The sequence below is a fragment of the Stegastes partitus genome, unplaced genomic scaffold (assembly GCF_000690725.1).
Source record: "Stegastes partitus isolate 25-593 unplaced genomic scaffold, Stegastes_partitus-1.0.2 Scaffold525, whole genome shotgun sequence".
Taxonomy (NCBI): Eukaryota; Metazoa; Chordata; class Actinopteri; family Pomacentridae; genus Stegastes; species Stegastes partitus.
In genome coordinates this window covers 1-68,280 of record NW_007578256.1, presented here as the reverse complement: position 1 = coordinate 68,280, position 68,280 = coordinate 1, and the positions used below count along the sequence as shown (strand labels likewise).

The window sequence follows — 68,280 nt, the reverse complement described above, 5'->3', positions numbered from 1 at the left end:
ATAGTTCGAGCTTGAGTAATCAGGAAAAAATAAGAAATTTTCACTTGCACATAAGAGCAGTCAGAATGTCGTTGGCAGTCTGCAATGAAACGTTCTACACACTTGAGTGATCTCCAACAGAACCTTATGGGAGCTTTGCCATCAGGTCAAACTTGTAGCTCTGCCGTACAGCAATTACAGAGTCAAACAGACATTTTGTCATTAAAACTAACAGATAAATTGTCCAACTTTCTGTTAGCTATACCCACTTATTCACAGGGTCACAAGTAGCTGGAATCGGTTCTAGCTGACACCAGGCTAGTGGACTGCATTTGGTTGTAGTCAGTCACAGTGTTGATAAATAGAAATAGACAACATTTGTCTTCACATTCACACCAACAGGCAATTAACCAAGTCACTGAATGACATGGGAACATAAGGTTCAGCTTTGTATTGTTTTGGACCTGTACAAAAATACGAACCTCAGTAAAGAGAGGTTGACATTTTAAAAAAATAAAATTAAACCTCAGGCAACATCACTGTTGCAGGTGCAAATAATATGCCTGATTTGCTGTATATATATAATCCTCAAAGCAAATAGTGTACACGCCAAAGGCAAGACTTACGGTGGCGATGTAGAGTGAATGGACACACAGCACTCTCTGGCACTGCAGCTAAACTTGCCCTGCTGATAAAGGGGCTAAAAATGGCCTGCTTCCATACAGCAATTAAATATGAAGAGGACATGATTATCCAACCATTTCACCCCGTGATCTTCTCATCTCATTCCTCCGGGAAGCTTCTCATCCCTCTCATCCCCAGCTTAACTTGGGTTTGAAACAATGAGGAACACCTTCTTTGTCATTTACACTTAATTAACGCTTCGCAGACCTGAAATAGAGTGAGACCTCTGGGTTGTGTTTAGGGGGAAAAAAAAAAAAAAAGACTTCTGGGGGGGAGTTTTCAGTTCAGTTATATTTAGAAGCAAGCTTTAACACTTATGTTTGAAGACATGTTGCACATTATCGATGGTAATTGCTTAGAAAACTGTGCAGAAGACAGAAGGTTATGTGGAAACTCCTTCATTGTTAAAACACGCAAAATCTTATTTCATATGCAAAAAATTTATTTCTGACTTTTAATGCAAAGTTTCAAGAATGAAAAGCGATCCAGCAAAGCAAACAGGGTCACATGACGTGAAACAGGAAGAACTTTGGAATGTGCTTATTTTCTTTCTTTCCAAATTTACTATGAGAAGATCAATATCCCTCTCAAAGTGAATATAATGAATATCAAATGACTGTTTAAGCTACAGACACAATCACAGTCTGATACCTGTGTTGGCTAGTTTTATACTTAACTAGTACCTTAAACTAGCAGACTGAAGATACGACTGACTGAACTCAGTCTCTATAAGACCTGGCAGTGTGTTTAACAATATGGCACTTAATACTGTATGTAGTGCCCTTGGTGTGATTACTTATCATCGGGTAAAGTGAAAATCTAAAACAGATGCTGTGCTATGAATCTTTGGACTGAACAAGAATATGAATCATCAAAGTGATTCACGATTTCTCCAGCATTAAGAAGACATCTGGTCCAGGGCCTTATCAGGGAAGAACACGTCTCTACTCCGGGGTAGGTGACACTGAAAAACACACTGATGGTTAATGCCACAGAGGACTGATGCTGTTTGGTTAAACTCAGAGAAGACAAGCGTCGTTTTTCGGACATTTTGATGTCCTCGTGTTTTACAGTTTTCTCTAATATCACCATCAACAATGTAAAGTTCACCACAGAGGCTCACATAGCAAACCTCCGTCGTTCATTTTCGACAGCTATGTCCAATAATCACTATTTGTCTTGTATTAATGCCCTCTGAGTTAATACTGGTGTCGAAGCTGTCGGACCCTTCACCGCAATGGGATCAAAAAGACTAAAAGTAAATGTCCACATTACCTGGAGCCTGTCCTGAGCTCCTGCAGTGGAACGCCACCGAACATCAGTGAAAACAAGACATCAGGAGGCTTCGCACTTCACCAAGGACAGAGTACCAGCATGTATCTCTGACAAAAACCAGTGTTGTTTTAATGCCTCTGAGTACAAGTTACACAAGCCAGATACAGATTTCTTTGTGGGCTTTAGAGATGTTGACTGCCTTTCTTTAGTTTTTTACAGTAACTTTAGCTGCATGCTGTGCTTAACCAGCCATGTCCTGACTTGAGCTCTGTGCTGAACTCACAGTTCTGATTTTTCTTATCACAAACAAATCCCCAAAGAATCCTTTCACAAAATTTTAGAGTGTTTTACTGCCTTCTTTGGTTAAAAGTTACAAGTCATCTAAATGTTCTATATTACTATACCAGACTAATGATGGAATGTAAAAATAAGCAATGTTTCCCTTGCTGGTGTAGCTGGAGGACAGCATTAATGAGAATTAAGGGAGGCATCTGCAATTATGAGACAGAGTGCTAGAATTTAGCTAGTTAACATATCCGCTGGTCCCTGTCCTGTGCACGAGCATGAACGTGCACAAGGCAAACTGCGATAGTGTTGTGTGGATCAGTTCAAGTCACTTTGTCACTTCATTTGCAAGTGTATTGGATTGGCATCACTGACTTTATTGTTGTCTGCAAATTTTAAGCTTCAGTCCAAAAGGTCATCACAGACGTCATTGCACAGCCTCTACAGTTTGACAAGCATCGAATATTTCCATTATGTGAGAGCCGGCACTTAAGGAGCACCGCCCCTTGTAGGTAGGGTTAGAGAGAGCCCTCCCTCCTTATAAGCGCAGGTGAGAGCCATTAGTGCCTCTTTGTTTGAGGCCTGGTAGATGTGTGGTGGGATTGCTGTGTCTGTGCAGGTAAGGGAGATTTTAGAAAGCAAGAAAGGTTCAAACAACAAGAAAGGTTTTGATGGGACTGCTGTGTCTGTGCAGAATTGTGGTGTGTCGGTTTGATTAAGGCCCTGTAGGCCCATGCTGAAGAGGACATGAGTCAGCCTCACTGGGTCCCAGTATAGAGTCAGTCAGCTCCACCAGTGCCAGTCTCTTATAGAGCCAGAGATTGAGAAGAATTAATGCCAGACTGCTGCTTTGCCTGGACTGGATTTGCCATGTGGTCCAGTGGATGTGTCTCTTATGATTGTGGATTGATGATCAGCTCATCATAAGTTGTCTACTGCCATCCATGTTTGCTTTGATGTCTGAATTTTATTGCTCTGTGATATTTGATCTCTATTGAATGATGAATTTGTAACCAAGAACCAACCGAGAACTCATCTTTGTTTGTTTCTCAGGCAGTGGGAGGATCTGCGGGGAGTACGTGTGGTATACACACCTTTCTTTGCATGCAGGGTGGTAGGTCTGAAGTGTGGTGAGCACCTAAACTAGTTTTTAGATTGACCTCAGTCTGCAGTGTTTGTTACAGTGCTTTGCAGTGATCACGGTGTGCACGTGGTGAGTGAGATTGGGTTTTGCAATAGCATCTCCCCGCGGTGAGAACCCTGTCTGATACCTTTTTATATATCTTGTAACCAGTTGGTTCAGTTGCATTTTAGTTTTAAATGGTTGTTAATAGTACAATATGAAATGCTTGGTCTTAACCTGATTATTGTCCTTTTCTTTTATCTCCTTTTAATAATAAATACTGAGTTTTTGACTTGAATGCACGTCTCCGGCTCTCCTTGTACCTGTAAAATAATTTGTTTGTGGGTTCAGGCAGAGACCCTCACACTGGGGTTGGTCACAATTAGTTGGAATTTCATTGACTATACAGAATTGGAAAACAAGACATAGTAACTTCCAGAGTCCTTGAGTTTACTGAGTTAAATATGGTCGCTACAGCAGTCACGTGGATCCTCTTGGCTGGGTCAAGACTGACAGGCTCTCATGGTGAACAGGGCAGGTTGTTTCCCCTGGTATTTGGTGTAATAACTTCTGCATTGCCTGCACTGACAGCTGCAGCTGTGGTCTTCCTTCTCACTTCCCTGGTCCGGCATTAATAACGCTTGACATGCTGGCATACCATGAGCAACACACTGCACAGAGGTCAGTACGCTGTCAAACGGCAAGTAATGCAAAATATAGGAGTGATAGTTCACATATTGCATGAGAATAAAAGTGAGGCTGATGTATGGCTGCTTTTAAAGCTATATGAATAGAAGTTTGTCTGAATGTCTGTTTGCATTTGCGTAGTTCTATTTTTGGCAGGAAAACAAGCTGAAAACATTAATATTCACAGAGGTCACAAGGAACCCCAGGGTGACGTCTAAGGAGCTCGGTCTCTCTGGCATTGGCTGACGTTGTTTCTCATGAGTCCCCAGTTAGACAACCCCTAAACCAGAAAGGTGCACGTGGCTGAATATTAAGGGGGAAGCCACTGCTCTCCAAAATGTTGTGGCAAGATCCTCATCCTACCTGTGAAACATGGTAGTGGCAGAATTATTGTTTGTCTGTCTGTACATTCTTATTACAAAGTAAGGTCCTATTGCTCCCGAGTTATCTTAAAATAAGAAATCTTTGTACTTTTAAGCATGTGTAGTTTGTCAGAATAACTTTGATCTGCTGAATTAGCTTCAAAATATAGCTGCTACAGAGCATTTTAGTGACACCTTACTATTTTTGGTTTTAGAGACCCCAGTGTTAATGTTTTGGGTCACTCATACCAGCCAACAACGTACTCCAACCCCATCGTACATTACCTGCCCCACAGCAAGCAGTACAAACAAACATTCAGCAACAAGCTGGGGAACAACCAGACAACATCCTGTTGTGGCGAATGGTTTCGATGGAACTTAGATGCACTACGCTCACTGGTACAGATTTTATTGCAGACAGTGTTTGAAATGGAGAAGGAACCAGGGGTGGGTATCTGGAGATGAGGATGCTGCTGCTGGTGGGTAGTTGGTGAGTTAAAGTGTCTGGTACATAATGGCTGGTTCTGAGTGTGTTGTTTAGCTTGATGGATGACTGACTGACCATTTAAAGATGATGGAGGTGAATGTGGTGTCTGACAGGGTGAATCTCAGGCTGGTGCTGAGTAGTGGAGGCAAGATGGCAAAGAGATGACGAGAGGAAACTGAAACACTGGGCGCAGGCATCTGGTGAGGTGAACAGAGGAATAGCACTATGACACATCCAGCTGACATGGAGCAACAATAGCATTCAATGAAAGCTGTGTTTGAGTCACTAATATTCATTTAATGTTTAGCTCTGTTTTGTTTGTATCCGGTGCTTCAGCTGCTAAATGCTACATACTCAGCTAGTTCTTGACTTCAATCTGCAGAGCACCAAACAGCAGCAGATGCTTTATCAGAGCTTTTTCACTGAAAACAGCTGCCTGCTGCTGCTGCTGCTGGTTTGAAAGCAGACTGATGAGAGTTTCTGGTCCAGAAAGCCAAAATAACCAGTTAAGAGACTAAAAAGCTCAGTAGGGTTGAGAGGAATTGGAAATTTGACAGATTTATCTTTGTAGGTTCCACACATGAGTCCTCACACATAATAATTTCCTCCATTGTTAAAATAAAAGTTGATTAGTGCTGCTTTAAAGACAGTATTAATGTGTTTTCTAGCCGCCAGTAACCATCGGCCTCATTTGAAATGTTAATTATTGTCTTAATCTGTAGTACTCAGTATTCAGTGCCATGTTGTCATGTTGCTAAAGGTTCTGAAACGACATCGCCAGCAGAGTAAAAGATGTTTACACTGAGACCCAATGAAAGTGGTGTGTCGCCTCTACAGCATCACATCACATTAGTGATCAATCAGTGGACACAAATTAGAGTTATGGGCACAGTACTGATTTGTTGCTGTTACATTTTCACCAGAACTTTATCAAATCTGTCTTAGTAGAAAAGTTGTCCAAGTATTTCTGGTCTCAGATCACATCTACAAAGCACCGACTCAACATACACTGTTTATGGCCTCCCTTTGCTCTACAACAAGTTCTATCTGACAACTTCACCACATCTAATAAACATCTGAAGTTTGTCAGATCGCTGTTTGTTGTATTCCACTGAATCCATCTTTTGCTCCTGCTTCTGTTCTGTCATGTACTCCACAAGAGATTCTGATCATTTTAGATTTGTTAGCTGCCCATTCATGCTGCCACGGCCGGCGTCACTACAGCTTTTCCCCGTTCTGATTTTTCATGTGAACATCAGCTGAGGTTTCTGAACAATGTCTGCAAGACTGTATGCACTGCACTGCTGCCAAATGGTTGTTAAAGAGGTACAGGGGAGTGTACAGTGCTGCACAAGTGTTTAGATTCCTTTACAGCACAAATACTATTATCAAGGCATCTGATTGTCCCAAATTCATTCTGCCGCAGGACAATGGGAACAAGGAGTCCTACAATGGTGACACTGTTCCAACAGAGCCCTGATCTCAGCATCATGTCTGGGATTACTCACAGAGACAGAAGACACAGAAATAGCCTCAAACCACAGAGATACTGCAGCAAGTTCTCTTCTCAGTGCTTAAAACGTTCAACATCTTACAAACATTTGCTGTCAGTTAGATCTCTATTTGTCGTATTTCACAGAATCCGTCTTTTATTACTGTTTCAGCTTTGATATTAGCCAAATGCTGGCAGATACTGGAGAGCTGAAGTAGCACCGACTTAACCGTGGATCCTGTGCCGTTATACTCGCAGGATGTGTCCAGGATTAGGATGACAAGGACAGGCAGCAGTCTCATCAGCGCTGAAGTGTATGAGAGCTTACAAGGCTTCCTGTCAGTCTGGTGCTGAGGCTTGCTGTAACCTGAAGTAACCCTGCACCTACATTTTGAGAGCAAGACGTGGCAGCATAGTCAATATACAAAGTAATCCAGTATCTGGCATGAGAAACGTGAGCGGCTTTGATTTACACGTGTAGTTTGTGAGCATGAAGATAACGTGTTGATGAAGCGTGTAACCATTTAGGCCAACTGAACCATATGTTTACACATGTTTAATGCACATGTGGAAATACCCACTGCGTCAGTTCTCCTGCTCAGAAAATACTGTTCAAGGCCACAATGTTCAAGACACAACACTGGCTGAATAGAGATGAAGGAAAAATCATTTGATTAAGATACATGTTGGGCAGGGTGCAGACTTTTATAAGGTGATGTGTTTGGTTTGTTTGTACTCTGTGTGTAGTCTATACGAAATGTAGACTACAATATAGCTACCTAAGATAACTGTCTCTGCTTATTCTCTTCTTGTTAGGTCTTTTAGGATGATTTAGAATAATTCAGTGAATGTGGTAGTCAGAAAAATGCTCCACCTTGGAGCCTATACAAGCTATGAACAATTAAAAAAAAAAAAAGCCTTGACTTAATGTCGAGAGGAGAAAAATAGTCTTTCAGAATGATTTCTGTTACATTCCTCCTTTATACTGAGCATGCCAGCATTACTGGCTCTAGACCTGGGCCATACAAACCCTCTTTGATGCACTAGAGTAAAGATAATATCTGGTTCCTCATACATTTATACAAGAAGGGCCTTAAAACTCCACTTTCAGAACCCACTTTACAGAGCAGCCCTGAATTTAAAGTGTCTTTCTGATACCTGCTTTAGTTTCGCACTCCAGTCACTTATAAGATGAATGCATTTGTATCCATACATCCAGTAGGCACAGAGCAGCACAAGTATTCATTTTAAACCATGTTGGTGTCTATTTAAGTGTCAGCCAGATACTTATTCTCCTGTAGCTCTGCTGTGAGCTCCACCAACTCCTGAGAAAAAACATCGACCTCAATAAATGCTTCACAGCACAATATGTTGACCAGGACTGGGCAGGTCGTGCATCATTTGTGTATCCAGGTTTTTTTTTTTACTAAAAATAGCTGGTTATTGAGAGTGGAGCAATAAAGCCAAAGCAGTGAGCTAAAAGACACTAAGACGGTCTGCAAGAGAGGGTGGGGAGGGTACAGATTATTAGTTCTCTGTGGGTCACATCAGAAAGTGGCACAGCCGGGACATACTGACATTAAGTCTTGCTTGTAATTCCTTGTGAATGCACACAGAGACAGTGAATACTACAGACGTGTAGTTGGTATTTTACTGCCCTCTAGTCCACTTGGAGTCCATATGTGCACAGTATAGATATCTACATAGTCTGTGTATGCAGACTACTGTCCCAAGAGAGTAGTCACTGTGCAGACCTGGGGAGATGTTGAATGTGGATCCTACTATACCCTTGTGCACTCTTTTAACGCTGACTTTAATCTTTAAAATGGTATTCAGTGCTTCTACCTATCTGCCCAGGACGGTTGCGTTTGATTCCAGGAGAATTCATTCAGTAAAGTTATTTATTTTTCATGAACAGTGTGTTAGTTTGGCTGCTAACGAGACAATACATACTGAAAATGAACTAAAGGAAAAACTTGAACCCTTGTCCTCGACAGTGGCAGGATCTGATGGCTCTGTCATGCTGTGGGGTTCATTTTTCTTGCATGGTTTGTGTCCACATGACTCCTTGCAGGGAAGAGTCACTGCAAATCAATACAAAGTTGTTCTGAGTGATCATCTGTTGAAACATTTTTATCCTAATAGGAGTGGTGTCTTTCAGGATGAGAGCGCCCCCATCCACAGGACATGAGGGCTCACTGTGTGGTTTTGATGAGGATGAAAATGATATGAATCATATTCTACAGCCTTCACTGTCACCAGACCTCAACCCAGTTGAACACCTATGGGAGGGTTTGGATTGACATGTTTGACAGCACTCTCTACCAAAACACAAATTGAGGGAACATCTGTTGGAAGAGTGATGTTGTAGTTCTCAAGTACAGTTCCAGAGACTTGGAGAATCAATGCCACGGTACACTGAAGCTGTTCTGGTGGTGAGCAGTGACCCAACAGCTTACAAAGATTCTTGGTGTCGTCTTGGAGAAATCAATTTCTAAATGAGTTTTTCCCACTCAACAAGTCCCTACACGTGATTTAGTATTTTCTAAGGGTTCAGGGACTTTTGATTTTTGGCTCCTTCAGAATTTGGTGTAAGATCCCCTGCAGTATATTTCTAACACTGACACAGCTCTCATGACCATAAAGCATGTCGGTAAGAAATGCATATTCCAAAAAGAGTGGAATAAAAGTATTGACAATAACACCAGCTAATAAGTTGTAACAGCATTCAGTGTTTGGGATGTTGTCAGTTGTTGGTTCAGCACTGCAGTTGGTCAGTGGCTCTAATCTGCAGGTCAGCTTTAAGATAAATTCAATCCAATACTGTTTTTATCCCTGCAAGCAAATCTGCTATTTTCAATTAACCCATTTTACGAACTGAGAAAAATAAATAAATAAATCATTAAAATCCCTTTTGTTTTAGGGACAATGATACAACTGGGTTTTCTAATAAATAAAGTTGGAGCAGAAAATGAATAAGAGCAGCGTTTCTGACTCATTTTTACAAAAAGAAATCCGATATTAAAAGTGGGTCGTGGGTAGCTCCATGTCCTGTTGCTGACACATGACTCTGCTCTGAATATCATTATCAAAATGGCCATTTTTGCATCACAATGAACAACTGCTTCTTTCACAGCAACAGAAGCAGTTCATTGTGTTTCAACAGCAAATGTTGACATCTTTGGATTTATTGTACAGTATTTGTTCCTGACTTTTATTTTAAAATACAGTGATTTCAAATTAACTTTTATCTTTTCATGAATAAATCAAACTTGCATGTGTCTTAACAAAGCCAGGAGACCATCGTCAATGTAAGTCTAGAAATAGTGTCACTCCTCTCTGTGGGATTTATCCACTTGTCTTCACCCTGCCAAAACCATTCAGGTCTTTTTGAGACATGTATCCAGGATGCAATGTCAAACAGAATGTCAAGCACACGATGTGTACAGAGAGACACCACTTACCACAGCAGCACCTCCATAGCCTCACCCTGTGTTTGTTCACATATACGGTACGTGTAGTGGTCGAGTGGAAGAGCTCCCATTTATTGACTTTGATACAATCACAGATTTATTTCTCATATTCTCTTAAAGAACACAATCTAATATTTCTTTAAATTAAATTGAAACATACAAAAGTAGCACCTGCAGGCCTTCTAATAGCAATGTTTATCCAACACTTTGATGCAGAGCACGATATCTTGACAACCATAGGCCACATTGCCCTTCCAGTAAAATGGGAATCAGGGGTCCCCAGAGGATGAACCTCTGAAGGGGAATCTTTTTCACAATAAAGTGACAGAATTACTTGCAGCTCAGCAAGTGCAGTTAACACCTGATTTTTGTTCATAAATGTTATATGAACAAATATCTATTTTTTTATTATATAATATGATTTTTTTCATATATGTTTCTGGTTTACAGAGCAGAATATAAATAATCTGAATTTAACTTACATTTAAGTGAAGTGCAGTTCCCAGATGAGCTCTGTTACTGTGCTGTTGCACAACATGTGGCCACCTTCTGACATTTCCTGTCATCATTTGGTCTGATTGTTCTGAGCTGAAACCAGTCAACACCAATGGTTAGATTTCCACTGAGCTGACTTTTGATATGTTTATGTACATGCACAAAACGTTACCCATCTACATATCAAAAGTCTACTGAGTGCTGTGGCTTTGGTTGAACAGATTCTTAAAGCTACCAGAATAATTATAGGAGCACACATTGTGTTTCTTGATAAATTGGCTCAAAGCCAGCAAGTACAAATTAGACAACAACAGGCCGAAATTTGTATTTTTGAACACCATGAGATTTTTTATTTTTTTTTTAAAGGCTTTTGGAGTTAAATTTACCAAAACATGTAACAAAATTATGTCCATTGAGGTGTAATAAAAACATGTCCAGTGCTAGTCCAGGTAGGCCACCCCGTTCAAATCCCTCCTTTAAAATATTATGATCCATAGTATCAGTTTCTGCAGTTAGTTCCAGTAATACCGAGGCAGGAACCCGACTATAGTCACTCATCACCAAGGATGCTTCTGTTCTATGGTTGGGATAAAATCCACATTGGGAGAGATTTTATAGATTGTTGGTCACCAAGTATGACATTTTCAATTTTTTTTTTTTAGGAATTAAAGGTTAGAGATTTATTGGGAATAGATGAGTCTAGAATGGGCTTTGTCAAAAGGAAGAAGTGGAGCATTTATGATTCTGAACCATCATCCAAGGTCCATTAGCACTGACTGGTGCAAACTTATTAAAATAGTAGTGAAATGAAAAAGAGGCGGCTGAGAGGGCTGAGAGTGCAGTCTGTGAGATAGAGGGATGACTTTGGTGGTTGGCTGCCCTGTGTACAGTTTGTTTATTTATTTTATGTATATACTGTATATACATAAAATAAACTTTGATGGCTTTGCGGAAGGAGACAAAGTTCTGACAGGATGCCATGTGGATGTCAGGAGGGCTACAGTCTAGTTTAACTCGTGGTTGTACAGTTTTAGGTTGATGTTTTCCTCTCTCAGGGCGAGCTGTGATATCCCCTTTTTGCAGACAACACTAGAAAGAAGTGCAATGCTTCCTCACCACCACAAAACTGGCCAATTACAGTAAGTAGTGGTTTTGGAAAGCCATAGATAAGAGGTGACACAGACTGTGACTGACATAAAAAAATAAAGTGATGGGGAAAGGACTGATATCTTCAGACACTGATGAAGGTACGAGACTTGCATAGTGATTTGTTAAATAGCTGGTTTCCTGTAGTGTCTAGCTATATAATCAATAGTAATAGCACACATAATCAAAGAATGCCAGAGATATTATTGGATTCTAGTAATGTTTGTGAAATGCTAATGAAACTGTAAAAGGCCTTGCAGTGCGGTTATGGTTTGTGTTGGTGATCCGGGCTTGTGGGACTGTGTTTTGAGAAATGTTTCCATCTGTGCTGTGTGAAGCATCTGTTAAATTCCTGACAGCTCACAGAGGCTGTCTAAACACGACAATGGTGCGACTCCAACAGTTTCAGAAAACAATAAAAAGGCCATTGTCATTCTATTGGGTACAGCTTTTTTTTTTCTTTTAGAAAAGGGACAACATACCTCATCTTGCTTTTGTGATATAAACCTGATTCAAATATGCTGCGAAGACAGAGCAGACAAAGTTTTATGGGAACAGAATAAATGAGCTGGCATTTAACAATTTGGTATCTTCTCCTGAGACCTTGTTCTTCTGTAAAAGAAAAGAATCCGTTGGCAGAGGCCTTGCACGCTTTTTTCTACTCATTGCAGGCTGTTAGTCAAATTATCTACAGAGAAGAAGATCAAGATGTTTCTTGGTAATATCCCAGAGGGAGTGCGCCACACAGACGCGATTAGCCCGTACAGGCTTTCATGATCTGCAGGGGAAAAGCTTATTTGGGTTAATTAGGTAGTGTTTACAGAGCTTAGCAGTTCATAAGGAACGTTTACTCTGCAGTCACTTGGTAGTGTTTTATCAGTGTTCTTTGATGACAAGACAAATAGGTATCCTCTAGATATGAGAGTGAGAGAATCCAACATCTCACTCACAGCTGGTTTCAGACGAACAGATGGTGGTCTTTACCTTTACCGACCTCAGTCATACCGGTCAGACATTATTCTTACAAATGACATGGAATACACAAGCTGCCATCTGCTTCTGTCAAACAGAAATGATCTTCAAAGATGCAATATGATATACATGGTCATCAGTAATTTATTCCTTAAGCATTACTAACCAGGGTCTCAAAGAAATTACACATCTAATCTAACACCTCCAAAGTGATGCACAGAGTTCCAGTCCATCATTTGATATGTTGAAACTACAGTTTGAGCCAGAAGGCATGCACCAACATGAAGACCAGAGAACTGACAGAAAAACAGATCATTTCTAAGTAGAGAAAACAAAAACAAAAAAAAATCATTGACAGCCACAGCACAGGAAATGGATATATCAAGCACAGCAGTACGGAAAGCTCTGATGAAAAGAGGAATCACTGGTGGATTCCAAAATAAACGTCGGAGGTTGCCCACGGAAGACAGCTGCAGCTGATGACAGAAAATCCTTCGAGCTGTGAAGACAAACCCCAAAGCAACAGCAAGAGACGTCAGCGCTGGTCTGGAGAGCAGGTGTGAAAGCATCCGATCCACAATTCTTAGACGATTTGAACGTCGCAGAATTACAGAGGCTGTGCTGCAGGATACAAACCTCTCATCAGCCACCACCGTCCACAGACTAGACTAGAATTTGTCCAAAAATACAAAAATAAGCTAGAAATGTTTTGGAGCAAAGTTTTCTGTACAGATGAGACCAAAACCAAACTTTAGCCAAGTGATGGAAAGCTTACAGTGTGGAGAGAACCATCCCGACCACCAGTAGAACATGGAGAAGGTCGAGTTATGACCTGGGCTTGTACAGACACATGACAAAGTGAAGAAAAAACTGATATGAGTGACAAAACAGCTCTAATTCAACTTCACACTGATTCTCTGAGTCTATGAAACTGTACTGGATGAATGAAGCATATTTCTTTCAGATGTTCCACATTCGATGTTTTCAGGTGGTGATGCACTGTCTGACTCGTCTGTCCTAAATCACCCATAGGTGTTCAAATAGGTTGAAATCTGGTGACTGTGATCTTCAAATGATTCACATCATTTACATCAAACTATTCAGTGACCTGCCATGCCCTGTGGATGGAGGCATTAACCTCCTGGAAGAACCCACTTCCATCAGGATAGAAACGTTTCATTACAGGACAATGGCAATCACTCTGAACAACTTTCTATTAATTTGCAGTGACTCTTCCTTCGGAGGACAAGTGGACTAAGACCATGACATCAAAATGCCCTCCACGTTGTGAGAGAACGACTAGATAAATGTGTCTGCATGACTGTTTCTTTATTAACGATGGAACATATCACAGCAGCATGCGTACATACACATGTTCTGTCTGGCTGTGTTGAAAGCAGTTCCTTTAGTTTCATTGACCCTGACCTCCACTGTGCAACAACACAATGAGCCCAAACACACATTCCATCAACCAAACTATTTATCAGTGACAGAAAATGAAAGGTCTCAGACTCATAGAAAAAAACACAAAATTAGACGACTGTTTGCATTCTTCTGGAGGGCACCGGTATAAAAAAAATCCTAGAGTTTCAGGAATCAGACACTTCAATGGTAATCCTGCATAGCCAGCCCATTCTGTAGCTGACATAGCACTGGGTAGAACGGTCCGACTGCATGTTTGTATTACTTCAAACTGATCACACTGTCCTCACGTTCTGCATGCTCTTGTGCAGGTTCAAGAACAGAATGTACCAATGGTGTTCCCTCAAAATAGTGACAGGGGGATTGTTTCGGTGGATGTAAAGAGTTGAACACTGTCATTAAAATTAAGAATTCACCCCAAAAAAAAACTAAACTATACCTGCAACCTACATCCATGAAGTCATATTCCATCCATGGTAATGTTTAGACACGGGTAGTGAGGTCAGAGAAGGATCCATGACACACAACACATATAAACCAAACCAGACTGAATCTGAGCCTGAGCACACCGGCTATACCGGAGCGATGGAGTCGTGCTTCTTCCAGCAGAGAGCATCAGGGTGACCTTGGACTATATGACTGTAATTTTCTAGTACAGTGCTGCTTAACTTTACCTCCAAACTTAACACATGGACATGAAATTGATATTGATCTTGTCATTTTACTCTCAAAAAGTCAATTCTATTTCATTTATATAGCCCATTATCACCAGTTTTCCTGAAGGGGTTTTATAAGTTGTTCAGCATGAGGCGCTCTCCGTTCTGCAGCCCAAACAAAAGAAAAGCCACAGAGTCTGAAAATCATCATGAGAAAATTCTATTATGAATAAAGCAGTCCAGTAAAACAGACAGAAAAGTAAATAAGAAAATAATTCATTAAACTACAGCGCTGTTTGTATTGTTAGAGAGAGAAAATCTGCGTTCCCCAAACAACATCTGTTTGTTCCTAAATAGATCATCAACACACACGTTCTCCAGCAAACTGGCGGCAATAACAGTCTGAGGGAAAATAGAAATCTATGGAACTGAGATTGCTAATTAGGACAGAAAGATTAAAGAGTCCTAAAAAGAGGAAGAGAAATCAGTTTACCCCCGAAGACAAACACTTCAGCGTCCCAGTAAATAAACAATGAATCCTGGATAAGGATACGTTCATATGGAGAACTCATGAATGAATGAGTGCTGCCTTTCTTTTGTTTTCACGCACACAAAGCTACTGTAAATGCTTTATTACTGTGTATTAAAGACATCATTTCTATGCTAATAAATGTGAGAGCGACTCTCCGCGCTGCTCTGATGACTTGATATTTTTTTTCTAACTATGCTGGAGAGACTCATCACATTATGCAAAGCAACTGCTGCAGTCCTTCACTATAATTGTTGCAGCAAAATGTTCTCTTTTGGTAGATAATTACAAGGACAACAGCAGAATGCAGTGCAGTATTAACCACTTTTCAATTGGCTAATTACAGTACATATGGTGCTTTATAATGACTGATAATTACCAAATATGATTACAGCTTGTAAACAGCTCATGTGAATGTCATAAGGATTCTAATGGCCACTGTAATGATCTACAGCAGCTGCTCAGGTGGAGGTTGGAGGGATGTGCTTTGTTAGGAGAGAGTGAGTGCCTGGTGAAAGGACAGAAAAGGTGTTTTTAATTTGTGACATTCATGCTTCAGTGCAGTTTGTCAGTTATACTGACTGCACAAACTCTCAAAACATCTTTTCAGCAGCTTTTCTCTGCTTTCACAGGGATAGAATAGCTCATGGTAATAAGGTCAGAAAAGATATTGCAGCTACTGATTCTCTCATTTTGGTTTTTAAATATGGCCAACAAAAGATGTTTCACCTACGTGTCATTTACAAGTCACTGAAATATCAGCAGATTGCTATAAAAATGTAGTGAACACATCTTTGTCATGTGTGGCCAATAACTGCATTATTTCTTAGTTGAACACTAGAATACTTCCTCTCCTGACCAATCAGAAACACATGCTTTAAGAACTTATCCTGTAAAAAAGTACAGGTAAGTGATGCAGAAGAAATGAACTTTATCGCCATCCAACTGGGTCAGAGCATCTCCAAAATAGAAAGTCATGTGTGGTGTTCACAGTCAGAAGTGTTAAGTCCGTGATTCATCGAGGGACACGCCACAAACTGGTGACAGTGTTGTTCTGATCTGCAGCAGCTCCGACTCAGAACTTTCCTGACTTAAAGGATTTGCTGCCAACATATGGCATCTTCTGAGTTCTTGTAGCGCTCATGCTTGGATGCTGTTTTGTTAGCACACAGAGGACAAAGTGATGGTCTTACTGGTTTGACTGATCTGTTTTGACAGACTTGCGCCTTTTTCTTTAAGTCAGTGGCCCAGTTCCAGTATCAAACCTTATGAAATCACAGACTTCAGTATACAGGACAGTTGTTGTCAAAATGATCCTTATATTTCTGTTATTAACCAGGATCATGTATGTATACTTATCTATCATATGATGGCATGATAGTGACTTCTAAAAATATGCCCACACGGTGCAACAGAACTGTCACTAAGGGAGAGAAAAAACGCTTTCACCACACAATCCGAATCAGCCTCACACTTTACTGTCCACAGAAGTGTTTCTCTTCATGTTTCACAAAGTGCTGTCCTGGCCCTCGTACAGCGTTTTAGCATTACAGCCTTCACACATTCCTGCACCCGGGACACTTACAGTGAGGTCACGTGAGGCCCAGCTTAGCGATTCTCTGTTGTGCTTTGCCTTTTCTCTTTCACCACGTCGTTCTCCTTGATTTTGGTTCCACAAATACTGCACAGACGGCTGTGAAGTTTCTTGTAGGCATTCATGATCCCAACAGGATGAATCCTAATGACTTTTTGACATTACAGTGACTTTACACAGTTTTATCAGCATAATTGGCGTATTTTTACGAGTATAATTAGGCAATAACCTGGTGCAGTTATAAAATAGTGCTTTACAAGACTGTAATGTTTGTGTTTAGGTGGAGCCAGAAGTAGACACTGAGGTGGGAGTCAAGGTTAAGAGGTTTCCTGGGGACAAGGGGAACGGCTCAGGGAGTCTGTCAGCTGGAAGAGATGTGGGCTTAAGCAGAGGAGGCCATCTCAAATGTAAAAATCCTTTGTCCAGAGCTCCAACTTTGGAATTTGTATCTGCACATGCATTAAAACGGAAGTTTTCTGCAAAGGAACTGCCTCTAAAACTTCCTTTGTGTTCAGTCTTCACAAATGCGTTTCTGATTTAATGCAGTGTTTCCTCGCACACTACCTTAAACACAGAGGCATTCATAATATTTGTCTTACATTGATGCTATTTTAATGTTAAAAGTCGTTAATTAGCACATCCTCCACCAGGTTTTCATGGGTTGAGCTTACAGTTACTACTTGCTTGTTCACAGAGGTGTGCTTAGAGCAAAGTGGATCTGTGTTTTCCTTCCTCTTAATTGAAAGAGTGGAAATAAAGTCATAAAAACACAGCAATGTAAGCATTGTTTCCTTCACACTAAAGTGCGAATGCTTTTTGAGAGCCACTGTGAGGACATCATATGCATTGTATTGTGTACTTTCATCAAAGCAGTTTTCACACATACTCAAAGCCTGAGAGCTGGTGGAAGGGAAGCCGCTGTACTTTGTCATATTGCTTAATAACTTAATTCAAATTCCAACTAGTACCTTTGGTGAAGTTCCTGTCTGTTGACTCTTTTCCAGTGTAGAAAAAAAAAACAATTCACCAGAGGAAAGGTTTGGAGAGGGCTCTGAATAAAACGACCAGGCTGCACTCAGTTATTATTACCAGCTTTGTGAAGAGATCATAAACATTGGTCTTTGTTGTAGCTAGTAAATTACACATATGTCTATCAGAAATCGACTGACATTTTATTAAAAACAGGAGCTGAGGAGCACAGGGCCACTGATAGCATATAATCAGATGCAACAGCTGTGGCGTGTGAGGCAGGTTCTGCCATCCTTGACCCGCCCTGGCTGCACTGACCCAGGGTTCATTACTGTAACCCTTGACTGTAGAACTTACCATTCTGTGCATATCTTTCAAACTGTGGTTTCCTTTAAAATGCATAAGTGCTCTGCTCCTCTGCTCTTTAAAGAATGTTGTCTTGCCTTTGGAGTACAAGTCACATGATAGCGTGACATCAGTGTGTGCCATGTGCAGGATGGGCGATTTGGATTTACTGCTGTGGTGACGATATATAAACTGCCTGCTTTGGATACATGCATGTAAACACAGAGTCAACAACTGAGCCCCAAAATGTCCCCTGTTCACTGTTTGTCAGTTGTTTTGGCTAATATGAATATTTTTGCAAGAGCAAATTTCATCAAAGAATAACAATTAAACTTGACTTGTTGAAGAGAGGCCTGTTATTTATTGTCAGTTCAGTTCATACAGATAATTTTTTAAACCTTTATAACCAAAGCAGCTTCTGACACTTTTTTGCTCCTGTTAAATTTTTCTCACTGTGGCTCATTTTTCACGGCAGCATGAAGTCCTGCACCTCTATGGAAAGACACAGTATGGTTAGTCTAGAGAATTCAAAGATGTCTCTTGAGCAGTATATAAAATAATACCACAAATCATAAAAAGATGAAAATGTGCTTTTTTAAATATTTGTTATAAAAAAATATTAGTGCAATAATTTTCCAAGCCCCCACAGATGTTAGTAATACTGTAAAAAAAAAAAAAGATGGCTCCACAGACTGTAGATAGACAAACTCTACGCTTTTCACTCTACTCCGCACATCAACTCTAGAAAGCTGTTCACTGTGCTTAATGTGTCTTCCAGCAATTTGATAACAACTTGCTCCTCTTTATACAGTTTTTGAGCCATGCTGCATTTACCTCATTGTCTGAGTATTATTATTTTCTTCTCTTGTAGTCTCCTCTGTGAAAGCACAGCCTGCAGTTCACCTGAAAAGTAATTGTTGGTCAGTTTAAGTCAGTCATCAGTGACTAAGTGTCATCAGTGTTAAGGACCAAATACAATAGCCTCGGTTTTGTCTGAATTTAAATGACGGAAATGACAGGTCATCCAGGCCTTTGTGTCCTTCAGACATGCCTGGAGTCTGACCAACTGATGAAGTAGAGATGTTGTTTTGGGATCAAACCTCCTGTCAGGCTCAGATTTGAGCTCACATCACTTGAATATGGAGGAAACAGGCTGTGAAACCAGGCACCAGGGGGTGATGGAGATATTTTGGGCTTCACTTCCAAGGGGCTGTCATGTCATCTATCTTTATGCAGTCTATGGACAAGGAACGTGTGGACATTTGGGGAATTATAGATAGATTTTAAACATGTCGAGCAGATCTGGGAGGACGCTGAACAACTTGCAAACAGATGAGACCTGAGTCATAAGACATTTTCTGTATGAAGGCCTGGGAAGAGGACAGACCCACACAAACACCCAAGAGGCAAAGCTCAAGCACACTTTTCACACAGAGAGGAGTAAGATAACAAAAACACAGAAGGACAGGGAGAGATGAGGACAACATGCACACAAGGGACAGACAGAGAGACAAAAAGACAGACAGAGAGACAAAAAGACAAGGTGCAACTCCTTCAGATGTGATGGTTTTCTGAGTAACAGACCAAAACACAAAGATATTCAACTTAAGTAAAACAGAGAAAAGCAACAAACCCTCATTGATCAAGTCAAACCTACCAAGAGATTACTGCCTCATAAATTAATCAAATATCATATCAGCACTACGATTGCCAGTCATACAATGAAAAAAGCACTGTGCTGCATTTGGGCATTTGATAAGCCTCATATTTGATAAGACTCATGTATCCATGGCTCAGAACAAGCCTGCTGGATCATATTTCATTTCCTGGATCATATTTGCACTGGATCCATTTAAAGACATGGATGTAACGCCTTACATTGTTGGTCTCAACATCCACCCAATCCATTTATATATAAAGAACCAGATATCAGATGAAAACAAATTTGTCCTCCTTTGATTATTTGAGAAAACATCAGCTGCAGTGAAATGCAATGTAAGTGACAAGAAACAAATTTGGAAGTGGTTTTAAATCCTGCTGACAAGTGACTGTTGAAAACAAGTGACAAAATCAACTCACACACTCTTGTCAGTGCTACCACAACAAGCAAAGGGATTCATTGTTTTTACGATGTCAAACAAAACAGACATTTCATTGGAATCTAGATTTTCTTGTTAGCTGATGTAAATTGTGTTATTTTGTTAACGCTATGAGCTCTATGGACAAACCTGATGGTCACTGGACTCTAGTCTAGCTTATCATGAGGGTTGGTCATACATATTGCAGCTTGTTTTTTTTTTCAAAACAGCCTTGGTTGTCCAGATCTTAAATCTTTTATAATAATACTTACAGACAGAATCGATCCCCACTAACCACGTTGCCTCGGGCTGCCCAGAGTTTGAGCTCACCATTGACTTCTGGTGCACAAATGACATGCTCTCGTCTTTTGACCACAACTTTTGAGTCATTGCAATGACAAGCAAATTCATCATTTTGTGTTTATTTTTTATTACTGCACAGACCAGAAAGAGTCATTTCTGCTGTTTGTTTTGATGTGTGGTAGGTCTACATTATAGGTTCTCATGGCTTATTCAACCGTGAAGCAGGAGTGTGGAGAGCAAGAAGAAAAGAAATTAGCACAGATATGTCTTTGCAAAGTTTGGCCTGTATTCATATGTGTTAAATTATAAATATATATTACAAAACTCAAATATTGCTCTTCCTTTGAAATGTTATGAACATATCATTGCATGTCTAAATATATTATTATTGATACAATGATTGCACTGCATGAATGTTAACATATGATGTAATGACGTACTTCAAACTAGAATAATCATTTGGAAATAAATGAGAACTGTATGCAGGTTGTAACATCATTAAATTTTCTATAAATTATATCAATTATTTTTTAAATCACTGACACTTCCTAAAGCAAACAAGCAACAACATCAAGCTGCTGTCACTGTAATAAATATTTTAAGCTCAATTCAACCAGGATGTAGGAATGCGAATCAGGATTATTCCCAGCATGCACTGTGTGAGAGTGAAAACTATGAAAAGACTCATCTGATTTGTAGAATTTATTCATCACCAGTATACTGTCTGTGTGACTGAATCATTTGTTTAGCTGAACATCATAAGCTAATCAAACTTGTATTTTCAACTTAATTCAGCTTTCAAGATGACTTTTAATGAACTCTGTAACCTGAGCTCAGCAAAGTCACAGTTTTTGTTAAGCTGGGCAAAAATCCTATATAACTTATCAGAATTTATTAAGCTTTGTTTTGGGGTTTGTTTGTTTGTTTTCCAATCATTACATGATCACTGGCTAAAAAAACAAATTAAAAAATCACTGACAGTTATGTCTGGACCTATGGGATGTCCCACTGGAATAGGAAAAGGTGCTTAGATGTTTATACTGGCAGTTATTGTGTAAACGAGTATTACAGAAACATCCAGAGCCATTTTGACCAAACTAGTAAATGCCACAATTCCATAACTCAAAAGGTTAACAAAAAGGTAAACACTGGACCTGAATACTGGTCACAGCAGAAGAATGAAAGCCATCCAGCATGTGCCACAGAGTGAGAGAGGTCTAATTTTAGAAGCTAGTGATGAGCTGTGCTCCCTGTGGGACAGGGTGATATCAAAGGGAATGCATGCTGACTCTGTTGCCATGGTGATCGTAATTCAGCTTGGATTTCTCCTAATTAGGAGGCAGGGATGTAAAAAAAAAAAAAAAGACAGAGACCAGAAGGAATACCATGAACAAAAGTCATCATCATTACAACCATATGAATCAATAGTTCCTGCCCAGCTAAGGCACTATTGATGTGAAGGGTGGAAGGGGCACTCTGTCAGAAAATCATCAAACAGATGGCAGGAAAAAGCCCAGAACTACTATGCAGCAGCTGTGAAATGCTCCTCCTCTACACTATATGGTAATTGTGTAGCATACTTTTAAGTACAAATGTCTGATCCTTTGTAATGCAGTGGAAAGGTAGGGGATCCCATTCACATAATGATGCTGTGGTTGTAATTTGAAAGTTAGTCGTGCATGTTAGGCCTCGCTGCAGTTTTGGAAAACTGCAGAAAGACACCAACAGGCTTATTGTGTGTTTCATCACAAAATGAAACCCTGAGTTAAACAGAGAGTGATGCATACTATCCTATGATCAAAAATATTCCTCATGAAGATGCTGGGTTTTCCTTTGAAACCCCCCCAAAAAGAAAAGCTTGCCGCAGCTCATTTATCTGTGTCAGATTATTTCAATTTTTTTTTTTTTTAAATAGATGAATAATTTATTTATTCATTAGCTGGATGTGACATGTAGAAGAGTTAATAAAACGTAATCTCTAAAAATGGCTCTGGAAAGACATTCCCCAGTACAGTAATTCATCATCTGGGTCCGGCTCTACATCATGCTATTAAATTCAGTAGGGACAGTGTCGCTATTCATCAAGCGAAATGCAGAACAAGAAGTCCAAGCTGGCCTTTCACAGAACATGAACCACAGGTTTCAGTTTCATGGTTTGGTCCAATTTGGCTTTGTGTAAAGCTCACAGGCCTGTCAGACAAAATGATAACCTATTTTAGAATAATACAGTTTTCTTGGCGTTCATCACTTGACGTGTAGAAGAAACGGAAGCGAACTGATGAAACTTAAACTTACGACAAAGGAGCAGAATGTGAACTAAAAGGTCTTAAAACTAAATTTTAACTCAAGATCAGGGTCTCAAATTGAGGACTTGTTATATTTGATTTAATTGTACACATTTCTGACATATTTATGTAGATCCAGATCATATGTGGTCTGTGGGCATCAAACAGTTTTCCACTTTGCCCAGTTAGTAGTCCAGCCCATAGACTGAATGTAAAAGATGGGCGTAGTCTCTATGGAGGTGTCTTATGGCTGCATTCCTTCAAGCAGCCAGCAGGGAGCGACTCCTCTGGCTGGTTGATGGTTGTTGACCCTTTGACCTTGACTGTAGTGGCAATGTCAAACCTGATATTCTACTTAAACCACACATTGTTCCGTAACACAAGGTTCCAAGAGGATGGATTCCTGTATCTAGCACCACCATCAGGCCAAAAATGTCTCATAGGGATATATTCTATGTCTATGTCTAAGAATTCTATTCAAAGAAAAGAAAAAGAATTATATTCTATGCTTGAAAATGGCAAATTCAGAACCTCCACTGCTCCCCATCGTTACATTCCCTCCATCTCATTCTCCCCGAAGAGTCTCATCAGAGTTTAACGCTGCGTTTTCAGTGCAAACGTGGTCAAGATGTTTGGAGGTCAGTGAGAAACGTCGACTCGTAAAGTTAATTCCAAAGTTCTCACGTACCAACAGCAGCAGTTTAATTTGAGAATTTGAGCAAGAATTTAAGAAAACTTTTACTCCTGCTAGTGTTAAATGTGAGCGTTATGGTGTGAATTTCTGGAGAATTTTCCTTTTCTTACAAGAAAAGTCTCTAAGAATATAATGCAAGAACAATTTAAATGAATATAAATGAGGGTGTTCTGGAAGATTCTGCTTTATTTTTAGATCTCAAGGCCTTGAGTCAAAACTCTGTGTTTTACAACCTTTAGTGTTTCATTGGACTTACATGGTAGACATTTCTGAGTTCAGTCCAGTCGCTGCAGTGGCGACGCGCATACATTCATTAGAGAAAAGGCTGCACGAGTACGTCTGCGTTGCTAAATGCACAAGTCAGATGATTAAATAGTACAGCCTCAGTGACAGATCCCCACGTTTAAAGTCCTCATTTACTAAATCTACGGGCCTGTCAGACTCTTCAGTATGAGTCTATAGAACCGTCTTTGACCGTCTTTTTCTCAGTGATTGTGATTCAAATTGTGGACGGCTGCTCGTGTTACAAAATAATCTTCCAGGATCATGCACATGACCCGACTGATTGGCCAAAGCAGGTGTTGCTTCATAGGCTGTTACGCTTACTATTGAAAAGCTTCAGGAAAAATCTTTCCATAATGAACATAAATCTTTTGAGGATCACAATTTTCCAAGGTGTTTCTGTCATAGGTTCCAGACCCCAAGCTAAATTACAGAGACATTTACAAGTGGTATATTTCCTAAACGTTTAGGAATTTTCAGGCCGGGGCCCTTACAGCAGTGAACATCACTGAGTGTTCACGTATGGTATCATTGTCTCAGCTTTCCACTGCAGGAAGTTGTGGCAGGCATGAGGTAGTACAGATGTCAGGAATGGCACTAGAACTGACCACTTCAGCCTTTCTGCTTCCATTGCAGTGTAGGACCTTTTACTCTAGGAGCACCACAACAATGTTGAATAGTAGTACTCAGTAAAAAATCAAGTGTCAGTATATCAGAGTCAACCTATTTTAACCTAAAGTATTTAGTACGGAGGACATATGCAGCAATGGAGGGTTTGTTATTTTATTGACACAGTATATATTGTGAACAAAGGTTTGTGCCGCCTTTAAACAGTGCACAAGTTCCTGAGGTGGAAACTTGCCTATTGTTTTATTTGTAGTATGTCAAATACAATAATGAGGACGGAGCATCCCGAGAGATTTTAGGAGCAGTGCGCTGAAGAGAAAGTCCAGGTTTTGTTCTGTTTTTGCAAAGGATCTCATTCAAAGAGAATGTGAGGCTGCTGTGCTTTTGATTTATAAGGAGAGTGATTTGTTTTATCTTCACAGGTCTGTGGTGATCTGAAAATGCAAATTTATCCCTGGAAAAGTTCCAGACACTTGTCAAAGAAATTAAAGTTCCTCTCAAGGTGAAACTTATGTGTTACTGAAAATGTTGTGTTTTCGTTTTATTTGTTTTATATTCTAAAAGAAATCGGTGTAATATTGATGACAGGACTTATTAAATAGACAAGGTTAGTCAGTAGACCTTGTATTAGGAATTATTAAAGCATATTTGCAAAACATTTCCAAGGCCTAGAAAAGTTATTTCATGTGACCCCAAAGTAAATTGTTTGGATGGAGCTGAGTGTGAGGTTCGATCAGGCAGAGGGAAACTTGTGCATGTGCAGTGACCAAAACTCATCTGGGCACCGTGTTGGAGTTCTTATAGTATAATACATCCATGCTACACTCTAGGAAGCTCAGTGCTTTGGATTACAGTTGTCACTTTTGATATCAAGCATTGGCTCCCTCATAAAACAGCTGCAAAGACACTTTTTAGCTAGTTTGTTTTTTAGGCTTAAAACCTGCATTTCTTTTCTGTTTCAGGCCTTTTACTGGTTTGTTTGCTCCATTGTTTGGCACGTTGCTAGTCAGTGATGGAAAACCACCGGCAGGGACGGTGTCATGTCACCTGCATGCTTGAGCTTGTTCACTCTGAGGGTGCAAGAGAACAAACAAAACACTTGGTGTAAAGGTCAATAACAAGAACAATACTTCATCGTACTGCTGGTGCTGAAACACGTCACAGGAAACTTTTAATTGAACAAACTCTGCTAAGATTGCAGCTGTTAGAAAAAAGACCAAAATTGTCTTTAGAATGAGACTGAATGTTGTTGAATTCATCCTCCACATCACCATGAATATTGTTATAATTTAAGTATTGTTGTTTATTCTTTTTTTAAAAATGGTCTTCCTTTGTGAGCAGCATAAAAGACGACATATTTCATTGTACAATCTTGTGATGCATTGTTGTGAATGAACTGAATCTTGAATAGCAAACCTACATCGAAGCGAGTTATATACAATAGGATGGTGTTATTGATCAGCATATTAATCACACATTCACACAGTCTGATGTTCTGTGCCAGCTTTTCTCCTTGACTTCGGCTGCAGCAGCTGTGTTGCTTTCGTCTTGTATTATATTTTAAAACTCCTCGTATTGGTTTATTTAGTTTGTTCTTGTTTAAAAATAAATAAATAAATAAAATGCAGCTTTAACCTGTTAAAGAGCGTAGCATCACTCCTGACCTGACGTGTCAATCAAGTCAGTTATTAATAATAATCATAATAATAATAAGTATTCTTCTTCTTCTTCTTCTTCTTCTTCTTCTTCTTCTTATTATTATTATTATTATTATTATTATTATTATTATTATGCTGTTCAAACTTTTCTGACAAATCTGAAAACCGTCCCTCTCCCTTAGGAACTGTTTACCTGGTTTCTTTACTTTCTTCCTGATATAACAACACTTTGTTCCAATTAAAATTCTGCCACTCTTCCCCTGTACTGGTGATTTTTTGGTTGTTTTCTCAACACTGAAAGTAAAAAGGTCGAAGCAGGCTGAATTAAAAGGAGCAACACAGAGTCAGAGGTCTTGGTTGGTAAAGTGCCTTCATAAGTGATCATAAAAGGCGCTGTTGTGAGATCATGCCTCCGTCAGGAAGTTATTAAGGTCCACTGTGAACACTTACAGCACCACTTATTTCCTAATGGCATAAATTGGCCAGGCTTTTTGGAGGCTGTGTTCCTGTTTAAAGATCACAGCAGGTTGCATGTAGGAGGCTAACAGCAAGCAATTAACAGTCATTTTTTTCTTGTTAACTTTCTTCTCCTGAAAGATTATTGAATAGAGATTTCAATCAGATTTCAAGAGAAAGATTTTCTGACTATTTACGTTACAGGAGCTAAAAGCCTTTTGTGGTTTTGCCATTTCTCTTCCACACACTTTTAATTCCACAGCTTCTCTCTGGTTAACAAAGGTGCAGATATTGCTATAAGCTACATATACATATATTTACAATTTTTAAGCTACACTTGTTTGTTCTTATGTTCAGATTTGTAATCTGTAATCCTGCATTTCTGTTTCTTTGCTGTCGTATTTCTCTGTTGCTGTTCTGACACTTGTACCAAAACAAACTCCCACAGCACAGGCACCAGGGGAATAAAGATAAATATCTATATGAGCAGCTCTGACTTTTGACTTCAGTCGGTCTGAATAATTGTAAATGTAGGTATGTTTGTTTTTGCGTTGGTGAATGAATTGACCTCCTGAGGGCCAAGGATTGTTGTCAGGCAACCTACTGACCTCTCCCCATTATTTCACTTCAGCTTTATTTATGCAGTGCACCACTATAACAGAAGTCACCTCAGGGCACTTCACATAGTAAGCTCCAGACCTTACAGTATCACAGAGGGAAACACAACAAATCCAACTGTTTATACATGGAACATTAATTATTTCCTCAGGCATCCAGAAACCAGCCAGTGGTAAATGATTATTTGATGAATTAATTAGTCAAAATTCTTCTTGTTGTTGTCTCTTGCCAGTTGTTCACACATACAGCTGATGAGTTTGGAGAATTATTGTTTTGCCTTGATCTTCAAAACCCACTAATTATTTTCTGACCTGATCACAAGCTCTGTATTTACCCTTTTTCTAATTTTTGGTAGTTTTCCTAGTTTTCTTTGACATTAAACTCAGCATTTTTGTATCTTTCAAAGATAATCAGACAAAATAAGAAAGTGAACTTTGTTAACATTGGCTTCATGGAATGATAATGTGCATTTTCCTCTGACAAGAAAACTGTCAGGTCTATAATGAAGATAATCGATGGATAACTGATGGTTGCAGCCTTTTAACTGTTATAATTGCGTGAGGTTTTCTGTGTCTTAATTACTTGACATACAAAAAAAGAAAATACAAATAGAACTTGACACAGGGTCCAGCTACATGTCCCGGACCAGCTGATGATGTCGCTAAGTGGTGCAAATTTCTAACACATTTGTGACTGATCAAAATTTATAGACAAGTGAAGTCACTTTATGGCACAGTACAACACAACATTAGACAAACCATTAAACAAAACAAAGCAAAAAACACTAATCACACTAATTGAAACACAAAAAACAATTAAACCATAACTACAGAAGTAATGCAAATCATGATTAATTACATGGGTAGTCATTTGTACTACACACACAAATAAAACTAAAACTAGACAGAGAAGGATAAACTTGGGACTTTTGGGGCCCTGAGAAGTTTTTCTTTTTTTGCACTTAGGTGCTGATTGCATGCATGCAATCAAAACTGTACAGACAATTTAGGAGAAAAGGCAACAGATGCACATGATTTGCTGTGAGGTGATGCCACCTACTGGTCACACACACACACACACACACACACACACACACACACACACACACTGTTCTTTAGTACCTGTGCACATTTCTGTGTACTGTGTGGTGAAGTGTTTCCACATTATGAAGCATAACTCATCCGAGATAGATGACAATCTTTCATGTTGGACAGCGTGTCTTTTCCTTTTGTTTGTCTCACTGTCAACCCCAAATAAAACCACTGGCAATACATTTCAATAAATTGAAGTTAGTACGTTTCAGTTACAGGAAATTAGTAGAAGAACATTTCCAAACATTTCCCACACTTTCTGTACAACATATTATAATTTACAAACTGCTGTTTATATTGCATATTTTAATTCTGATTTTTGTTGACTTTCTTGGACTAGTGGGGAACTTTTCTGGGGTAGTGGTTACTTTATATGAATGGTGTGACACTGTAGCGGGGAGGTGCAAACTAAGGTGTTAAGTCAGTCCTTTGGGGAACTTGATGCTTACTGAACTAGAAGTGGCAGCTTGTGGTCAGCGGTGAACTGACTGAATTACTGATATTGTCCTTATACAGACCGTAATACATTTTCCTCTGATTTCCACTGTTTATTTGATCATTTGGCTTTTAAAACAAACCAAAAAATGACATATTGAGTGTTACTGTCTTTATTTAAGTCCATCACTTAAAATCCAGAACAAACAAGTTCAAACATGTGGAAGTAATTACAATAAAACCAGTTCATTGGACCAACTAGCAGCAGTTCAGATCAACTCTCTAAATAAATATCTAGTCCCTCTGTTACATAAACATTATATAACACAGCCTGGATCAGACCTGACGGATAAGTCCACATTCAGTCTCAGTGTGTCATCACATGCTGCTGAGACACAGTGAGGCGTTGGTGCCACCGAATCCAAATGAGTTTGTGAGGGCGACCCGTCGGCCCCGAGTCCGCCATGGCTGCATTGTGCAGGGAACATAATTCAGGTTGAACTCTGGCTCTGTGCGGTCCAGGTTGAGGGTCGGGGGCAGGACTCCGTTGTAGCAAGCCAGAGCAGTGAATGCTGCCTCCAGAGCCCCAGCAGCCCCAAGCAGATGTCCTGTGGCTCCCTTAGTAGAGGACACAGCCAGGTTTTCAATGCTTTGCTGGAAGAGCCTCTTGATGGCTGCATTTTCTGCAGCATCACCCAAAGGTGTGGATGTGGCGTGAGCATTGATGTATGTGACATCTGAAGGTGAGACACCACTATCTCTGAGAGCTGCAGACATACACCTGTAGAAGCAATGGGTGGACAGATAAGGATAGCGCAAATATATCACAGTTTGGGTCATACTTTTGTTGTTTTGGCTACCATACTTTAGATTACTGAGATTATGGCACTGATGTTAGGTAGATTAACAATTGTCTGCATCAGTGGGTGTGCGTAGTTTTGAGGAATAATTTATATCACTTTGGTCTTCATTTGTTAAACAAATGTGCAAAAAACACAATCAGCCTCTGAAAATGCTGAATTAAGTCACCTGAATGCCCCGTCTCCATCAGCAGAGGGTGCAGTGATGTGGCTAGCATCCCCTGAAAGTCCATAGCCCAGGACCTCTGCATAGATCCTGGCTCCTCTCTTCACTGCGTGCTCCAGCTCCTCCAGTAGGAGCACTGCTGCTCCTTCTCCCATCACAAAGCCCTCTCTCTCTGGGTGAAAGGGTCTTGAGGCCAGCGTCGGGCTGTTGTTCCATTTCGTGGCAAGTGCGCGAGCCCTAGCAAAGCCGGCAACTGAAAGGGGGCCTACACAGGATTCTGTTCCTCCTGTAACCATAGCAACTGCATCCCCATGGGCAATGAACCTTGCTGCATCTCCTACGGCATGTGCGCCTGTGGTGCACGCTGTGGACACAGCATGGTTGGGACCCTTCAGCTTGTGTTTGATGCTTATGTGCCCAGCAGCCATGTTGACAAGGATGCGAGGCACAAAAAAGGGGCTCACTTTGTTGTAGCCCTGTTTTTGAAAGGCAGAGGAGGTGCGAGCAATCTCATCCAGTGACACCATGCCCATTCCAACAGCCACACCTGTGCTGAGGTGTTCCTCTGGGCTTTTGGGGCTCCACCCTGAGTCCTCTAGAGCCAGTTGAGCAGCTCCAAGGGCCATTACAGTGGCAGGTGACATACTGTTGATCTCCCCACGAGAGGCAAAATTCTCCCCCTGAAACTGACCCTCTTCAGTCCCTCTGGGTACCAGAGCGGCCACTTTACAGGGGATAGTCTTGTACTCCTCTGAGTCCAGAGCAACAATCCCACTGTGGCCTTTGATCAGGCGGTCCCAGGGCAGAGCAGTGCCTGTGCCCAGAGGACACACCAACCCGACGCCAGTGATAACGACCCTCCTTCTCTGCGGCTGTCCAGAGCTGTGGCGCCTGGAGTCCTGGCTCGGACAAACACTGACGATCCTCTGAAGCACAGTCCTTCTGCTCTGTGCTCTCAGCTGGAGTTTAGTCCAACGGGTCAGTGACAGAGCAGACATCCTGTCAACTTTAACAGCGATCTAACCTAAGTTTTGGTGAATTATTATTATTTTTTTAAAGATCTTAGATTTTAACAAACTAAAGAAGGAATGCCCTCCTCACAAAACGGAATCTAAGCTGGTGACTTACAAGAACGCGCACCTAAAAGTTACCTGTCACCCACCAAACGCGCGTCCATGCCATCCTTATATTTCTCTTTAGGTAGCATTTATGAACGCCTGAACAATTTAACTATTAAATATTAAATAAATGTAAGCAACCCAGTACCACTGTAAGCAAACATGTGACTTTGCTTAATCAAATATAATTACGGTATAACACAAATATACGCCGCGTTTTTAAAACTCCAAACATTCATTCAGGCGTTGTTATGGCAACTTCCTCCAGGACCCCAAACATTAGCCCGAAGAGCGACACCACAGTTAGCCAAACTGCACTGTTAGCATTAGCTCTCTGATTTAAAAGTGACAGGACTTCTCAGTTTGTAGAAGAAATACCGACATGGCTGTGTCACCAGCAGTCACAGCGCTGTGTGAGAATACAAACGAAGTCTTCTTAGACGTCGCCAAGTTGTTACTCACATACGCGGACAATATTTTAAGGTAAGGTTGTGAACTTCAACACGCAATGACGTACCGCAGCAGTGGAACATGTCAAACTGAGACTGTGTCAGACATCGTTTGTAAATTAATGTCAGAATAGCTCACATCACGTCGTCGACAAACTGCTAGTAAAAGGTGACAAAGTTGTACTTGAGCCCCGATATGAGCTGCTGTTTGGTTCTGGTCACACACCAACATGAGACCAAACTTCAAAAATCAGTGCTTGTAGTTTGGTCTTGGTGTCAGCACACGCCCATTCATGCAGGATCCTGCAACAACTTCACTACCTGTGTTTGAGGGAACTCGGCATACAGGTGACTCACCAGGAAGCAGTTACTCACCTGTACTTCTCCTAACATCGCTCAGAGATACACTGCACGGTGAAGTAAAGCTAAATATGTCAAGTAAAGTTGGCACCTTGATATCTTTTACTCAAGAAAACATCATAAGAAAAGGCCTCCTGCTTCAGCTATAAAGCATTAATTTATCAGTAACGTATAAAAGCATTGCCACAGTTTGTACACTCACTTAAATGTTAAATGATTAAAATCTGTGTCACCTTTTGGTAGTTGCATTACATCTAAGTAGAGCAGTAGAGTATTCTCTCCAATGTCAAGCTAAAGATGTAGCCGCTACAGTAGGAACTCGGTATAACATTTGATATTACTGAGATTCTTTTTTGTAAAGTACTTTGCATGCCCAGCTTTAGTTGTGATCGCAGACTCAATTCTTCTCAGCTTGGAGGATACAAGTGTTATGCACATTTCTGGAGAGATGCTCTGCCATTCTTGAGAGACTCTCCTTCTTTCTTTCTTCTTTGCTGGAGAGGTTGTGTTGCTCTACCTTTCTATTTAAAATAGCCCAAAGGTGTTTTTGGGGTTTGGACTGGAGTCAGGCAACATATTTGGCCTTGTCATATTTTTCTCTTGGCCATGTTCACACTAAACACGTTACACCCCATCTGAGGAAAGCATATTTATATTGGTCTCATTTGATTAAAGCTTTATTTCCCAACATACACCAGATACACACCAGGCATATACCTGACATTTTTTCCTTTTTTTTTTTGGCAAAGTTTCATCTTGCAGATTTGTGCCAATGAAAAAACAAGGGTTTTCTTCTTGACACTGTCCATAGAAGCTGACATTATACAAGGTCCTCAGACTGTCACAGAAACTCTGATTTTCAATAATAATCCTTGTGTCTAGTCTGTGACACTTGCCCATCTGCTTTTTACAGGTAGATTATGGAAATAGTGCTCTGTCTATGGCCTCATTTTAGGAGGACGACACCTGCGGTTCATATGAAGAAATTCTCGACATGTTTTGACATGCAGTTACTGAGAGATGTTTCAGTTTCATTTCATTTGACATTTAAGAGATATTGCACAAGCTCACTTCACTACTCACCTCTGCTGTATACTATGTCTGCATATTGAGAGCACAACATCAGTACGGTTGTGATAAATTAGCACAGAACTCATTTGGTTTTCAGAGAACACGTTTACTTTGGTTGAGAAATCACTGTGCACTAACCAGCCAGCAAACTGATACTTCCTCATATGATCATCAAATGTCACCCAAACAGGTTTCCCAATGAGGAGAAGTACAGATCGATCCGTATTGGCAATCCTACTTTCTCCACCAAAGTGTTGCCCATCAAAGGTGCTGTGGAATGTCTCTTTGAAATGGGATTTGAAGAGGTAATTGATAAGTCACTTCTGGGTATCTACTGTAGTGGGTTACAGTCAGTATTGCAATTGTGTGTCTCTTGCATCATTGCCTAGAGCATTTTGGTCTTTTATGTAACTATGGATGAACTAAATCTTTTCAGGCTGAGACTCACTTGGTCTTTCCCAAATCTGCATCTGTGGAACAGCTGAAGTTCATCAGGGAATCTATTGCAGAAGAGAGGGATCAGAGGTTGCATGGAGGATGTCCTTCCCAACCTGCTGCTCAGGCTGCTGTGGCCTCAGCTTCAGCTTCAGCTTCAGCACCAGACAGCAATGCTGCTGCATCTAGCCAGCCAGTAGTAACACCCGCACAGCAGCCATCTTCTTTGGTAAATATGTTCTCATCAATGAATTAAATGGTTGAAACCTTGAACACATCTGAAGTATTCTGCTGTAGAACTGCTAGCCTTCTTCTGTCTATTTATTCATCTACCTGTATGTTTTCATTTGTTTTTGTCTGTGTGACAGGAGAGCAGTATGAGCTTTTTTGTGACTCTTCAGTCTAACTTTCAACACGTGATGCTGTATGAAAACCCTGAGTTGCAGCAGAAAGCCAGAGGCTCCATCCCTCACCAGGAGCTGTCTTCTGCTGCTCAACAAAAGCTCAAGGAGGCTAAACAGGCCGACCCAGGTGAAGTCCCTTTACTCATTCAGAAAACCCACTTGTCTATGTATAATTAAATGTGTTTGAATTATTTCTTTAATTACACTAAGTTTATGATTTGCTGTCCTGTTTGTAGAATGTAAACTTGGAATAGAGGACTTCCTGGTGCTGGAGTTACTCAGGTGGTTTAAACAGGACTTTTTCTCGTGGGTGGACTGTTTGCCCTGCACACGCTGTGGAGGTCCAACCCAACACGGCAGCTCCCTCAGTCCAAGCACTGAGGATCTCCGCTGGGGAGCTCAGCGAGTGGAGAACCACTACTGTCAGAGCTGCCAACTCTCCACCCGATTCCCCAGGTATGTGTGTGTGTGTGTGTGTGTTGGCATTTTTGCTAATTAAAATTAGGATTAGGCAGGAAAATGCTTTTTACAGTCTTTACAGGTCACAAGTTTTGGCACACCTACTCACATATAATGAGTTCTTGTTGGCTGTTTTTCCTTCACTCTGCGCTCCAATCATCCCAAGCCATCTCACATGGGTTTTGGTGTGGAGGTCAGGTCATCTGATGGAGTTTCATCACACTTCTAATCTGAGCTGCTGTTAAATGCTGATTTCTGAGACTGCTAGCTCCTTTCTTAGGGAGGTCCTCATGAGAGCCAGTTTCATTCCAGTGTTTAATGGTTTTTATCCAAAAGAAATTCTTATTTTGGTTCATTAATGCTTTTTTTCCACGTGTCATTTAATAATGCAGGTGTCTTAAGTTTTTTTCTACATTGTAGAAAATAATGAAAATAAAAAGTAAAAACTTCAGTTGGAAGGACTGTTCAAACTTTTAAATGCCACTGTATACTTTTTAAGTTTTTTTAACAAAATGTTTTAAACATTCACTGTCAGGAAGTTTTAGAAGGATAACTTTTTACTTTCCATGAAACATTTGACTGTTTTGGTTAATGTACAACATTTGTGCCTCTTTTGTCTTTATTGATAACATCAGGTATAACAATCCTGAAAAGCTGCTGGAAACCAGAAGGGGGCGCTGTGGGGAGTGGGCCAACTGTTTTACCCTCTGCTGCAGAGCACTTGGACTTGAGGCCAGGTACATCTGGGACAGCACAGGTATGTCCATGAATGGCCAGTGAGGCTCCTATGTTACTAATTTGATTGTCCACAGGAAGACAACTGGCAGTTTACTTATGAAAACCTGTCTGAAAACTATTTTTTATTACTTTAGATTTTGAACTTCCTCTCCTAGAATTGATTTAAAGCCATAAAATTATTCTATTCATCAAAAATTACATATTCAAAAGTTGTTGTTTTTTTTTCTCTCAATAAAAACAATCCCTTCATGTTTTCAGCTTAGATGTAATGCCCCGCTTTGGCACTTTTACTATGTATTGATGTAGTATTCCCTCCCCTCTCACCACCCGTCCCTTTGCTACTTGCTGCAGCTTGAGCACACCAGCTCACCTTTGACTCTGTTCTGACACGGTACATCAGCTCTCCACTACACAATGGCTGTTTGTAATGTTAAATTCTGCCACACTGGTTGTTTAAGTCATCAGTACACTGGAAATGCTCAGCCATGGTGTTGACTGCTTATTTTACTTATGATGTGTCTTCTAGCACATCCAAGCACCACATGAATATGTTAACAATGTGAAACACTTGTTTGTTTTTTTTCTGAGGGCATCTTTATATAATCAGGGACATGAGTGTCAGTTTCAGTGTATGTTGGCAGGATTGTTCCATACATCCATACATTTGTTATATTAAGAACATGTCACCACGTGTCTTAAATTCCTACTTGGTCTGTTATTAAAGCTATTTACTGTATGTTTCATCCAACTGTGTGTTGTTTCAGACCATGTGTGGACAGAGATTTTCTCCGTTGCCCAGCGTCGTTGGCTGCACTGTGACTCGTGTGAGAATGTCTGTGATAAACCGCTGCTGTACGAGATCGGCTGGGGAAAGAAACTGGCCTATGTTTTGGCTTTCTCTAAGGACCAGGTCAGACAAATGGACACATTAGTCAAGTTTTATTTTTCTTGAGATTTTTGCCTTTTTCTAATCTTTTTGTGGTGTCTGTCAAGTAAAGGACAATGTGAACGTATCATTCCTTTTAAGATGGGTTCTGTCATATGTTTTATTTGTTATTAGCAAATGTATTAAGCAAAACCAATACTGCATTAGTCAATTCACTTAAGACTGTCTGGCTTGCTTCTTTACCTGTTGTAATCAAGTGGAATATATGGACTTCATCAGAAACCCCCTCTCTCACACACTGTTTTGAAAATTGACAATGAAAAATTGGTCAATAATTGTCCTTAGTGGCACAGATAAATGAGCTATATCAAGCTTTGGATAAAACGTTACTTGTAAGTTATGAGTTAGTGAGTAAATTAGAGAAATTCTCCAGACTGCTCCTTTAAAGCGTTTACATTCAGTGTTACTGTGCAAAACCTTTGTGCCTCCTTGTTTGAGGTACGTGTTGCAGTTTACTGTAGCTTACAGGTGGATTGTCTTCAAGGTTCAACAGATAGTTGAAATACTTCAGTGTATTGCTGTTCTTGTGAGGACGCTTTTCAGTCTGAAACCTCTTCAATGAAGACATTTATGCATTTTGAGGACATGTGGGCCAGTCCACACTGCCCCAAGGGGCTGATTGGTGGTTAAGAATTTGTTTGAAGGTTAAAATGAGTAATTAGGTTTAGGGTAGGCATTTAATTGTGATTGTTATGATCTTGACAGCGGAACGCATTTTGTTAGTGATGTCCTTACAAGTATTGAAGAACAGTTGTGTGTGTGTTTGTGCTGCAGGTGGTTGATGTGACGTGGAGGTATTCCTGCAAACATCCAGAGGTTTTGTCGAGAAGGACCCGGGTTCAGGAAGCCTGGCTCCTGCACACCATTAATGGACTCTGTGCCTCCGTAAGTCTAAATCCTTTTAACCCGGCATGTAAGATTAATTGCTGTGGTGGCTGTGATGTAAACCACCCTGTTTCTGCTCTAAACACTGAAGAGGCAGCAGTCTCTGAGTCCAGAGAGGAAGAAGGAGCTGACGGAGAGGCTGCTTGTGGAGCTAGTGGAGTTCATTTCCCCAAAGAAACCTAAACCAGGAGAGCTGGGGGGTCGTAACTCTGGCTCTCTAGCCTGGAGGATAGCACGGGGAGAGACCAGCAGTGCCGATACTGAGACCTCCACACAGGTACAGTACATTACATATGTATGCATGTACAATTTCATTAGACCTCTTCCTTTCCCTTCGCCAACATGATTGTGACACAAATACTCCATTTAGTTTTCAATGTATTGTAATTTACTGTCCCAGTGTAGGCTAGTTGTTGTCGCTGGATTACTTTTTGTTGGGTTTCACATACACAACCTTTGTGGTTTTAAATGAAATGTAAAGAGGAGGGGGGAGGGATGTGGCCAACATGAAGAGTTGTTTTGGTCTGAGATGCTGACATCCAGTTGTTTGAAAAGTCGCATACAGCACCGTTGACTATTTTTCTCCATAGACTGATTGTGTTTTGTATTTGTGGCAAACACTAATATTAACTTACTCATTAAGTTAGCCTTCAAGACACACACTTAACTTGCAGTAGACATAAATTCAAAAAGCCCTATCAATCTATCAGTTTGTACCGTTTACAGCTTCTACCACAGCTGTCAATTATGATGACATACAGTTTTTATAGCTTCAAACGATAAATGTATTGATTTTTATTGACTATTCTGTGACATGGAGGGAGTGGGTTTTACGACCTATACGTCTAACAACCATCATGTAGCAATCAAAATATTTTGCCGTCACTTATGGGGAGCTTTCATGTGCATCCATCTTTACACTGACCATTACAACCTTCATGAAGATGATTTATTGCAAGATTGATGAATTAATTTGAGCTACGTATACCTAGTAAACTGGCAGTTAAGTATATTAGTGCAGTAGAATTATTTTACTCTCCACATACAGTTTGCATAATACAAAAGGTCAATAATCACGATGAACATCACACAGACAGATCAGTGCTGTACTTAAAAAGCCACCTGTATTCCATTCTTAAAATTCTATCTTGGCACATCATAGCTTGTTTTTTTTAATACCTGAATGTATTATTCAGAAGTGTGTTTTGCTGGAAAAAAGTGTGTCTGTGTTTTTTTTTTCCAGGGTGCAGGTTTCGTTTTTACTCCTACTGAGAAAGAAAAGAGTGACAAGTTACTACATGTGCGCTACAATATCACCAAAGATCAGTACTGTCGAGTATCCAGCAACTCTGAGATGGTCCAGAGCTGGGATCAGTGTGTGTGGAAGAAGGAGTCTGTATTCAGAAAGGTGGAACAGGACTGGATGATGGTATGTTTAATATTCTGGAAGTTAGAGTTTGATTTTTTTGTTGTCAATCTGAAATGTAACAGTGTGTTTATGATGCATATATTTATTAGAACAGAAACAAATGAAAAACTGAAGTCCTCTTTATTGTATGCATAAATATTTTAAAGACCAAAGTGGGAGAAAAAAAAGCTTAATATCGATTACATTTGTGTCAAAAGGGGCATTTTTTCCACATACACACACCTTGTTTGTATTTTGTAAGTCAGTTTTGAATTATTTAGGCTGAATAACTTTTTGTTTTTTTTAAACTTCCAAACAGGATAAAAAAAACAGATTTATCTCCAGTGATTTAGTCTTACACATCCATACATTTTAGAGACTTGTGAGGACTAATTTAATTAAAAGTTAAAAAAAACTTCTTTTTTTTAATTATTAAAAATGGATGCAGCAGAAAAGATGTCTCGATTTTTTTTGTCATTTGGTATGTTTAAAAAAAATAAATAAATAAAATGGTAGAAATTGGTCACGCCTGATGAAGCGCTGCAGTTGCCACAGAACATACACAATAAAATTTGATGTGGAATTGTTTTGCTTATTAATTAACCTGTTTATGTTTTAGTGAATGAAACATGAACAGACTGAAAACATATTTTATAAGATCTTATGATGAAAACAAGCATCAACTCTTATTTAGAACCAAAAATTACTTTGTTTACTGTTGGATTTCTAGAAAGGATGCAATCACCAAAATAGATATATTAATTTATTATTGTTATTATTCATTTATATTCATTTTCTTGCAACTGATTAATATTGTCAAAATAATTTATTGCTCAGCTCTTAGAAGAACTAAGAAAGGCGCTAACATCAACATTGTCAGGCTAAATGAATAAAATTATACTAAATGGTTAAATAGTCCGATGTAAGGATAGAAATACAGCTGCCAGCTGTTGAATAGGACAAAGATTACCAAGAGATTGTAAATCTTTCTTAACACAATATAAGCTCAGTGTGGTGATGAGTATTAGTAAGAGAATGAAAGAAATGGAACGAAGCTCTTGATATGTGGGAGTACACACAGTTGTAAATGTGATTACCTGATTACATTTCTTTCTTTAGGTGTACATAGCACGAACAGAAGGCTCTTCTATGGGAAAAATCAGCTGGAAGTTTGACTTTGCTCCAGCCGGAATGAAGATAAAGCATGCGTCCGTCATGGCCAGTAGCCAAACCTTCCACTCTGGGAAAGTCTGTTGGCGCTTGCATTCAAGCCAAACTACGACAGAATTCTCTGGAGGTAGAGTTGTTTACTATATCGTATGAAGTACTCCAAATGTTGTTGAGTAACATAATCCTTTCTGATAATTTCATCCTCTGCTTCTAAACCTTAAGATGGGAAGATGCAGCCGTTCTCCAGTCTGTCCGGTTCTCCAGAGCTCATCGTTTCGGCAGAGCTCAGCGGAGGAGACGGGGACCAGTCGTGGCAGCATTCTCAGCTGTTCAGACAGAGCTTGAAGGAGGAAGAGGAGCCATCATTTGAAATCATCATCCACCTACAAGATGATTGACACTAGTTTTTACCTAAAAAAAAAAATTCACAGTTTGTTGTTTTATTCATTTCTCTGACAAGTTCGAGGCTAGCTGCTGGGGTGATAGTTCGGCCTGTAAAGTTGACACGTGTTGGCAAATCAGTGCAATATTTTAACGTGTAAGTCCTCCAGGGTGATTAAACATGCATGGGCTAATGATAGGTGAATGAAGATGTGATGTGTGTACCTCTAATTTGACTTAAGGGCCAATTGTAATCAAAAAAACATAGTTTTTTTTGTTTAAAAAAATAAATTGCCTCCACTGTGAATGTAATTGTACTTTTTTGATGCATGGAGACATTCCACATCAGGAGCCAAGGTTGATACCATCATCAGCTCAGGTTTCTCAAGATCTCCTTTTAGTAATAAAGTGTATTTGTTTTGTTGACTGTGTTGTTTAATAATGAGTTATATTTTCCATCTTTCCACCCCGAGTTACATGCCTGTAATTCTAAATTGAACAAATCCTGTTAATAATGTCAGCATTGGTGTCACAGTAAAGGCTGAACCTGAGTGAGCGTATGTAGCGGTGTAATAAAGGCATGTTTTCTAGTCTTGTAGTCCAGTCTAATGTAAAGCAGCGGCAGTGTATCTGTTACTGTCTGGGTTTGCAGCGTTAAAGCTTGAGTGGATTTTTGCCGCCATCTTGCGTTGAAAAAAGAGCAAGGGTCACTATAAGCTGACGTCTGTCATTGGTTGGAAACCCGGTGCCTTTGAAAAGCAGCCATCTGATTGGTCGCTTTATCTGCGAGACGATTCGCCGTCTATCTTGCAGATGGCGGAGCCGGACAGCGGGTGCTGCTGTTAGCTAATATTCGTTTTGTTTCTAAATGAAAAGGATTTAATTATATCCTTTTCAGAGCATTTCAGTTAAAGTACTCTTTTACTATGTTTCGTTTACACATGAAATTGTGAACGTATTTAATGCGTGCGTTTTGTACAGTATTTATTTTGCAGCAAGTAGCCGGGTTAGCATCTTTGTTGGAAGTTTAGGCCTACTGTGCCACCGCTTGTCGATTTTAACAATAGCTGCGATACACTCCCCTCCTCTCCTTGTTTTGATACACTCCCGAGGATTATCTTTAAAGCAGTCGAAGAAAGAACATGGAAGAAAAACAGGTCTGGGCTCCTTTCAGCAAGTGAGACATCTGTTATGTTGACGGACTTTTAATATTACGGGAACCGGAGACATTTTGCGAGCTGCATCAGAAAACATAAGGATCACAAAGGAAGATGTCCAACGGCGCTGCAGGAAGCGGAGGTCTGGCTTGGATGGTAAGTTAGTTTGACTTACAACTAACCAACTTCATTTTTTTGTAATACCTTATGGTGTTTTTTTAATTTTATTTTTTAAAGCCGAGCACAAAGCGTTTGCTCGTTCCTAGCTTTAGATGGCATTTAAATCCCCCAGCAAGTCCGTCCTGTTTATTTTGCTGCCCATTCATACCGCCGGCTGCGGGTCTCCATTTAAAATTCTGACCGGGTTACAAAGGCTGTAGTCCCGATCCAGGACTCTTGGAGATTAATCTAACAACATATAATAACCAGAATAGTCACTGCCAACTGGATCGCTGCTGCAGCCAAAAGCAACCATAGCTCACATCGTCAAAATAAGTTAGTGAAAGTTGGGGAAAGGAATCGTCCCGTTACTAAAACTTGACTTGATTTTAGTAATTAAACTCCGATACGCAGCAGAACATCTCGCTCACCATAGCACATCGTTTATTACAGTGTAGATATCGAGGCATTTGAGCTCACGTGATGCCGACATAGTAAATCACTTTACATGTGTAGCTTCTCCAAGTGTTGAAATATGCTGTGGGAGACGTGGAGGCTGCTGCTGGCTACGAGCAGGAATTCCCAGCAGCGTAGGGGGCAGATTCTTCATACCAGACTGGAGACCAGTATGCTGACCCACATCCCAGAGCTCCACACACACACACACACACACACACGCAAAAAAATACATCCTCAATCGGACCGTGTTCACTACAATTGGCTGCTCTGGAGCTGCTTTGGGTAATTTCTGTGGTTTTAATGTTTTATACGAGATGTTGTGCTTTTTTGTGTACAGGCAGTATAATATAATATAACAGGCATAATAACAGGCAGCTTCATATGTTAGTACCAGGGACAGATAAAACACTACTACACACGTGTGCTCTGACAAGCTGTTGTTTACCTGCTTCAAAACAAGGGTCCACTAAGAAAACAGTTAAATACAAGCTACAAATAAATAAGAGTGCTCTAGTGTAAGATGACAGCACTGCTTCACACTTTTAAGTGTTTCTATTCTGTAGATGCTGTTCCTTTAAATCCACGTCTCTTTAATGCTGTTGAGATGTTTATCTCTTTATATCGTTTGTCTTGTATATGTAGTTTATACACTTCATGCCGTACGTAAAGAACGCTGACTTGTCTTGATGTTTCACGGTTGTGCATGAATAAACCTTGTCTTACCATACGTTGCATTACGGTGTTGCAAATGATCACAGGCACTGAAGAAAATGTATTGAGATAAGTTTACCTCCAGGCAGCTCTGTGCTCGACAGCAGTTTTGCAATTCAGCTCACTTGCTGCTCAGTGTTGTAATTTGTTCTTGCCATTTGTTCAGTGCATTTTAAGAGACTGAACTCAGGTTGCTGCGCTGTCTTCATTTACTAGATTTATGTTGATGGGAGGCTATTTTCTTGAGGGGAATCATGCCGAGGATACTGTTGATGTCATTTTGTTTTCAGTGTGGGGGTCTGAGGACATGTGGGTCACCATACTGGTCACTGCTCTTGTAGGAAGTGTCTCGCCCCATGACAATATGAATTCCTGGTCATTAGTATAATAGTGTAAAATAAAATGATGCACTGGCAGGGCATACAAGACAAAAAAATAAATATTTTATATAGTGCAGCCAAAAATGAAAATGCCTTTGCCTTTACTCAAAAGGTAAATTGTTTTTTTTTTTTTTTTAAATTGGATGTAAAATGTTAAACACAACCTGCATGTATGTAATTTTCTTGTTGCGTCTCATTAATTCGTCTTAAATTCGCCCACATAGTTTGGAATTAAGACAGAGGATTTAAAACCTGTCCTAAAGTTACAGTAAAATCATCAGTAGTTTGCCTCTGGTGTCTGTTTTTCACTGAAATCACAAAGTTCCAGAGATAACATGGATTCCTATGAGTGCTGAGCACTGATAACACTGTTAACAACACAACACAGTCATGTTCTAGGGTTCTCCTACAGGTATGAATCTACTAATAACAAAAACAATTCTGCCAAACAGGAGGCTGCAAACGGCAGAGGTGATTCTGGGAAGATGGAAGGGTCCAAGAAAGACAAGGCAGGCTCCAAGTTATCTGTGGAGCGAGTGTACCAGAAGAAGACCCAGCTAGAGCACATCCTTCTCCGTCCAGACACATACATTGGCAGTGTGGAGCCCATCACTCAGGTGAGTTGGGAATAAGCTGCTTTCTGACAGACTTGCACTGTAATTCGTAAACACTAAAAAAATTTACACAGTGGCAGCATTTTAAAAGAGGGCAAATAGACGTGTCTCTGTAGAAGTTAGTGTTTTGCTTACGGAGGACCCAGTGACATTTGGTAACACCTCCAGCGCAGGTGCGAGCAAGAGCAGTTACATCAAGCTGGTTTATGTCGAGATAGTCTGTTATTCGTGATGCGTAACTAATCAGATGATGTTGTGGGCGGGACATTGCTTGAGACCACAGAGTGGGGACTACAGATAAGGAAGGGCAACTGCATCACAGCCACAGTAGAGCATTTTAAATTAATTTATCTTTATCTAAAATTGGTTACAATTCTCATAAGCGAAAAAGGGCTAAATATTAGATCTGATAATTGGTTGAATCCTCATCATTAACCAAAAAAATGCTCTTTACATTGTCTGTTTACTGGTGCTGTGCTTCCGTGCCCAGCAGGTGATAACAGAACAGCTCGGCAGCATGTTGTGGTAAACAACCTCTCGTGTAATACGTAACTTCCTGCCGTGTCAAGTTTCACATTCTGTTTACAATCTGCAGCTCTGCTTGTAATTGTGTAATAATACGGAAGTTCTCCGTAACGGAAACCAACTGAATGTGTAAAAGGCGGAAAGCTGTTATTTCTACACCTGCTTTTGGGTTAATACGACGTTTATGTCATCCAGTACTGTTACACAAGTTCTACCTCTGTCTGTACAAACTCTAGTTTGCTTCTATATTACATGGTAATTGTTAAATAACGTGTCCTCTTTATACAATTTTTATTTAAAGACAATCAACCTTTCCAGCCACCTGAGTTGACGTGTTAGTGACCCATTGTAGTTTATGTGTCAATTGAAAAGCTGCTGGGGAAATACTTTACTAAATTGCAACCAATAAAAAAACATGTTGAAGATAATCATTTGCAATTTTGGTAAATTATTCATCTTTCAAACCTTTTAGTAATTAAATATCGGTTATCTAGAATATTCGTCTTCCACCTTCTCAAAACGTATCAAAGTTATTTCGTTAATAATCATCTGAATTATTTATTACATATAAGAATGATCAGTAGCCTATTTCCATTTAGAAATTCCAGGTCCAACTTTAGTTAAGACTGCATAGGATGCAGATAAGCTGATATGTGACTGGTCTAATGAATGATCATCTCCTCACACTTCACACACGTGCTTCAGCAGCATCACCAGAATGTTCCTTGTGCCTTACATTGCTGTGTGCTCAATGCTTTTATTATGGACTTTTTCAGCAAATGTGGGTGTTTGATGAAGAAATAGGAATGAACCAGAGGGAAATAACCTATGTTCCTGGACTGTACAAAATCTTTGATGAAATCCTTGGTGAGTAAATCTGAACTGTTCATCTTATCTCTTGCTTAATGTAAAGGCCCATTTGTCATCTGAGACCGTCCTTCCATACTTGGGATATTAAAGGTTTATTGTCACTGTAAAATTGTCAGCATCATTCACTGAGTCAGTCTGCTGCTGGCACTGATCTGGGACTGGATGCAGAGATTAGTTTCCCTCTGTGAGCTTATCTTTGTGTGCCTTAATGCAGACGTTGGTGACAAATGAAAAGTCAACTGAGAAATGATTTCAGTGTTTGAGGCAGCTTACATTCAGAGTTGTAGTCTTCTTTGTGTTCTCCTGTAAAGGGAAGCTGCACTCCGTCGGCTTTACTTGCCTAAATAAGGGTTAATAAAGCAGTCTGCCTGTCAAAAATTAGTTTTAATGCCAAAGTTAATTGTGGGAGTAATGCTGTGCTCGATGCCTGTACTAGTAAAGTGTGTCGGTGTAATCAGCATTTAAATGATGCTACACAACACTGTGCTCACCACATGGGAGTGATGTTGATGATCACTTTCCTCCCTGCACACTTGGCCCTCTTAGAGTCTATAATAGTGTTGGGTTTTTGCTGTTTCATAGTCTGGCTATTACTGCTGTGTCCATGTGGTTGTGCAGTTAAGAGGCACAGGGCTGGAGTGGATGTTTTTAAAAAAGAAACACTCCAAAAAAAAAAGTTAAAATAGGTTTTCTCAAGCCCTTTTCTTTAACTGAACCAAGTGGGGTTCACAGCTCATATTATTCCTCTGAGCGCTACACAGATGTTTGCAGTGATCATTTCTTTACATTTAGGAAGGTTTACTTGTAGTTTCCGTATCATGAATAGCACCCTCACTGTTCCTGTCTCACTGTCTTTTTACAGGTAAAATGTGAAATACAGTCTGTTAAATGTACGGCTATTATTTCTAAAAAAAAAAAATAAAAGTTTTGTTCTTTATGGTGACAACTTTAAACTCCTTGTTTGTGTCGTTGGAGAAGTTGTAGTCAGAGAACAGTGGAACAGGCAGTATGTCCTGGTCACGCCTTAGCCCTCTGAGTTTGTGGGTGTTTGTGGTGCTGAGCAGGATTACTTTTTTAAACACATGTCATCAGTGTGTTAAAACGAACCTTTCTCACAACGGTCTAACCTCAGCTCAGGTTCCCTTTTAGAGGGTGAACAATCCAATGTAATGTGGGTCTTTTGGCGTTTCGGGAGGGACAAAAGTACATCACTGTAAAGGAAAGGAGCTCACTGGATTTATTTATTTTATGAATTCTGATTAGCACGTTCATGGTATTTTCTCAAATAACATAGATCAAGCTATTGATTGTAAAAATGATAGAATAATTGCTGATAAAAATATAGTTTTTAGTTGCAGCCCAAGTCAATTTTTGGTTGAATACTTCTTTGTGTTTCACTTTGTGTTTTGACGTGTTCCTTGACAGTTAACGCAGCAGACAACAAACAAAGGGACAAGAACATGACCGGCATTAAGATCACCATAGACCCGTGAGTACATCATTATATGATTAACGAAAAGAGTGAACTTCTGTCAAAGTACTGTTGGATTTACATTCTTAGAAAGGGACAGGCACCTTCCTGTTACTTAGATTATGTCTGTAACTTACGTGACTACTGGTTTGACTGGAAACCTACCTCTGTCAATGTCCAGCTGTATGTTCTATATCTTCATACAACCGTGGTGTGGTGAATACATACAGCAACTGAGACATAGATCCAGATGAAGCTACAGTATAACAAGCCTGTGCTGAAACCTGAGCACCTCTTTGTATGCAGTTCACCTCTAGACTGCCAACTGCATCCACATCTTAATGCTGAAACATCAGCGTGTCCTTCAGCCAAGCTGTTGCTCTCTCTAATGTCCCCTGCTGTATGAATGCTACCATTAGCCCTGCCGCACTCGGGTCTCTACTGCTAATGTGGTTTCATGGAGACGTTAATGCTCCTCTCCACAGCTCCATCAGCCTGTTTGTGGCTAATCTTATTAAGCATCTTTCTTTTGAGTCACTATCAGATGTAGTGGTCTCTTACGTAGTTTTTACATTTGTTTAAATGGTTATTTGCATTTGAAAAACATGTACACAGAAAAGCACCTCATTGTTGCCCCAGGCTCTTTCCTCGTATCTACACCAGATAAAACGTTTGCAGGTCATCCAGAAAACATAGAACCCTCCTAATTACATACTAACTCGTATTTTAATGTGTATTCTGGCTACTCAATGGCTCATGATAACAAAACAATGCTTCTTTTGTTTTGGCACATTGAGGAAAATATTTCACTACATCACTGTATTCTAATGTAGAAAATATATCACAAATTGCTCAATTGCATCCACTTACTTTTGTCTTAATGCAGTTTGACAAACAATCATCGCAGTATTTATAAAAAGCAGCACAGCTTGTAGTTCTTCACAGCACACTTAGACATAAGCAGGAGATTTAATTCAGACAGACTGATTCCAGATTCTGCTCCTATAGCCTCTGTAATTTGTCCCTCGTTATATTTTGCCTTCGCCAGTGAATCCAACACGATTTCCATCTGGAACAACGGTAAAGGAATTCCTGTGGTGGAGCATAAAGACGAGAAGATGTACGTCCCAGCTCTCATTTTTGGCCACCTGCTCACCTCCAGCAACTACGATGACGAAGAGAAGAAGGTGACAGGTGAGAGCAGCTGTCTTCACATCTTAATCAGTTGTTTTTTTTTTGGTCAGTGCTGACATGTGAAAGTTTGCCACCTACTATCTGGAATGATCAGTGCTTGTTTTTCTTCAGGTGGAAGAAATGGGTACGGTGCTAAACTCTGCAACATCTTCAGTACCAAGTTCACAGTGGAAACTGCCTGCAAGGAGTACAGACACAGTTTCAAACAGGTAAGATGCTTCTTCTCTGAAACACACCACAGAGTAACAGCAATAGTTTGGATACTTTGATGTAGTCACCATAATTGGTTGAAAGTGGTAATGTTCATGTCAGCATTCATTTTATTGAAGAGTGCATATTTCCTATTTTGTAATGTTATTACAGGGAATGCAGCAGATTTCCTGTAAAGTCTGTGTAACAAGCACATAACGGTGTACACACTGTAGAGGCTGTTATATGTTGCACTTAAATTTATGTTCTGTCACTCTCACCCAAAGTTCATAGTCTAACGTGTAATGCCTGAGTTGATCTAATTGTAGCGTGTTGTCATATAAAACCTTTACCAGTGCCACGTGATCTGTGAATAAAGTAAATGCTGTTTTTATAGGGCTGTGACTTGTGGTCATATCTCAGGTAAGGTTGTGTATATTATCACCAATAAAAGGGTTGTAAAGGCACACAGAGTAAGCCACCAGGTGCTTTCATATCAAGGCTCTGAGGGACGTGTACTAAATGCACTTTATACAGCGATTGTGGTCTGAGTCTACCAGGTCAGGACCTAAACCTGTATACGGGATGGATTCTTCCTCTGCAACACGTGGAGTAAAAAACTCTAGAAGTGGACTTTTCAGTAAACACAAGACAAATACCTGTATGTCGCCATGTTTTTGACCCTCCTCAGACGTGGCAGAACAACATGACCAAGACCTCAGATCCCAAGATCAAGTTCTTTGACGGGGATGACTTCACCTGCGTAACCTTCCAGCCGGACCTGGCCAAGTTTGCGATGGAGAAACTGGACAAGGATATCGTAGCGCTTCTTACCCGCAGAGCATATGATGTAGCCGGCTCCTGCAAGGGGGTTAAAGTGTCACTGAACGGCAAAAAATTACCCGTGAGTGTCTTTTCCCATCTTCATGTGTTCACACAGGCTGCAGTTTTGGATATATGTTGTACAGTGTCTGACTTAGGGTTTGCACTGCTGTGTCAGTGGTTTTACAGATTCATGCTGTCCTTATTGAGTGACAGTCACGCTTTTGATGATGTCTTATGTGGTAATTCTCCATTAGATGTTTTCAATTTTTTTCCACAGCAAATATTAAACTGATTCTTCAAAAAAGTAGCAATTTTAGAAAACAGATATTTCCCCAAATCATTCGGCTATAAGGTTTAACTAGTATGGCATTATGGCTGCTCTTAGTCCTAACTGTAATGGACGTTTCAGGAATATCTGTAAATGGCCTAAATTGGCCCTTCGAAAAGCAGATCATGTGTCAACAAGATTTTCCACGCTCTTAAGATCACGCCACCCTGACTAGAGAACTACTGCATCAGCTGTTCTTAATTTATAGTGTAGTAGAGTCCTGGAGAACATGATGGGAATCACCAGGATGGTTTTGAATGGAATAGAAAGGCGTCAGTTACAGTTTTTGAATAATTTCGGACATTAAAATTTTGAAAACACAACATACACATAGTTAAAATTTATCTTCAGCGTCTTTAACACAATGTCTTATTGTCTTTTGTCACTTGTTTATGCCGTATACAGCTAGAAGAAACCTATTGGTCAAATAAAAATTCACCATAAAGCACATTTTTGCATAGGTATAAGTAATTTTTTTTGTATATACTAGTGTATGTGTATATTTGCATGCACACACACACACATATATATATACTTTATATTGTGATGTTTCATTGCACATAACATAAATGCATAGTTCTGGTGAAGATCCTGTTAGCTCAGGAATGGAGCTGGACATTTTACAGTTCCCTCTGACTCTGCCTGGTGAAGGCCGACACCATCCACCTTGAGTGCCCTGCTATTATATACACTGAAATGTTTGAAAAGCTGAATTGAATGACAGATTTTATGAAGTATTTTTAGGCAAGTGAATATTACTTGTTAAACCTAATCTGTATTCTGCCTCTGTGCCACTAAAGGTTACTGGCTTCCGCAGCTACGTGGATCTGTATGTAAAGGACAAACTGGACGAGACAGGCGTGGCCCTGAAGGTGGTGAACGAAACTGTGAACGATCGGTGGGACGTTTGCCTGACTATGAGTGAGAAAGGATTCCAGCAAATCAGCTTTGTTAACAGCATTGCAACTACTAAGGTATCTGTCTCAGCTTGTCAGGGTTGGATGCAAAGTGAATTAAGTAACCGTGAAAGCAGAGTAAAATGTGTTTCTGACATCGAGGCTGTGTGTGTTTCAGGGCGGCAGACATATTGACTATGTGGTCGACCAGATTGTGGCCAAACTTATTGAGGTGGTGAAGAAGAAGAACAAGGCAGGAGTATCGGTCAAACCCTTCCAGGTAGCATACCAAAGGATTTGTGAAAAATTTAAGCCAATGTAACTGTGATTGATTCGCTACAGACACGGTTAAACACATATTGACCTTCGTCTCATTCAGGTGAAGAACCACATCTGGGTCTTTGTGAACGCGCTGATTGAAAATCCATCCTTCGACTCCCAGACCAAGGAGAACATGACACTGCAGACCAAGAGCTTTGGGTCCAAGTGCCTTCTGTCAGAGAAGTTTATCAGGGCTGTAAGGACATTTTCTGCTTTTTTTCAAATCCTCAGTGTTTTTGTTTCATCGAATCTCATTTAAAATAGTTGCGCATCAATCACTGAAAGGACGTTTTTGTCACCCACAGGCAACCAACTGCGGGATCGTGGAGAGTATACTCAACTGGGTGAAGTTCAAAGCTCAGACGCAGCTGAATAAGAAGTGCTCATCTGTGAAGCACAGCAAGATCAAAGGCATCCCCAAGCTAGATGACGCCAATGATGCTGGTGTGTTATCAGCGTGATTAATTATTAATGTGTAGAAGAATGGCTCACCCAGAATGTCCACCACCAACTACACAGCTGTTGCCTTTTAAACTAAATCATGAATGTTGATGTGGAGTCGAGAGTGAGGCTCACAGAGCACTTTAACGGGTCTGTAGAGATGCCTGTAAGGAAATACATGGCTTCAGCAGGATTGCATGTTATCAGTATTACTTCAAAGCCGTTGCCTTCTAGTCAAAGCCTATTTATCCCTATATATATATGTATAACTAGTTTTTGTGGGTTTCTTTGGACACAGGCTTTGACTAGAGACCAGCTTTTAATTTTAATTTTCACTGTTTTCTAAGAGTATCGATTCAGATTACTGCAGAATGTTGATTCTGGGTTTCTTTCTTAGGACAGAGTTGTAACTTACTCGCATCTCTGTTAGTATTAGTTTCTATATTTAACAGCGGCTGTTCTCACTCCATCTCATTTCAGTTTTTCATTGTCGGTGAAATTTACCATTTTGTCTTTGTGCCTCCTCTGGATGAGCCCTTTTTGAGTCTTTGATAATATTTTCCCATCTTCATCTGGACTGAGGAAGCAAACATTACACACCCAGTTCAAAAACTGACATTAACGTTAAGCACCTGCAGCTTTGTACGGCATGCTAACCTCGACAGCCCACCTTCACCTCCTTGCATGCTTGCTGAAAACCAATCTGAAGAGTTAAGTGTAACGCTGCATTTTACATCAACCAGCAATAATTGGTTTCCTGGATTAAAGAGAGCAAGCACAGGGACATACGAGGAGTAAGAAGAAGTACAGTCTGATAAAGAAAAGGATCTGGAACGCTGACAGAGTGACTGAACGGAACAACTCATTTGAGTTTGGATAAAGACTGTAAAAGTTTACACGCTGATGAGTTGGTAATCCTTTCCATATCTGTGTCCAAGGTGGCAAACACTCCTCTGAATGCACACTCATCCTCACTGAGGGAGACTCGGCTAAGTCTCTGGCTGTCTCTGGACTGGGAGTCATCGGACGCGATCGCTATGGAGTGTTCCCACTGAGAGGAAAGATCCTGAACGTGCGAGAGGCGACACACAAGCAGGTAGGAAGCTGAATGATATTGTTCCAGTAAGGATTGTACTAAAGAAGTGTCTACTGACTGAATAACTTAACAAAGTGACAAACACAATATGAAAAGTTCATGTTTTAACTATATGTTATTTATAAACACATCTATGAAGGTGAGTCATGAGGATTTTTAAAGAGATGGGTGTCTACTGAGCAGTGATGGTCTAGCAGATGTATTATAGAAAGAGTAGGGTGCCCTTCAGCATGGTCTGTATTTGGGTATAAAAGTCAGTGCATATGCTACGATCATTCCCCCAACTGTATGGAGCTACAATACAAAGTTGATGGAGACATCTTTTTTTTTATAAAAATAGACTGCATTTGTAGCACAGGTAATATATATGAGGTCTGTACCAACAGAGATGCAACTTTTAGGCAATTTTCATAACTCATAATTGACCACGTTGCCAGTAAAAATAATAAAATAAAATTATAAATGTTAAAATACAGGAAATTCAATGACTGTGTTTCCGTTTACTAATAAGACAGGGCTTTTTACCACTATGTGACAGCTGACCTGATAAGTATTAAAAACAGACAAGAGCTGCACAACTTCCAGCTTTGTTGGATGAGACTAGATATGTTGGACTCCATTTAACAATTTGAACATTATCTGACCCAGTTCTCATGTTCAAAAGAGCCTTCAACAGTAAATAAGCTGCAGCCTTATCAGATAGATATAAAACCTGGATTACCGCAATAACTCCACAGCAGGCTTAAGTCATAACGGTTTATTACAAAATTATATTCAAACCTGTTCACTGTAGTCAGCGTTAGTCCAGATGTTGAAAACAGCTGCTCAGCTGGAACAGATATCTGCAAATACTGTCGCTGAAACTTCATCAGTGCAGGAAATCTGTCAGTATTTACTGCCACCTCTAAAATGGATTTATTCTCAGAGCAGAGGAGTGTGATTGATTCAGTTCCTCACATTAGATTTAATGTTGTTGGAGTCCTGCTGCTCCTGAACATTACTGACAATAGCTGGTCCAGTTGCTCTCTGCTGTCTGCTACAAAGCAGAATTCAATCTCATAGGCTTTTAAAGAACTGTATTGTTGAGAAACAGCAAAGGCAAAGAAGAAAGAAAACATGTATAGTTGGCTTAAGTCCTTCATACTAAAACTGTCAAATGCTTCTCTGTTTGTGTCCTTACAAATCCATCATGAGCTTTACTGTGGTTCCTGTATGCCAGTATTCATTGGTCAGGTCTGCTTTGGTTTTCTAACTCCTGCAAAGTCTTCTACTTGTTTTTGGGTCACCATAATGTTGTCCTTTTCTTGTGGTGTACTGTTAAGTCACACTAGCATTTTTACTAGAGGAATGTGCCTACGCTTTACATAGGCCACTAGTGTTATGGTTTTGCCAAATCAGTAAACTTCAATCTGCATAAACTGGAGTTTATCATTAGTGGATATAATCTGCTTCTGAATTCTGTTTTTACGTTGCTTTCTGTCTTGGATCTGACATTGTATTTTTTTGTCAACAGATAATGGAAAACGCTGAGATAAACAACATCATCAAAATCGTTGGCCTCCAGTACAAGAAGAGCTATGACGACGCAGAGTCACTGAGAAGTCTGCGCTACGGCAGAATCATGATCATGACAGATCAGGTAAGCGGCCTCATGGACAAGGTCTCAAAGCTCTGTTCGCACCAACACCAGTAAAAGTCGTAGTAACATTTCTTAACTTGTTCCAGGATCAAGACGGCTCCCATATCAAAGGTCTGCTCATCAACTTCTTCCACCACAATTGGCCCTCTCTGCTGAAGCACACATTCCTGGAGGAGTTCATCACACCCATTGTCAAAGTAAGAGAACCTTTACATTATTATTATACACCTGATGACAAACATTTTAGTCAGTCCACCAGGTGTCTTGCAGCTCACATCACTGTCCACAGTCATCATATATGATAAGTAGCTTACAGGTTATGAAGGCTCCATTTGGTGCACAAGATAAAAACTGAACACAAACATACAGTAAACCTGGTCCTGAGCATTGTTGATTATTTGTCTGCAGGTGACAAAGAACAAGCAGGAGCTTTCCTTCTACAGCATTCCAGAGTTTGACGAGTGGAAGAAACAAACAGAGAATTTTAAAACCTGGCATATAAAGTACTACAAAGGTTTGCTGTTCAAATATTTATTAATAAAAAAAACTTTACAAAAGAAAACTTTTATTATCTCAACCAAACTTTTAGGTTGAAAATGAGTCAGTTATATGTTCCAATATATCTTGCAGGTTTGGGTACAAGTACAAGCAAAGAAGCAAAAGAATACTTTGCTGACATGGAGAAACACCGCATCACATTCAGATACAGCGGTGCTGAGGACGACGCTGCCATCACTCTGGTAAGTCTAGTGCCGCACTTCCATACTGTTGTCAGGAGGACTGTAAAAATAATACGTTTCTGTGTAAATCCATACAATAAAACACTGCCACTAATTATAGCCACAGAGAAAGTTTAGTCGGACGTTGAGATGTGGATGTTGCAGTTATGTGGTATGCAACCCAGCCATTAGGCTCCCAGAGTGCTCATAGAAAGGACATTACCCACCGCCTGTATGTGTGGATCCTAAGAGCCTAAATGAATAAATGGAGGCTGATGTGCAGTGTTGTGCTTGTTTTGCTCCAGGCCTTTAGTAAGAAGAAGACGGATGACAGGAAGGAGTGGCTGACTAACTTCATGGAGGACAGGCGTCAGAGGAGGATGCATGGCCTGCCAGAGGTTTGTTTGTTTTTTGTTTTTTTTGCTCAACAGTTATGTGAGGCGTGATGAAAGGTGAAAAGGTTATAATTCAATTTAATTCAATTTTATTTGTATAGCGCATATTTACAACAACAAGTCATCTCAAACCAACTTTCTGGAGTTTTTCTCTCAGTTTCAGCTCAAAGTGGAAATAAAATTAATAAATAATGGGGGGAAAAAAACACCAAAATAATCCAAAAGCTCTCCAGAAGAAGTCAAAAAAGGTCAAAATGTCCACAAATTAAAACAAAAACAAATCCAAAACTCGTTTTAACTTCACATCAACAGAGATTTAAAACCTTTAGAGAATTTATACATGAAGATGTTTTGGTATTTATGTGTGTGACCCTTCAACTGTGGAAAGTCTTGTGACATCACGCTCTGTGGTTCAGTGGTGTTTGATGATGTGGGTGGTTATCCTCAGGTGTCTATTCGAAACAAAAAATGGTGACAGTGATATGCCTGAATTAATTATTTCTTTCAGCAATACCTTTATGGAACTCAAGCCAGGCACCTCTCCTACAATGACTTCATCAACAAAGAGCTGATTCTGTTCTCCAACTCTGACAACGAGAGATCCATCCCATCTTTGGTTGACGGTATGTATGCTTCCTCCATTTCTGAACTATCAGATATGCTGCTTTTCTGTAGGAAGGTACTTTTTCCTAAAGCTACAGTAAAGGAATCATGAAGCCATGTCAATCAACAAAGTTAACTTTTTGTAAAACTACAATAGATCACTATCACTGTTTGTTTTGACTTTGGAAGGAGGGTGATGTGTTAAGGATGTATGTGTTGCTTTTAGGTTTAAAGCCAGGTCAGAGGAAGGTGTTGTTTACCTGCTTGAAAAGGAATGACAAGAGGGAAGTGAAGGTAGCACAGCTGGCTGGTTCCGTGGCAGAGATGTCTGCTTACCATCATGGAGAGGTACAGTCAACTCAATACACAAACTAAACCAATGGGAAAGACGCACATTAGGCAGGGTTTCTATACAGCATTCCATCCTGTGTAAAACAGTGAGTCTTGCATTGAATACCATTACCTTTTACTGTTGTTTTGATACTAAAGAAGTGCATTTAGGTCCAACAGTATACTGTAATGAAAGAGATGCGGAAGTCACTTTAGGTTTAGTTTAATTTACTGATTGAATATTCTTAGTGATATATACCAGCAGTCTAATTAGACTTTCTAATCCAGGAGTCACTTTGGCTGGGCCTGATGGAGCTTATGCAACTGATAATAGAATTGTTATTTGTTCATTCTTAAACCGACACACAGGAGTTTTTAAACAAGGGGGGATTGTAGTGGGGCTACTGGGGTGTCAGGTGTGACTACGTGACTCTGGCAAAATGATTTACTTGGCTCACAGGTCAGGTAGGAGGCCCCCAAAGTAGAATTATGCTTAGGGCAGAAGGTGAGGTCTGCCTACGGTTGTGCATGACTCAAAATTTTGTTAGTCAAGTCAAATAACTTCAATAAGATAGGCCTACTCCTTTATTTCTCTTTAAGCTTAAAAACTATAAGGAATCTAAATTAACAAATGAAAACATGAAGTTAGTTAAACATTGTGATTAAGATAATTGAAATTCAATCAGCTATCGAAACAGGATATTGTTCTCTCATTCTATTCCAATCGCAAAAGACTTCATTTGTGTATTAAAATCTATTTTCTTCTGGTGGAGCATGCACTCATACACCCCTACCTGATTTTAGTTTTGTATCTTGTCACCTTTTTCGGCACGTTAAAGTCCACAGGTTTGGATTCTTCAAAAACCCAGTGACAGCCAGAATACTCATGTCCACATAAACACACTTACTTACTGATGCTGCCTTCTATTCACTGTTACTGACCACCCACTTGTCCATGCAGCAAGCTCTCATGATGACCATCGTGAACTTGGCCCAGAACTTTGTGGGTAGCAACAATGCAAACATCCTGCAACCTCTGGGTCAGTTTGGTACTCGCATCAACGGAGGAAAAGATGCTGCCAGCCCTCGTTACATCTTCACCATGCTCAGGTAAAGCAAACATAGCATGTCAACATGTTTATGCCATTTCACACTTCTAATATTTACATTCCTTAAATTTGACATTCATATTCCCTTTTTGACAAAATCGATTTCTTGTGTGCAACCTTTAAATGCATAAGGCTCACAACAGTGCTCTTGTTTCCCACAGTCCACTTGCCAAGCTGTTGTTCCCAGCAGTGGACTCCAACCTGCTCAAGTTCCTGTACGATGACAACCAGAAGGTGGAGCCAGAGTGGTACATTCCCATCATTCCAATGGTTCTGGTGAACGGTGCTGAGGGCATTGGAACAGGCTGGGCTTGTAAGATCCCCAACTACGACGTCCGAGAGATCGTCAACAACATCAACAGAATGCTCAACCACCAGGAGCCCATGCCAATGGTAAACAGTCTGAAGGCTCTCAGCACAAAAAGAAAACCATTAATTGAAGCCAAGTGGACGTACTGCTTAGCAGCCGAGTTATTAAGCCGTTGATTTCTTATTGACCATGAGTAGGCCTGGGAGGTATGATGACATCTGAACCCTGACACATTGACTCACTCTCTTTTCAGACTTGAATAGCTTTCTTTACGTCACCATTAGCATTAGATTGATGAGGACAATGTTGCATACATATGAAGAAAGTGATCTGCCTCATGTCAATCTGGGATTTACAGAATGAGGAATGACATACCTGCATTTTGTCAGGTAGTCTACCAGAAATAGTCAACTTCATGTTATTGTATGGACCTGAACAGTCTTAACTGAATCTCAGGAAGTTTATTATGTGTAACAAATGTCAGACTCTTAGTGATGTCCTGACTCATTCAATTTAAATCTAGATTGATCTAGAAATATTACATTTATTTATCTTCTCTTTAGCTAAATGAGAGCTGATAAATTGTGATGCAGTCTCTGCTAAACTCTGGTGAATGTTGTCCACCTAAGCTTCCTAATGTTGCTACTGGACAAGAAATCCTCTTCTGAATGCAGCGAGTGTCCAGAGTTCAAAAGATGCAGAAATGATAATAAAAAGCAAAGCAGCCAATTACAAAGGAGGGAGAACCCTAAATGACAAATAAACAAATCATTACTCCAGTCGAAGTGATGTTATGATCAATCAAATGTGAATGTCAGCAGGGTTCTGATGGCTGGCGTGCATTTCATCACTGTGGGAAACCTTGTGTCAGAAAAGTCTGTTTCAATGCAGCCAGATATTAAAGTGTAGAAATGCCAAATGGGGCCATTGTTAGGTTAGTTTTGATTGACGGGAAGCTTTCTCACCCTCACCAACCTGGCATTGTGGTCATTTGGGTACTTGTGAAGACATTAGAAGGAACAAGGACCAAGTCAAAGTAACATGAGAAGACCAGAAGACCTTTTTTACAAGTTGAAAAGCCGTCCTATTAGTCAACAATAAAGCCTGTTTACAGCCAGATGACCTCACACTTCAGATCATGCAACGGAACAACTGATATGCTGGTTGCTCAGTCGTAACTGTTCTAATTCCAAACATGAACTCACATTGGCAGTTGGAAACAAAACACAGGAAACTTTTGGCAGCTGTGACCGCGTTCAATAGAGAAACACAGATCAGCTGTGTTTCCCCTACAGACCTGCATGGCTTGTTTACTGATACGTTTGGCTAACTCCTTCACTTATTCTTCCTGTGTACTGTTTTTTTGTTGCCTACAAACAGCTTCCCAGCTACAAAAACTTCAAAGGGGTGATTCATGAACTGGGTCAGAACCAGTACCTTGTCAGTGGAGAGGTGTTGGTCATAGACAAGAACACAATCGAGATCACAGAGCTTCCAGTCCGGACATGGACACAGGTACGCTCAGCTTCCTTCACTAGCATATCTTGTATTCATGTTTATCGATAGTTATATACAACAACAAATTAAAATGCATGTTTTTGTTCATGTATTGTTAGATATGTAATTGGAATAACTGTGTTGCACAGGCCTATAAGGAGTCTGTATTGGAGCCCATGCTGCAGGGCACCGACAAGACACCAGCTCTCATCAATGACTATAAAGAATACCACACAGACACGACGGTCAAGTTTGTGGTTCGCATGTCTGAGGAGAAACTGGCCCAGGCTGAGGCAGTCGGCCTTCACAAAGTTTTCAAGCTGCAGTCCAGCCTCACCTGCAACTCCATGGTAAATGAAGACATCGAGTAATTGTCTGTTATTTTCCTGTTTTACAATATGGACGTTATTTATTGAACAGATTGTTTTGAAATACTTCATTCTCAGGTGCTGTTTGACCACATGGGCTGTATGAAGAGGTATGATTCAGTCCAGGACATCCTCAGAGAGTTCTTCGAGCTCCGCCTGCACTACTACAAACTGAGGAAGGACTGGTTACAGGGCAGCTTGGGGGCCGAGGCCTCAAAACTGTCCAACCAGGCTCGCTTTGTACTGGAGAAGATCGAAGGAAAAGTTTCAATTGGTAAGTGGTCCCCTTTATCTGTCAGCTCCACGTGTAATTAGGAGTGTTTGTTTAAATACATTTTCTTTTCTAACTGTTTTTTTTTTTTTTTTAAAACAGAGAACAAATCCAAGCGTGAACTGATCCGCATGCTGGTCCAGAAAGGCTATGAATCTGATCCTGTGGCTGCCTGGGCCAAATCTCAGGAAAAGGTACAATAGAGCTGCTGGAAAACACATCTACAGACTAATGCACACAGCAGCATCTAAAAGAAGTCAAAGAAAATCAATAGAAACACAGTGATTCGTACTGGCAGCCAGCACAAGAGGGGGTCCCTCCTGCTCTGAACCTGTCATGGCATCACGTCAGTAAATCCCCATTAGACATAGCAGGAAGTACAGGGAACAACATGGATGTGGTTTTCTGTGGCATGATAGGATCTTGTTTTCTTCTGACAGTCTCAGGAAGAAGATTACCGTGACGGAAACGACAGCGACAGCTCAGTGGACTCGGGCTCCACGTCAGGGCCAAACTTCAACTACATCCTCAACATGCCTCTGTGGTGCCTGACTAAAGAGAAGGTGGAGGAGCTGCTCAAACAGAGGGACCTAAAGGTATTCATCCACAATGAATAATTCACTTGTTTGATCCACTGACATTCGTCACAGGTTCATTTTCTTTTCACTGTTCATGCCCGTCAGGATTTTGTGGATATTCTGGTTGTTGTCGTGATTGTATTTGTTTATCAGGGCTTAACTAAATGGGACTGCAGTATGTGAAGAGTGTGATGGATACGTATTTGTTAACAGGCAAATGTGTGTTTGTGCAGAGAGGAGAGCTGAGTGATCTGCAGAGGAAATCTCCTGAGGATCTGTGGAAGGAGGACTTGGCCATCTTCGTCGAGGAGCTGGATGTAAGTTTTGTGTTCAAGCCAGTTATTGTCGTGGTGGTGTGCTGATAACCTGCTGTATGTATTCGTTATGGTGGATGTCGTCCGACAGCAGCTGCAAAAGGCGACTGCTCACCTTCAAATGCAACTAAATCAGTTAGTGAATTAAAACAGAACTTGTGTTTAACTATCTCAACTCCAAGTAGTTTCTGGGAATTTTTTTGCTCATTTTTGTCTAATTTTTTCTCACCCTGGGCTCATTTCTCACTGCGATATAAAGTCCTGCCCCTCTCAGGAAACGAACACAACCATTGCTAGAAGTGGTCGTGTCTCCTCTCTTGTCTGCATAAACACAGCCTGCAGTTCAGCCGAATAGTTCAAGGTCTGTCAGAAAGCTGAATATCTGATGATTCTTTCTGCTGGCAGGTTTTAGGCGTCAGTGGCCTAAAAAGAAACTGAGGCCAGTGGAGGGTGACACAACCTTGATGGAATTACTGCTTTGAAAACACAAACTAATCATGCGCTATTAGAGAACAGGACAGTCCACCTCTTCTCAATGTTCTTACCTGACCTTCTTAAGCGACTGTCTTTTGTTTGTTTGTGTGCTTTTAACCACCATAATGAGCGGTAGAGAACATTTTTACATTTTTACGTTTTGTTTGTCAGAGTGTGGAGACTCAGGAGCGAGAGGAGCAGAGTTCAGGAAAGGCCATCAAACTGGTGAAGGGTAAAGTGGGCAAACCTAAAGCGAAGAAGCTGAACCTGGAGGAGACTTTGCCTTCACCGTTTGGCCGCAGGGTGGAACCTCCAACTCAGCCCATTAAATCTGATGCAGCCAAGAAACTGACCAAAAAGAAGAAGGTAACTGCTTTGATTGGATTTAAAAACATCTGCAGAATGATGTGCTCAGTAAATTTAACTCGTGTGAAACTGCCAACATATACATAGAATCCCCATAAAGTAGATTCCACTATAAAACAACTCAACCAAAAATCATCACACAGGTATAACAACACTTGCTCTTGTTTACTTTTTTTCATCTTGGCTTGTATATAACACGTTGCATTGTCCCCTCAGAGTGACTCCGACGTCGCAGTGAAGGTGGAGTTTGATGACGACGGTTTGGGCGGTGAGGGAGCAACAGGAGGAGGAGCAGCAGCAGAAAACTCCACTCCAGCCAAACCAAAAACTCCACGTGTCAAGAAAGAAAAGAAAGAGCCTGGTCAGTGCTTTTTTATCTTTTCAGATATTAAGTCGTTTCACTCAGCTTTTACTCTTTGATTTATTTGATAAGAACATTGAGAATACATTCACAGTCACTATTAAGCATCAGCTCCAGTCGCTGTTTTCGTTTCACTGTGTTGCGTGAAAAAGGATAAATGGGAAAACATTTCATATTTCTCAGCTGAAAGTTTTTTGAAGGTTGAGGTGGAACTTCAGGTTGTGAGAACTGCACTTGTTGTCGGTGTAAATAAATGATTCATCGCTGCAGACGGACGACGGTTTTTGTGTGTCAGAAAGTGTGTCGGTTCTCGTACGTATGTTGCGTTGAAGCAATATGAAAAGTACATTTTACCCCAAGCCCCTTTGATGCTTTGTAGTGCAGCGAGAAATGAAAACTCATCCATTATTGAAGAACCAGGATCTCCTCCTTCCGAAATGAAAATAGTCGACCAGCAGTCTAGTAATCTTGTTTACTGTGTTACAGGAACTCCCCGAGTGAAGAAGCCTCCAGGACCCAAAGGTTCTTCTGCAAAGAAGGTGAAGAAGAGAAATCCCTGGTCTGATGACGAGTCCAAGTCAGACAGTGACTTAGAGAACAGTCAACCTGTCATTCCCAGAGAGACCAAGTCCCAGAGAGCATCAGGTATACTTGTGTTTCCTTTCACCTCTGGCATTCGTATTCATACCGGAATTGTTCATTTTGGTATCTATTGTTAGTCTGAAATCATGCTGCGTGTGTAGCAAGGCCTGATGTAAGCTTTTCGTTTGTGCCTTAGAACTCCGTTGTTCTCCAGAAACTATTAAAATCACATCAGTCACAATATACACACTGCATTACATGTAACTCTCAATTTAATTTGAATGCAGCTTGAAATATCGCAAAAATAAACAGGGCCTAATATACTAGGCTGTGTCGTGCCGTCAGAAGGAACTAGAACAGTAGAAATAGAGTAGAAGAACCTGAAACAAAACCAGCATTCTACGTCACATACTTTCTGTTCATGATTTCAGTATGTGCCACAGCTGCCCTGCTCTTTAATGCAGTACTATTGGGATGCACCACTTAGTCATAATAATGTTCTTTAACTTTGACTGTCGCAGTCTGTAATGTGAAATGTGCCGTCATCAGTCAGCAGCTCAGTCTTGTTTGTCCTCACATGAGATACTATGACATATGTGACATAACTGCACAGACGATTGTGGGTCAGATTGGCTGAAAAAGCTGCTGACTTGCAGACTGCTGAATCCCACCGGATGTAGTAGAACATCCTGGTATTTTTAGCATAGGACATTTGACATACATATTAAGTCTTTCTTGGGCATAATAAATAGCATGAATATTGGAATACATCCCAGTTGTTTGACAGCCACTAAAAATCCAGTCAGGTTGTAATTATTCCGTTTCATGTTGTCCGGATGTGAAGACGAGGGAAGAAGCAGAAACAGCCCATCAGTCATCTGAGCTAAAAGAAACTTAATCGGAAAAGGTTTTTCCATCTGTGGTTATGTCTCAAAACTCAAAAACCACCTTAAGTGAACGTAGAAACTGTGTTTTGCCGTTGGAGCTTTTAGAATTGGACTTGGCTGAAAGGTTCAGGCAAACCTCACTGACAGTTTGAAGTAGTTTGGATGTAAATCTGAATAATAAAACTGTCCACTATTAGGTGAGGGCAGCTACACTCAACATGATTGAACACTTATATACGTATTGATAGCTGTAGTAGAACAACAGATGTGCATGCCTTCAGTCTAAACTGCTTTCTACACATTTTCAAACTTGTATTCATTTTTTTTTTTTACTAATTGTACTAACAGATGCAAGATAGATATGTATGTACGCAAGATAAAAGAAAAACAGTTAAATGATCATACTTTCAGTGTGTGTACTGGATCTGAGTGTTTGATTTTTAATTTATATCAGAAAAATAAGAAATTTCAAAGAATCTGAATCAATGAGTAATTAGTCGTATATAAAGTAGTGATTTGTCAGTAGTTTGAGACTTCCTCTGTTTTAACTTGTTTTACTAGTACCACTTTTTAGCTTTTGTTTGTCTTTTTAATACATTCAGGTGCTTTGATAGAACCACCGTCATCGTCAGGTAGCTGGTTACTGCCACTGGTAGCATTTCATGTTAATCCACAGTGAGCTCCTTCGCTTCAAACCGCCCGGGGCTCAAAATAACTGATTAACCTCTGTCGGCTTCAGGTGTCTGAGGGCGCTGACTGATGCAACCGAGCCGCAACAGAAATAATAATTGTACGAGGCATCAGAATCCCTGGCAATAATAATGTGGCGTGACACCCACTCTGCTCTCATCTTTTAGCTTCCAAGCCTAAGTACACATTTGACTTCTCGGAGGAGGAGGCAGACGAAGAGGAGAACGGAGACGACGACGTGGCTTCTTCTCCGGTGAGGTCGTTCAAAGATGACTTCACTTTCTCTGACACCAAGGAGCGCTACAACGACCACAATGACGACGAAGACGAAGACGACGACAACGAAGACTCCTTCCCTCCGCCTCCGCCCAAACAAAAGACCACGTAAGATTTAGGAATCAGGCTGTGTGTTCAAAGTGCAGTGGTAGTTGCTGTAGATGCTTTCCAGTCATCTGTGTTTCACGCCTTGTGCTTTCCGTCATCCTTGTGCCCAAGAGGGTGCAAGACTCTGACAACGTCCCCCGGTTCAAATCCATCTCTGTTGCATGTCAGTAACCCTCTGCTCCCCCTCCCCAACATTCTGTCATGTCTGTACCTGTCTGCTGTCTAATAAAGACAAAAATGTCCAAAAATATATGGAATGATGATGAATGTTGAATGCATTGTTTCTGCTTCTCTGAAGGTCTGCACCTGTAGCTAAAAAGAAAGACACAACCAGCATCTTCTCATCCAAGTCCGCCTTCTCTGAAAAGAGCAATGACAGTGGTGAGTATCGGCGCAGTGTCAGTGTGCAGTCGTACAGACCTACCTGGATATAAGTGGCACTGTCTTCTAACCTTTCACCATCTTATTCCATGACTTCACTGAACTTAGAACTTGTGCAATTGGTTCAGCTGCTGCACCACTATGCTTCCATTTTAATCAGTAAATCTGGCTACACCAGGCGTAAAGGAGGCAAGTGTTGTGTATCCACCACGGAGATCCACAACAGAACAAACTGACCCGTCTTCACTGAATTTTGAGTCGTGTAAAGCCCTTTTACACAGAAGAAGCCATCAAGTGAAACTACCAGTGTACAGCAAATGGCAGCTTTATATCAAACAGGGCTTCTACTTCAGAATCCTAATCCCCCTATTTGTCTTTATGTGTCTATCAGCTGACGGTTCCTCATAGTTCTATCCTTTACAGAGGCTGTTGTAGCCTGTAGATATCAACTTGCCAATATGACACAAACCGTGGAAAAACTTGATGTGTTTAGTGTTTCACAGCGCTGTGCAAGGTTGAAGACACGACCTCAAAACGAAAGTTCATCGTCTTGGTGTAGCCACTAACGAGATAAATCCACAGCGCGTCAGTAATAGACTACATGTGATACCTGTTCAGTGTAGTTACAGCAGCATCATTCGTTCATCCATCAATCCATTTTCTATACACTGCTTTATCCTGTCGGGCGTAGATCGCTAACAGACGCTAACCCAAACATTAACCTGTATGGATCTGGACGTATAATCAATAAATTCTAAGAGGATTTCAAATGTTATGGGATGCTTCTATTTTAACTAGCGCAGCTTTTCCAGCACTGGTTTAACAGATCAGGAAGCACGCAGACCAATTGCATGCAAGTGAAGCCGCCCCACGTGATGCTGCTCGGCCAATAAAGCCTCTGCATTCCAGGCACTAAACGTTGCAGCTCTGCATATAGACACAAGTAAAGAGGCGAGGGACAGACGAAGAGATGATTTGATTTGACAGTCTGTTATTGATTACACGTTGATACAACTACTAGGCTACATCAACATATATCACACGAACTCAAATTGAACATTATGATGTTCCGGTGCTGTGCTTTAATACATTTTCAACGACTGGACCTCTTAATATTTTAGTTGAATGCTCCTGCTGTAGAGGGTAAAGTTCAGAATCACAATGGATGTCTTTGGACTGTGGGTGGAAGCTGGAGCACCTGGAAAGCCGACGCTGGTGAAGGCAGCAGTAAAAACCACCACACCAATGTGTCACCCTGCATAACCAATAAACTAAAAAAAAAAAAAAGAGACACGTAAAAACAAATCAGATTTCTCAAATTACTTTGCATTAAATTCTTTGATAACATTTGGTTTTAAATGGAGACGTCATGACACTTCACTTGTCTTTCCAGTTTTCCTCTATTGATGTGTACGTCTCTCATCTTCCACCTCAATTCACTCATTCCAATTCTGCATTGACACACAACTTCATGTTTTCTTTGCTTTAAAGATGTTTCCCTGTTTGATGTGCCACCTTAAAGTTAACGGTGCCCTTTGGAGTTTTCTTCTAAAAAGCACAAGGTTACCCACCAGAGGGCATTGTGTGAGCTGCGTTTCATCCTCATACGTTTTAAATCCATCGTTGTTTACTTCCTGGCAGCTGTCTGTCGCTGTGTTTTTGCTGCTGCTCGCTGTTCAGTCATAAAGAGCCACCTTTACATAAACCGTGCACTCAAAGCTGTCACTGTTAAAGCACGGAGGAAATGAACTGTAACATGGAATATGAGACAAGTAAAGAACACATCAGATACACATTTATAAATTCAGCAACCAAACTTTCTTATTTTGAAATTAACAGTTGTGTAATCATATTAACTTTAATTTTACTGTTAAAAGAACATTGATAAAGTCAGTACACACACACATCTGGAACACGACTGTCATCTGACCGACCTTCTTCATCTGTACACAAATCTTTCAAAATCACTGAATCACATTAAAGTCAACTGTTAGAAAAGTAGTGAAACAATTAAGCACTGGACTGGATGTAACAAAGAAAGGAAGCCGATTTGAAGAGATGATAATTAGAGATGAAGGTGAAGACATGGCTTCACTGCAGTGATCTGTGCAGCAGCTCAACACTGGCTTGTGTTTGTCTTGTAGACGGGTCCAAGTCTGATAGCGACGACGACAACGGCCCAGCCTTCTCCACTTACTCCAGCAGCTCTGCATTCGACAAACTATCGCCAGCAAAGAAAGGTAATGTCCCACTTTGTCCAGCAGAGGGAGTTCCAGTTACACATGATGCTGCCACACAGCAGTACTTGAGTGGGTTCAGTATGAGTCAGGACATTGTGGATGCAACATGATGTATTACAACACATGAGATGCTGTGGTAGACAACTCCCTGTGTGTGACCCTGTGAGGCCATGTCTGTGCACTATTTAATCACCAGGGTTTTTTTTTTTTTTTGTGATCTGTAGCAGCTAAAAAACCCTCTGATGCAGCTCCCAAACCGAAGAAACCACCAGCACCAAAAGCAAAGAAACCAGATAAATCCATCTGGGACTCTGACTCCGACACTGGGTCCAAGAAACCATCACCAGCTCTTAAAGGTACAGCACGTGTTCAGGGTTTCCTCTTAAAGAAAAACAGTGACGTTGTTAGCGATGAGCTGTTGGTCACTTTTCGCTGTTGCTGCAGGTAAAGGTCGAGGGAGGAAGAGGAAGGGCTCCGGCTCTGAAGACGAGTACAGTCCGATGAAGAAAGCAGCAAAACCTGTCGGCAGAGTGAGTATCCTCCTGGGTTTGGAGACGTGAAGGAGTGAAGGGAAAAGCACAAGAACGTTTTTTAAAAAAACAAAACAGTTTTAGATCTTTGAGAAATAACTAAAAGACACCTAAAAACAAAGATACAATTCTTTATGATTAATTATTGTTGCCACTGGTTCATCCTTAACAAAGAACCTCGAATAGAAATATATGGCATTTTAATTTTCATCCATCCATCCATTATCTATACACCGCTGGAGGCTGGAGTCTATCCCAGCTGACTCAGGGTGAAGGCAGGTTCACCTGGACAGGTAACCAGTCTATCACAGGGCCACACTTAGAGACAGACAACCAAGCACACTCACATTCACACCTACGGACAATTTACAATCACCAATTAACCTCAGCATGTTTCTGGACTGTGGGAGGAAGCCGGAGAACCCGGAGAACCCGGAGAGAACCCACGCTGCACGGGGAGAACATGGAGACTCCACAGAAAGATCCCGGGTGTCCTCACCTTCTAGTTGCGAGGTGACGGTGCTAACCACTGAGCCACTAGCAGCCCTGAGTTTAAATAGGGTCATTTAATTTCCATACTGCTGAGAAGAAGTAGTTCAGGCAGCGAAACTGAAAGTCTGTAACTGTAAAGATGTAAAATGTGAAGTTGACACAACTCATAGCACCACAATTGGAACCTTAATGAGAAATACACCAAGTTAAATACATCCATGAGGAGATTGTTCTTTAAGTGACATTTTCAACATAGAAACTGACCTTAAACACGTGTATTCATCCCGTAGTGTTGCTTGTTTCATCTGAATAAATGCTGCTGGCTGCTGGTTGCTGTCTTGGCCTGTAGTGCAGTAGGAATCTAAGCGCTCACCATAATGAGGCATTTTATCGTTTTCCTGCACAGAAGCCACAGAAGCCTCCATCCGAAGACGAGGATGACGACAGCAACAGCCTGAGCGCCATGAGCGCTCCGTCCCGCGACCGGCCGGGCCGCGCCAAGAAGGAGGTGAAGTACTTCCACGAGTCGGACAACGAGGAAGACGATGACGACGATGACATGTTCGATTAAAGCAACCTTCAGTCACGTTCAAACACACTCCGCCTGTATTATGGAAGTTTCCTCCTCCTCCTCCTCCTGTGTCCCCACAGACTTTTGTACATTTCCCGTTACGTTTTCTTTTCATTAATGGTGATGTTCAATGATTTTTAATGTGTAGGTGTTTTACACTTTTTATTATTATACATATACAGGTTTCTTTTTTTATGCTCATTGAAATGTTCTGTATTTGTCCGAAGCGGCTTTTAGAAGTTTAGAACGCTGTGCTTTAGCACATTTTAATTGTTAAAATACTCTGTAACTTTTTGAACATGAGGTTGAAAGTAAACAATGAAATGTCTCCGGCTTTGCTTCTGACTCTTTTATGGCAAATATTTCTGGTAGAAGAACTCAAATCATTTCACACTGATGTTATTTAATGCTGTTGCACTCAGCAGGTGACAGAAACAGGCAGGTTGATCCCACAGTGTATGAAGTGTTTGTAGAGTGTTGATGGCATCATTAGTTGGACTTTTCAGTGATAGCATGAGCTCACCACTCAGGATGTTGTAGAAGGTAAAGTGATGTTGCTTTGGATTAATGACTTCCCTGCTGTGTTTGTGTTCTGTGTTGCTCTAGAGCACACAAGGATCATCAGAATGTTTGGCCAGATCCAGAGAACTAATAGGAAACCTGTCCATGTCTGATGTGCATAAATATATTATTTATAAACCAGAGACCTGATCCAAAGCAGGGTTGTCCTGAAGAGACCCGAGCAAAGAGAAGCAAGCGCTGGCAGCAGGATGACGGGATTTGTGATCAATAAATTCGATTGTGTAACAAGCGATGGCAGAGGGAAAGAGCAGTCATTATATAAGGAGCAGTAGAGTCACACAAACCAAAATAATTAGTTTATAAGGAACAGAAATCCTGCCTCCATTTAAAACATTGTGTCCTGTTAAGATTGAGGCGTCTCCTGATGACAGATGAGGGCATCTGGCTCCGCTGGAATCTTCTTTCCTGCTGCAGTAAAACACCGACTGAAGTGGAGTGATTAGAGTTCAGAGCCGGTTCCACTCGGTTCACAGTGAAGACCTCTAAATCACTGCACACAAGAAAAGCTTCTCCAACTTATTGACATCCAGCAAACAATCAGCAACAACATTTGTTGTATTTCCTGGTTTTATTTTGTGATTTTTAGGGTCCGAGCACCCAAAAGGGTTTTTTTTTTTTT

The 68,280-nt window shown here is 40.5% G+C and overlaps 3 protein-coding genes across 4 annotated transcripts; 2 read left to right on the top strand and 1 right to left on the bottom strand.

The window, feature by feature from the left end:
• Positions 1-28,659: 28,659 nt before the first annotated feature.
• On the bottom strand, positions 28,660-30,689 carry oxsm (3-oxoacyl-ACP synthase, mitochondrial). The gene is made up of 2 exons (XM_008287854.1): positions 29,532-30,689; positions 28,660-29,283 (listed from the first exon to the last, which is right to left on the bottom strand). Exons 1-2 carry the CDS (start codon positions 30,524-30,526, stop codon positions 28,881-28,883), a joined length of 1,398 nt encoding a protein of 465 aa, XP_008286076.1. The 5' UTR covers positions 30,527-30,689; the 3' UTR covers positions 28,660-28,880.
• Positions 30,690-30,925: 236 nt separating this feature from the next.
• Positions 30,926-39,942, top strand: ngly1 (N-glycanase 1). Its single transcript, XM_008287852.1, has 12 exons — positions 30,926-31,129; positions 32,717-32,831; positions 32,963-33,190; positions 33,330-33,492; positions 33,602-33,821; positions 34,460-34,581; positions 35,327-35,472; positions 36,283-36,393; positions 36,485-36,670; positions 37,637-37,822; positions 38,921-39,098; positions 39,194-39,942. Exons 1-12 carry the CDS (start codon positions 31,029-31,031, stop codon positions 39,367-39,369), a joined length of 1,932 nt encoding a protein of 643 aa, XP_008286074.1. The 5' UTR covers positions 30,926-31,028; the 3' UTR covers positions 39,370-39,942.
• A 234-nt stretch (positions 39,943-40,176) lies between these two features.
• Positions 40,177-67,407, top strand: top2b (DNA topoisomerase II beta). 2 transcript variants are annotated; one of them, XM_008287851.1, is made up of 36 exons: positions 40,177-40,665; positions 42,671-42,835; positions 44,134-44,224; positions 45,653-45,716; positions 46,747-46,892; positions 47,004-47,101; positions 47,773-47,985; positions 49,035-49,208; positions 49,309-49,410; positions 49,510-49,647; positions 49,757-49,895; positions 50,831-50,988; positions 52,502-52,627; positions 52,714-52,824; positions 53,036-53,141; positions 53,258-53,367; positions 53,652-53,744; positions 54,250-54,364; positions 54,571-54,692; positions 55,636-55,784; positions 55,945-56,176; positions 57,474-57,608; positions 57,740-57,940; positions 58,037-58,232; positions 58,332-58,423; positions 58,670-58,825; positions 59,041-59,124; positions 59,767-59,961; positions 60,178-60,322; positions 60,809-60,967; positions 62,649-62,865; positions 63,164-63,246; positions 65,391-65,486; positions 65,714-65,842; positions 65,931-66,016; positions 66,915-67,407. In XM_008287851.1, the coding sequence occupies exons 1-36, from the start codon at positions 40,624-40,626 to the stop codon at positions 67,077-67,079; spliced, it is 4,833 nt and encodes a 1,610-aa protein (XP_008286073.1). In that variant the 5' UTR covers positions 40,177-40,623; the 3' UTR covers positions 67,080-67,407. The 2 variants fall into 2 exon arrangements, with proteins under 2 accessions (XP_008286073.1, XP_008286072.1); XM_008287850.1 differs by having other exon boundaries at positions 65,711-65,842.
• The last annotated feature ends 873 nt before the right edge of the window (positions 67,408-68,280 follow it).

Bases quoted from the DNA above. Each gene is read 5' to 3' on its own strand.
- oxsm (XM_008287854.1), bottom strand. From the start codon at position 30,526: ATGTCTGCTCTGTCACTGACCCGTTGGACTAAACTCCAGCTGAGAGCA. The intron at 29,284-29,531 runs GTGACTTAATTC...TTGCTTCTACAG, and splicing joins GATGGAGACGGGGCATTCAG to GTGTATGTCTGCAGCTCTCA.
- ngly1 (XM_008287852.1), top strand. From the start codon at position 31,029: ATGGCTGTGTCACCAGCAGTCACAGCGCTGTGTGAGAATACAAACGAA. The intron at 33,191-33,329 runs GTAAATATGTTC...TCTGTGTGACAG, and splicing joins CACAGCAGCCATCTTCTTTG to GAGAGCAGTATGAGCTTTTT. The intron at 36,394-36,484 runs GTAAGTCTAAAT...TAAACACTGAAG, and splicing joins TTAATGGACTCTGTGCCTCC to AGGCAGCAGTCTCTGAGTCC.
- top2b (XM_008287850.1), top strand. From the start codon at position 40,624: ATGTCCAACGGCGCTGCAGGAAGCGGAGGTCTGGCTTGGATG. The intron at 62,866-63,163 runs GTAAGATTTAGG...GCTTCTCTGAAG, and splicing joins CCGCCCAAACAAAAGACCAC to GTCTGCACCTGTAGCTAAAA. The intron at 66,017-66,914 runs GTGAGTATCCTC...TTTCCTGCACAG, and splicing joins CAGCAAAACCTGTCGGCAGA to AAGCCACAGAAGCCTCCATC.